Here is a 72,089-nt window from a genome sequence, read left to right as displayed (position 1 = left end):
CTAAATATAGCTACAGTGCCATACTTAGTTTAATAAGTTGATTTCTCAGTACATATACTAAACCACAAATAATGATATAAGATAGTTAGCTCTACACAGTCAACCATGTGCACTGAACCAATATGCTAAAGATGTGATAGGGAAATAACATCCATGTAAGTTGAAAGCCAAAAGCCTTATAAATCCTTTTGTATGCATATAAAATATTTTCTATAGGAATTTCCTAATAACTCTAATGCAATGTTTATTATCTAGCATTTCTTTAAGCTGCACCTCTCAAAAGACCTTTAATTGCAGTGCTACAACCACAGATACCACAGGAATTTCACTATAGTCTGGATTGTATGATTCAAAATCCTTTCTGTTTGTTGAGTTAGCAGGGCCAGGTAGCTATATTCACATGTCTCAAGAGGAGAAAGATAGTAGTAGAGGGCTTCTTCTAATCAAATAATTTGAAGTTACCCTTATAGTAGCAAGGGCAAGCTGCAATGTAAGTCTTTGAAACAATCTTGTGAGTGTAATACCATTCTTGAAGTCTTTCCGAACATTTTCATTCATTTTCAGTTGATAGTGCAGACAAAGGTTCAGAAAATGATAGGCAGAGCAAAGTTCCACACGCTTCAATATCCTGCTTGCCACGGTAGGCATTGACAGGTTCATAACAAAGGATTTAATATGAGGCAAATGTATGTCTTTTCAGTAATCTTTCATATTCTTGTGGTATGTACTCAGATGCTTCCAGAACTTGTACCTTTATTTAATAGTCCTGTATAAGTTTTACCTCTGTTAGTCTAGCCCTGTTTTGAACCCCCTATTAACAACCAGATTCTACTATATGATTGATCACAGAGTTCCCTGTCTTAACCAACTCTTTTTTTCCTTTTGTTTTGGACTGTGCCCCTCTTATTATGTTTATTGACTCCTAATACTTGGGTTGGAAAACACAGGGAACAACAGATTTGTATTTGACCTCTCCACTTATATTTTGTATTCCTTTATCATTTCCCAGTCATGTATTTTGTTAAGCTCAAGAAACCTCATCTATTCATAGCTCTTATCATCATTGCTTGACCTTTACCCTCAGAGAGAAAAGGATCAGAAATACACATAATATTCAAGGCTTGGTGTACCATGGATCTGCACAATGATATAATGGCTTTTTCTGTATTTTATTATTTCTAATAACTTTCAATGTATTTTCACCTCTACTGAACTTAGGTTTTCTGTTCGTTTAACTGCATATTATAACTCAAATAAATTTCTCATGCCTGGTATTTCATAGGCTCCAAGGACATGATTGCAAAGATGAAACTAAGATTTTTTTTCCAGTGTGCATAACTGCATTTATCTACACTGAATTTTGGCATCCTATTTTTGTCCAGCTAATATCATGCATGTCATTCCTACAGCTCTTTACAATCAGATCTTGTCTTTACTTTCCTGAATGATTTGTATTGGTAACAACCTTTGTTACCTCCCTGGTATTTCCATATCAACTATGAACTTAATATAGAGCACATGTTGTGGTGATTAACACAGGTGACTTTCATGTGTCATGGAAAATGAAAATTTGTACTGTCTTTTATATTCCAGCTGCAGTTTAATCCTTGTGAAGGCTTGTTATTCTTTGGGCGTTTGGCTTTTTCAAGAATCATTTTTGATAAATCATGCTGAAAACTTGTTGGAAATCCAAGTAGAGTGTAACAAGTAGGTTTCCCTTATTCATATACTGACATTTGCAAAAAAATCAATCAGGTCTTTGTCTCTTTGACTCTTTCTGTGTTATACCTGTCTGCTAAATTTTGCTCTACATTATAGTTTCTAACAATTTATCAGGTGTAGGAATTGTCCAGAAGTTCCAGAATAGTCCTTGGAAAAAGGAGCTTTTAAGCTCAGATTGTTCTAGAAGTGTCAAACAGATATGTAAATAACTAGTTATCATTCCTCATCACTCTACCACCTTTTTATTTCTTCTTTTTTTTTTTTTTATTATTTATTTATTATTCTAGCCTTTTTATTCCTTGCCATATTGCATATATTTGTCTTGAGCTCTCCAAAGTAACAAGAGGCCAACTTGGTTTGTTACATGTACACTGAAAACAAGCAAAAGCTGAAAAGTTGAAGGGGGGCAAAAAAGAATCCAAGCAAAAATGCCTAAGCTCACAGCTCTAGTAAGTAATAGTGTGAAGATGGTTATCAGCAGACCAAGGCTTATGTCCTAGATACAGACTTTGAAAGCAAAAAGGGAATTCTCTCTTACTTTGGGTGTCCCTAATTTGAAGGTGACCTAAATAAAGCTAACTTTGTGGTCATCAGTACATAAATTTTCAAATCCCAGCTGTCATATCCACCATTCTGTGGGACCTTGCATGAGAAAATGTCACCTTCTTTGTACTGTTCCAGGAAGATATTGAGAAGAGCCTTGTGCTAGGAAGGGCCCAGCTGACGTGTTGTGCTGGTCTTGGCTAAAGCTTAAGGCCATGTGCTCAGTGTACAGCCTCTGCGGCCTAACTTCTGTCTTCTTAACACCTTATTGCTGCCTTACCATACTTTGCTTCTTTCCTGTTTCATTGTTTTCTCTTTAATAAGGATTTGATATATTCAGCCCAAACTACTGGGAGCTTGTGACCAGAAACTACATGTGCTGTCATCAACAGCATGACACAGACATGATTGTGCTTGCAGCTGCTGAAGTGAGAACAGGCCAGCAGCTGCTAGACTGAAGCAGTGAGGTCACAAATGGGCAAGTAAAACTACAGTTTGTGTTTATGATGCTTATTTCTTTATTTTTTCACCTCTCTTGTGTGTTTTGTCGTCCTTTGTCTTCAAGGCAGCAGGATCATTATTTTCAGCAGAAATCCAGCTAGTTTCAGCTTACTTCTTTGCCTCAAATAGGACAGTTGTTTTCATCTTTAGCTCTACCTAATGTGCCGTCAAACTGCTTTTCCCTCTGCAATCTCTCTGAAGTAGTGAGGGGAAAGAAAGCAAAAGATATTGTCAAAATTAAGTCCTGAATACTTTGTATTTCAAGCTTTAACTGTTTTTCCCATTTTTGTTCTACCTCAAACAAGAACCAGTCCACCTGGGACCTGTATTCAGAACCCTGAATCTTGTTGAAGAGTTCAGTCTTGTGCAATGACAAGGCTGTCTCTGCATTTTTGTGTGATGCCCTGCACCCAACTATTCCATCAAAGCCTGCACCATTCCTCGCTCTTCTTTCTTCTGGGCAGGTATCCCACTTCACTGTCAAGAAACAAATGTTTAGAGGCCAGCTGCCTTCAGTAGCTGCTGATGGCTTAGATTTGACTCTGCCACCCATTTAGAACAGAAGCTATTTAAAATAGGAAGTAATAGTCTATAAAGTAAATATGCCCTTGAGGTGGCCTAGATACATATACTGAAGCATTCTCTGATAGTAAGTTTATTGAGTAAGTAGGCAAAGACTTCAGTCTTGCAGATCAGTTTCTAGAATGCATATGTGGGACTGAGGGGGACTGTCCAGCAAAAGACAAGTTTTATGGTGTCAAACCTCTGTTTTTACTGGTGAGCACAGCAGGTCTTTACCGTATTCATCCTCTGCACACCCCATATGCGACAGCAGTGTTGCACGACCACTTGGTGTTGTGAGAATTGTAGAAATGTCTCAGTGAACTTATAACCTAATTAGTGAAAGACAGGCCAGGATCGTAGATACAACAAGCAGAAACAGGAGGAGAGGGAGGATGAAAGAAACCACAGCAAGAACCCTTTTTTTTTTTTTTTTTTTTTTTTTTTTTTTTTTTTTTTTTTACAGCTAGACTTATTTAAATTCCAAGAGAAACAGCAGCTTATGTGCTGGAGTGACTACAATCATCTGTTCTGCTAATTGTACTTCTTTCCATGTGTGCTAGTGCTAACAGTACTGCATTGGAAACATCAGAGGTAGAAGTAGGAATGTCAGAAAAAATACTACTTCCAATTTTCGTCACTTTCAAAGAGGAATCTGCAGTAAATTGTCACAAAGTGCTTTGCCAATTGCTTCAGTGACAGAAGGATGGCATCTCAACCTAGATGGTCAATGTAAGTATGTGCTATTGTTTTGTTGGAAGTTTTCTCTGTCTGGTGTTTATATATTACAAGAATATAGAGGAATTCATATTTTACAGGAATTTTTTCCTCTCCAACTTGGATTTTCTTAGACCTGTACTGATATGTATTATGGTAGTCATTCAAAACTATAAATGTATTTGTTTTCAAAGCTCTATGATACAGAAAAAAAAATGTATTCTCCATTTTCTGGGTAGTGAACAGATGCAGACAGATTACAAAAGGGCTGCATGGTGTCAGAAGAAATCTGGATGTACAGTAGGGAATATGCTCAGGAGACTGTGCTACCCTAACCACTTGTCTACTGGTATTTTTCTCGTGTGTATGATGAATACAAATGCAAACTTGGCTGAACTGGACCAAAAATCTATTTGATTGCCTTGACAGTGTGCAGTAGAAGGCAGTGTGTGGAGTTGCACATACTGAGTACTTTCCCAGTCCTGACTTGCTTGTGGCTCAAAGTGTTTGTGGTTTTGAGCCAGAGAAGGAATCTTTGTGTTTGATACCACTCTGGAGTTACTCTAATTAACTGTCAAGAACTTGGAATATTATGTAGAGAGGAATTATAAAGTTAAATATGCATTATTGTTTTGGACAAGGCACCTTCTTCAGTTTTATCTGATACTCCTTAGTTCTCACTAGGGAAATACTGTGAGCAATAATTTCATATTCATCTTCTGTAGGTGGGTTATCATTCTATTAATACCTATGTTAAGTCTCCTTGGTTGCCCCTTTTCCAGTTGGTTCTTGTCTGTGCAATCCTACACAAGCAGTTACTGTTGCTCTTCTGTTCCTGCTTCAGTCCAACTGTATTCTTCTTGAGACAGGGAGGTCAGAAATGCATTCAGTATGCAAAATGTGGGTTTATATTGTTAATGTATGCTTTTTTTTATGCTTCATTTCTTTCTAAATAATCCCTATCAATCTGTTTTTTTTTTTTTTTTTTTCCCTTTCTCCTCAAATAATCAAATACAGGAGAAGCAAGAAAGAAACCCTCTCCCCAGGTCTCTGGATACTTTTGTCATTAAAAAGCGTTCATGATACTTTGAGGAAAATTATTATATATTTTTTGAAGAGCTATGTAGGAACTGGAGTTTTCCCATCAAGCAAAATCATTTTTCTTTTTTGTTGTTAGACTAATAGAAGACATAAAGACATAGAGTAATTTCCCCCAAAATGAAAATTTCAAACCATCAATTTTTTCTAAAATCTTCCATCCATCCTCCTGCATAGTCACTGAGGTGAATTGAAAGTAAGTCTGTACCTTAGAACAGGCAAACTTTCAGAGGGGGTAAGGTTGGGAAGTCAGACTAGCATGCACTAGAAAGCTGTATTGAAATTGACTTGTTCTGGTAGAACACTTCTCCCTTAATATTCACTATTTTCTAAAAGAAAATATTTGCAGGGAAAATGCTATACAGTATTTTTACTGAGTACTGTAGCAGTATTTAAATATATTTTGTAATGCTCTGTTCAAGTGAAACCTGCCAATAACATGTAATTTGTCAACACCAAGTTCAGGAGTAAGTCCAGAGACCCTAGCACCACCAAAAACAAAACAAACAAACAACCAACAAAAAAAAAAACAACACACAGATCCTGCCTCTTTCGTGCAATGCAGGAAAAATAAACTAGCTCAGGAACCAAAATGAAGTTGCCCCTAATCAGTTACGCTACCCTGACATTGTCCTGATGTGCACTTTCTGCACACTGATAGATTAGTATCTGTGCACCTACTGGCTAGCTAAAGATTGGATGAGGATTTCTACAACAGCTGTATCATGATGCATTTTATTTTTCTGAACTTCCAAAAATAGAGCTATGTTTCCATACCTGTTTGGCTTTTCAGCTCTGCACCTCTTTTGGAGCTCACTTTAATGCTCAAAGGCATTGCCTGAATATCATTGTGCTTTCTGAATTCTAGCTTTGTTTCTGTTCCCTCAATGTATTCAGCTTAGGTCTCCTAGGAATTCCAGAAATGTTTTTTGATATTGCTATTTACTTTTTAAGTCATAAGCATAAGTAATGAAAAGAAAAAAAAAAAAAAGGAAAAAAAAAAGAGCCTTTATGTCTGTAGAGTGCCTTACACTTAAGATGTTTCCAGGGTACAGAGAAGCATATTGGAATCAATACAGCTGTTCTTGCTACTTACCCACTGTATGCCCATTAATGCCTTTGTTTTTCTCCCCATCTGCATCTTCTCTTATTTTAGGTGCATAAAGATGACTGCCATCCTCAGTTACTGGGTTAGAATCTCTTTGAGATAATCTGATGAAAGGTGAAACTGAAGAAGAAAGGATCAGTATTATTAGCAGGAATGTTGTAATTAATTCAGTATCACTGCTATGAAAGCTTTAAATTGTTCTTGTAGTAGGAGTTGAAGTTCAATATAGTTACAAATTAAGTGCAACTAGTGTTGTCTGTGGCAATTGTGTCCCTTTGATCAATGAACAGAGGAAACATAATACACATGATCTAGATGCTATTTGGGAAAGTGCTGACTTTCTCAAAAATGAGATGATTACCAAAATGTCATGTACTGTACCTATTGTTCTAAATTCTTTGCAAAGACTTTTAGTAAAAGTTAACCACATTCTCCAGCTCATTATTCTCAGATAACTGATACCAAGCTATGAAAAAATTGCCTAATTTATCTTAATACAAACATGCCAATATAGTATGCAATTTTGATTCTCATTCATCTACTCGTGCACATAACCTGGTAAATCCTGTTAAGGACTAAATTTATAGTATGTTAATCATTAACTATGATTTTACATTTTAAGGTTGTTATAGCTTTTGTGTCTTATGTGTATGAATATAGTTTAATATAGTAAGTATGCATGACTGATTTTTGCCAAACACCAAGTCAGACAAAATGTCTAATGAATGGAACTATTTTTCTTTATACAGCATCTTGATCATGATGCAGATCATCAGCCTAGCTGCAGTTAATGATGGGAGTCTGTCAGAACAGCTTTTGTTCTATGAAAGCTTTTTGAAATTTGTAAATATTTTTGGGTAGTTATCAATTTAAGTGGCAAAGATGGAGTTGAAAACAAACAAAAATAACAATAAACAAAACCTACACATCTCTTGGGGCATTTCAACCTGATCTTCTACTGCAGCCTTCTGCCCAAATAGGATCACTGCATGGAAATATGTTAAATGTTCATGTATTTTGATGGATTTTAATGTCAGAGGTAACAAATATTGTTACTTGATTGGCAATAGTGGAGGAAAATTCAGGTATTTTTTAAGATATTCATGTAATCTAGTTCAGGTGATAACAAGCATAGAGGAGTTTATTAGAAGTAGTTTCAAAAAAGGTCTTGAATTACTAGAAATCATCTGAAATGCTATGACGTTCTTTTTTTAAAAAGTATTTGATAAGCTTGCTTTCTCTGTTATACAGCTTTAGCTGTATAGGTTATATTTAGCTGTATATTTAGCTGTATATTTAGCTGTATAAGGACATTTCTGTCCTTAATGCTAACTCTGTTTTTCTTTTTTTTGTCTTTTGAAGTCAATGCCAATCACAGCCCAGGTAGGCATGTGCAAGCTTGTTTCAAGCTACTAGTGAGTGATTTAGAGTTTAGTGTACTGTAGTGTACTTCACAAATCCTCCCAGTTCAATAATTGGTAACTGAAATTCTTACTTTTATATGGAGATTGATATAGGGATCCAAGGTTTAAAGGTTTTTTTGTTTGTTTGTTTGTTTGTTTTTTACTCTGTATGGAGAATTAAATTATTTATAATCTCAACAAAAGTTTCTGCCACCTTCTGTTCAGCAGGACCTTGGTGACAGAGGGAAATCCTGTAATTGTAAGGGGATAGTTAGTTAATAGTCAATATATATCGGTAGTTTATGTAGTCCATATAAGAAGCTATTAATTGGTTTATTCTAATACTCACCCACTTCCATCTTCCCAGTAGTATTTAATATGGTTGTACCTCCCCTGCATCCTAGCAAGCCTTGCTCTCCAACGTATGTTGAGCTTTCAGTATGTCTTTGCTAGCCAAGGTCAACACCATGTCCAGATGACAATTTCCAAAACTATCATAACATGTGCTGGTTATGAAAATCAGCCATTTCAACAGTGGAAAATTAGAGCTCATCACTTTTCCTGGCTGAAGTGTCTTCTGTCAGACCTCATACTTCATTGTATGATCAAAGCACATTTCCGTCTATGGGGGACAATCTGTTGCTGGAATAAATGTAATTAGCTGTCCAATGAACTCTATATAGAAAATAAATTTTGTCTCAATTAAGTCACAAAATAGAAATTTGCTTGGATTCTGTCATCCTGTCAAACAAACATAATGAATACAGACACTCTGTCACTTTGTCCGTGAAACAGATTGAGGTATTATACTATAAACATTGTTGAAAAAGTGAAAGATTTTTCTCCTTCTGACATGGCAGACATTAATGAAGGTCATTCTGAGGATAATGTGTTAATCTGACAAGTAGTACCCATAATTTTTTTTATTTTTTTATTGATCATATGAAGTATAAATAACATAATCTGTAGGTCAGCAGCCTACATAACATTGAACCTAAATGTAGTATGTTTCATCCAAACTCTAATAATTTTATGTATTTAAAATACTCAGAATAATCTGAGTTGCAGTTATGATTTTGAATGGATCACAGGAAGTCTTTTTGCTTAAACCTATCAAGTATGTATGTCATGACATTGGCATAAATACTCAGTGGATTGGTATTTCCAATAATGCCTTTAAAGAGCCATTTTTACAATATTTTGCTTAGCTTCTTGCTACCTCTCTTAAAAGAATGCTAGCTATGTATGTAATTGGTGACTTCTAAAATGTTAAATTCAATGCAAATGAATAAACAAGTATTGAATTATAAATTATTACAAATTAATACTCTTTTTGAATGTGTTCTTTTTTATTATGAAAGATTATTTTTTTCAGAAAAAGGAATTTCAAAATGCAAACTTGTCAACTTCTGTTCCAATTCTTATATTCTATTAAAAATATTCTTTTCTGTTACTGTGTTACTTATGAAATATGAATAATCAGGTTTCCAACTCCTTCCATGTCTCATGTTATAGACACTCAGGACATCTTCAATCTTGAGAAACAGTAAGATAAAAACTTCCCGTTAGTGATGAGTAGGAAGTAAAAAGCTGTCTGGATAGGAATGTTTTGTATCATTTCACAAGCTATGTTGTTTATATTTATGATAACTCTGTCTTGTCATACAGTGTTGTGCAAAAACAACTTCTTACCATTAAATTGTGTTTAAATTCTAGTCTGTTGAAACTTCATCAAAACTATTTTACTGTTTCTTGGTATCTAAACAGCATTCTGAAATGTGTTTTGCTTATTCTGAAACTTATGATAGTAAGTACAGATGTCCTTGAGTAATGGTGAAATATCAGGTACCTTTGTGGAATGGAGAAATAAAGTAGGAAGAAAATAAAATGAGAATGTTATCACCAAAATAGTATAAATGTATTCTGTAAGATTGCCCATTATATTCCTTTGAATATAGGTAAGTCTGTCTGTGCTGTTCCTTCTCACGGCAAGTTTTTTTTTGTAATAGCAGTGGATTGTTCTCAAACATCATATGAATTGCAGTCTTTGTAGTGAAGGCATCCTTTAGTTCATAAGATCTCCAGTGTGTAGACTTTCTGACAGCACATGCATGTGCAGGATAGAAAACCATTCTTCTGAGAGTTCATTGTGAACTAAGGCACATTATTATAGTTTCTAAAACTTTGATTTACATTTGTATTCATCTGTTGTTAAAAGTATGTATATTTCTTGCCTCAAGCCAAAACTCAAATTCAGTTCAAAAGTACAGGTAGATAAAGAAAAGCTTTTAATCTCTAGGCAATGTTTCTGAGAAGAAATAACGAAGACACAAAATGTAGAAGACCTCAGAGTGACTTCTTCATTTGACTGAAAAAGCAGAGAAGGGATGACACTCGTAGGACTGCAGTGAGCACCTTGAACTACTCCATATAGTCTGAAGCTATGATTAGTTACAAATGAGTCACCTGAAGGATATTATAAACATGTCCTGTTAGACATCTTAAAGACATCTGTACAAAAGGAGGCCCAGAATATTTTCTAGGCACATCTAAGTTTGGAATTGTATTTCTCTGGCCAGATCTTAGAACAGTATCACAGTCTATGGCTAGAAATCCTAAAGACAAACTTTTGTTTTTGAATTCTAACCACATCAATGAGGCAGTTATATAATTGTAGTAATTTCAGACAGTAGAATTATGAAATATGTTTAGGATTAGTAAACAGAGCTTAAAAATGGATCTGTTTCTTTCTATCCTTACAGCTTTGATATTTTCATTTCACATTTTAAAACTAAGTCTAAAAGGAATTGTCTAAGATCAGATGCATTAGCACATGGAGAGAGAATTCACTTTTAAAATACGTGATTAAACATAGAACTGCAAAAGTCTGCTCTGTCTTGGTGCAGGTAAACATCATTAGGGTTATTGTTTTGGAGTGAAAATCTAGAAGTACATGGTGTAACTATGAGTAACTGATATATTTTCTTATTAATTTAGCTAAGGCTTTGCTAGCATGATCAAGAAAGTTTCATTAGGCATTTTAATTAACTCAGGATTCAGAAGGATTTGAGGATTTTCAGCATTAGTCTACCTCCCTGTCTCTGTAGAAACAGTATCTTTTATCGTGCTTGTCCTATAAAAAGGAAGATTTAATCCCCCTTGAATTTTCTCATTTGCTTATCATGAGCGTTAACATGTTCTTTAGAATTATGTGACTCCATTTCACTTTCAGAAACACTTTGAAAGCAGGTAAGAAACTTAAGGCCCTTCACTGTTCATGCAGATGGTTATACTGCAACAATTACATATTAGTAATAGTAATTTGTATTACAGTAGCACCGGGAGGCCCTTTCTGAAATCCATGCCTTTTTGTGCTAAGCATAATACTAAAATACAAAGGATTGTTCTTGCCATTAGGCGCTTGCAGTCTCAAAACGTATGACTGACAAAGGCTAGAAGAAATAGAGAATTAATGCAGCAGATTTCACAGATAGAAAACTAGCACAGAAATGCTTACATCTCTCTCTTTTTTCTTTTTTTTTTTTTCTTTTCATTTGTTTGTTATTTTTTTGGTTGTTATGGCTTTTTCCTGACGGTTTTCCTGCTATGATTTAAGGTATAAATTTAAACTGAGATAGTTTAATCAGTAATCAGTTTAGAATCTCTGTAAACAGCTATAATAAAATAACTAGCTTATGTCAGTAGTGTTTCAGATTAGTGCAAGTCATTTGGAAACAGATGACAACACCCAAATAGGCTGCTTTTTGATTCCCAAAGCATAATGGACACACAAACTTTGCATTTACTTAAAATCTATTTTAATGATAAAATTCCCATGAACACATGCCTTAAATAGCTTTATGTAGTCTCATAAATATTATGAAGGCACAATGGTGACTTTGGCCTGGACTGGTTTATTGTGAGACCTTCTTTTGCTTCATATCTCCCTTCTTCACTATCAAGATAACTTTTTGAATTGAAATCAAAGTCTGTTCGTCATCTGAAACTGTCAAAAAGACTGCTCATTGTCCTAGCCTGTCCATTGCTTAGCACCTTATGTGACATCTCAGATTCTCATTTGAAATGCAGATTGAATTATTTCAACTTCTTACAAACTTAGTAGGGATGAACTCAATAGGATTGATTTCAGTGGGACTGCTGGTACAGGAAGATGCTATTTAGGCATGAGAAAAGATATGTTCAGAGCCTGTTGTAAAACAGAATTGAGCAAAAATTGCAGCTCCTTTCTAAGGAGGACTGCCAATATTTTAACTATTTTTTTTTCAATCCAAGCAGAAAAATAAATCCATAAATAGCTGCCACCATCAAAACATTTGAGGGATTGGAAACTTCCAAGACACTGTGAATTTGTTTGATTTTTGACATGTTATGTTGTGCAATTTTAGTTGTCCCTCTGTATACATAAGGGCCTGGTCATGTGGTGAGAGACCCCAGCCTGCCTGAAGCACTGAGGCAAGACTACAGTCCAAATGAGATAGTAGGCCACAAAAGAAAAAAAAGCCTGCCTTTAAAATGTCATTCACACAAAATGGATCTGATGTTGAGCCAAGGCAGAAATGACCAATTTTCTCAAATGGAAGCAAACATCATGAAAAGCAAGACCTGCATCAAAAGATTATAATTGTGCAGAATCTGTGCTTTCTGTCATGCAGATAGCAAAAAGATAAGGGAAAAGTTCTCTCCCTGCTGGAAGAACATTCACATTATTGGCAATAGCACAACATGCTGAACTTGTATCAGCTACTGATTAGAAATGTGACATTTGATTTGATGAGGGTTATTTTGGGGTATATGACCAAGAGTTTATAAATGATTACCACCCATTGCCTTTATATGCTGACAGACAGGAGAAGGCTGTCCTCAGTATTCTCTGATACCCTCAAGATACCAACCATTAGATAAGTAGTACATATTTCCAATATCCAGGTTGATATCTCCAATCAAAAAAGTGAAACTTAGTTTAAAATTAGACCCTTATTGTTTTTATCTCAGAGGTGTATCTTCTCTGGATCTAGATGTGGGGGGTTCAGTCTTTCTACTTGACCTCACTAAAATATTGGCTTTTACTAATACTTTCAAGTTAGTGTTACTCTTTGAGAAAGAACTTTTCTAGCCTTCTTCCAGTGTGTCTGATGTCAATAGCTACTAACAGACAAGAGATTTTAAATTTTACTAATTTGAGTTATATTTTGGGCAAAAATACCACAAGACCTTACTATAGATTGTGACATAATTTAAAAATATGATACTTACACTATCTTGAGAAGCTGGAGAATGAGAGGCTCATAGCCCATCCAATGAGACTTTATTAAATTTCTAAAAAGAGGCTGCACAGACTTTGGTAAATGGACTCTGGAATGGTTCAACAGTTTTTCCATTTTCTGTAGTTACAATTTCAGCCCTTCTGATGACTGTTGCTTGCCTGTCTTTGCTCTGACTGAAGTGGTCTTTCCTGCTCACTTTCTTCTTCATTCCCTGAGCCTCTCTCTCCTTTTTCACAGAATCATAGTAGAATCATAGAATCTGTTCAGTTGGAAGGGACCAAAAAAAAACCCACAAACATCTGATGAAGACAGTGACCTTAAAGACACTCCCTGACAGAGCCCCTCTCCAGCTTTCCTGTAGCCTCCATTAGGAAGGCTGTAATGAGATCTCATTGGAGCCTACTATTTTCCAGGCTGAACAACCCCAACTCCTTCACCCAGCTCCCTCAGCCTGTCCTTTTCGGAGAGGTGCTCCAGCCCTCTGATCATCCTCATGGCCCTCCTCAGGACTCCAATAGATCCACATTCTTGGGGGGGGGGGGGGGGGGGAGGGTGCTCCAGAGCAGACCACAGGACTCCAGCTGGGGTCCCAGGAGAGCAAATCAGAGGGGAAGAATCACTTCCCGCACCCTGCTGGCCACGCTGCTTTTGATGTAGCCTAGGGTATGGTTGGCTTTCTGGGATGCAAAGGCATGGTGCCAGCTCATGTTGAGCTTCTCATCAACCAACATCCCCAGGTCCTTCTGCTTAGGGCTGCTCTCAATCCATTCTCCACCCAACCTGTATTTGTGCTTGGGATTGCCCTGGCCCAGATGCAGGACCTTGCACTTGGCCTTGTTGAACCTCATGAGGTTTGCACAGGCCCACCTCTCTAGCCTGTCCAGGTCCCTCTGGGTGGCATCCCTTCCCTCCAGTGTGTCGACAACACCACACAGCTTGGCGTCATCTTCAGTTTTTTTCCAGCTGGCTAAAAAGATAATGAAAGGGCATTTCCCACCCCCACCCCCAAGTACTCTTAGCTATTATAAAATACCTTTTTTAGGATTTTTTTTTTTAAAGTTATATTCAGATGCTAATCTTCCTTGCACTTGTAAACTTTCAAGTGCACTCATCTGTGTGTCTCCCACTCTTCTTTTGATCTGCCCCTTTTCCAGTACTTGCTTTGTCTTTCCCTTCATATTTCCATGCTGTACATTCTAGCCTATGTGATCTTTCTCTTGCATGATACACATCCTTATAAACTAGCCTTGTATTTAGGGAACCCTTTTAACTTCTGTTTCAGAAAGAATTTTAGTTAAAAGGAGTACCTATGAGTTGTCTGAATGACTGTGTTGTGATGAACAGAGAATAGGCCTTCTAAAATAGGAAGGTTAATCTCTGGATGATAATTTATTGTGGTTACAAATTACCATGAGTTGTCCAGATGACTGATCTGTGCAACTGTGTCCTCAGGTAAAATGTATGTATAGTTCAGTAAGGGCTACAAAGGACTTTGGACTGGAGGATATAGACCCATAATAATACTTCCTAGAATGCATTAAAGTTCTGTATTTCTTTTGTCTGTTACATATAAGGATCAAGATTTATAAAAATGAGACCAATCATGGAGTGAAGTTTACCAACATATGCCAGAAATCTTAGAAGACTTGTTTGAAACTCCTACTGGAATCATGACTTTTCTATAGCACAAGGTCTAGGTATGGTAGCAGTCACTTTATAAGCATTACTTTTGAGAAAATTACCTCACATCTTGCAGGGCCCGTGCAATAGTGTGTGTGTAGGGATGTGAGTTACTTTCTCTCTGGCTTTTGCAACAAGCAAATGCACAGGGGACTAAGCAACATCCCTCACTCAATACTGCTTCTGTGACTTTAAGACCAATGCATGTACAGTACAGACAACAGGCAGAGCCAGCAAAGTGTGCCAATGCCTTATCTTTTTGATAAGCTCATCCTGGATGTGATGAAGTGCATTCAACAAGAAAGAACAGTAAAGATAAAGATGAAGTGTTACTACTTTTTGAGTTTTGCAAATCCCTTGACATGGGAGTGTGGAAACAGCAAAGAAATTATTTTCTTTTTTTTAAGTGCAGGACATTTTTATCTGCCTGTGGAAAAAGATTACTTTTATATCTGGATCCAGTGTACTTCATAAAGTAGTGTAAAATCAATGATTTAAAGATGTGCATTGTTCCTAAAGTATTCTGTAAATCTTCCTTTGCAAATATGTGTATTAAACTGTGTCAGGTATAGGATGAAAGGCAACTTTGTTGTTTGGTCCTTGTGGTCAGCATTAGAGTAATGTACAGCTCAATAGCACAGAAGACTTTCAGGCTGATTTCTGTTCCTCATTGTAACAAAAAAGAAAAACATCAAAACATACAACAACAAGATGATGTGCAGAAAGAGCAATAGATAATTTATCAATTACCTGAAATGCTGAGTGAAGCTCAGTTAAACTTTTAGAAACATAAATCACATCTGTCAAAATAAAGTACATCTCTGCAAACATTTGCTTTCCTTTAAGCCTCAATTTTAATTTGTTTCTAATGATGATCGTTTCTTTGATAGATGATGTAGGGCATGAGTCATAAATACATTTTGCAGTAATCTGGGTATTTTTCCTTGAAATATTGCAGCATGGCTAATAGAAAAGTAAAGAATGGAGAAAAAATATTGCCCATATTCTCTGTCAAAGCTGTCATTTGGACCTGGTGCTTATAGCAGGGGCCTCTGGCAGCTGCTGTTCGTAATATAACTAGCTGAAAAGACTGATACCAACCTTCATGTGAATAAAACAGCTTTCCTTCTGGAAAATGATTGGAATGTGTTTGATCATTAAAGGGGAAACATCTAGACTGTTTCATGTTCGTGATGTAGAAATACGGGCCATGTTGTGCAAAACCTATATTATTATTTTTAATTGGATCCACAATAGAAGCGAGGGCTGCATATCAGGACTTGCAAACATACTTTAGGTATTAACTTATCTTGTGGTCCAAAATAATTTCAGTACTTTTATTAAGTTATTTGTGAAATGAAGTTTCTTGGAAGTAAATCAAATGGAAAGTGAGGTGGTAACCAAGATGTTCCACACTGTTTCCTATCAGTAACTACTGTTAATATATCCTGCTACACTGTGTTGAGTAAAAAATATATTATTGGAAATTTATTTATTTTCCATAATGTAAAAGAATGAAATTTCCAATAGAGGGAGATGGTTAATAAAGATCTAAGTAATAAGAATGTTATAAAAAGCACAGATAAAGTTAGAATGTACAACTGAATATCCAGCAGATGGAGCTTCTTACCTCTAAAATGTTTCATTCTCTGAGTAAATTTAACTTCAGGTGGCTGTTCAGACATGGTCCAAAACTCAATATAAGTCATGGCAAAGATTGTATCAAAGCCAGCTAAGACACAGCATGATTAAAGTGCTTAAGCTGTTTATAAAAATCTTGTTACATGCTGTCTTTCCCTCAGTAAGGCAGCCAATAATGCAAAAGTGTATTAGACTAAAAAATATTAGACAAGTGAAGGTTAGTATAGTTTTCCCTCTAATATGTTTGTACATGTAGATTTCTATATCACAGGCTAAGTGGTAACCCTTATTACTTCCTGCAGACTTTAGTACCAGGGACTGCCAGGTCATATTTTGTAGATTTCAGAAGAGCATCACAAATACAGAGTTGAATATAAGTTAGAGAAATGTTTTCATAGAGTCCGCATGTAATTAATTAGCCTTGATTCCATGTGAGGTACTTGTATATTGAGGAGAGGCTATGTCAGTGAAACTCTTATGAAGTAATTATAATTAGGAATTATATTTTTGAGGAAAACTAGGGAGAACAAGAGAATAGATTAATATGTCCATATTTCTGTTATAGAATGGTATTTGAACTAACCTTTAACACTGTAGTTTTGATGAAATCAGACTTCTACCCTGGTTTTATATATAGCCTGCTTTTCTGGAGAGCTCAGATAATGGTGTTATGGTAGAAAACTTACTTGGAGGAGAAATAAATGCTTTTGGAAAGATGGTCTTTGCAAACCAAGGGAGGGTGGTTATTGCACTTTCTTATTTATATTCTAGGGGCATATTCAAGCATTCCCTCTGCAGTATTTTGGATTCAGCTTCTGATACTTGAAAAGATACCTAAAACTCAGCCTGCATTGAAAGAATTCCACATGGGGTAGGCATAAAGTGAAGACCAGCTTCATGTATCTGTGTCAGTCATGCCCAGATATTGGTAAGTATTAAGCACACCTTGAACAATAACAGTATTCATTAAGAGTGACAAGAACACAGTGGACTGTGGCAGTGATCTGTGAAAAATAGTTTGCACTGGAGAACTGGAGAGAAGCAGGAGGTATTAGCTTGTATGTAGCATACCTTCGAATCTTGCCAGATTCAGTCCAATTCAGATCAGTGAAATGACTTTCTGACTTTACCTACTGATGTAGAAGCAGCCTATTGTATTTCTAAGACATTTATTGCATCTTTACAGGCTGAAAGCCTGTAGAAGAAGTAGGGAGAAATCCCATTTGGTAATGGGATAATTTCTGTAGATAATGACAAATGATCTGACTTTGAAGATTTTCTTTAGGACCACTGATAAAAACCTTCTTTCATGTCATAAACATGCCTTTTTTTTTTGCCATTAATTCACATCTTATCATTATTGCCCTTGTAAACCTAATGTTCCTATCTGGAAATTCAAATCCACTCTCAATGAATGGGGATTGCTCCTGACCCTCAAAGCCACATCTTTCTTCCCAGAGAGCTGCTCTTCCCTTCTTGAAAGGAAATTGTCCTTCTACCTTCTCCTCTTTCTTTTCTTTGCTTTCTCTATGGAGAACAATTTCCTATGTTGAGGAAAAAGCCATGCTTCAGGGGGTTCCCCTTGGTCAGAATGGAAATCTCCTGGGAATTTCTGCACTCTGCGCAGGGCGGGGAGCAGGCCAGCTGGGTAGAGGTGGAGGCTCTGTGCCCAGAACTGCCCTCCAGTTGAGGCTGGAAGAAGAAGCTGGGAAGTTTTGCTTGTCCTATTGAGGTGGGACAGTGCAGGGATTGGGTTCAGCAAAGAAAGGAAGGGTGAATGAAGGGCAACACTGTTTTGCAGTATCTTGAGGTGCGTGATAGAGGTAAAGGTGACCATGTCAAGCAGAAGTGAGCCCCCTCCTCTCTAATTCTGGTTCCTCAGTGGCTCTTTATAACGGCGTGCTGGCATAGATCAACAGCATTGGCTTTGAAGTTTGCAGAGAAAGATGCAGGCTAGAAAGGAAAGAGCCGGACTTGTACAGTATTTCCAGTTTCAACTGACAAGCCTTCAGGGGTCCCTGAGGTCTCTGCTTTCAGATGAGAGAAAGAACAATCCCACGTGAAAGAACAGGGGGCGGTTGTATTCCAGAGTGGGAGAATGGGCTCCTAAGGCTCTGCAGAATAAAAGGGAAAATGAAAACGAGGGAATGCTGCTGAGAAATACTATTTTGTGTGCAGTGGAGTTCAGCACAGTTCATACCAGTTCAGAGTAGAGGACTGTGGCATGACATGACGGAGGTTAAGGGGAGACCAGAGGGCAAACTGCATAGCCATAGGCATAAAAGTGTCTGTGTAAATGCATCACTCAGGGTTCTCCAAGACTAGATTCTCAGTGATGGCAGGATGAGTGGCTATTCACATCATATCGCTGAGTGGGGTAGGATGCTTTCAACTATTTCCTTACAGTGCATTGAAGGAGAAAGGATATGCAAAGCAGAGGATGTTAATAAATGTCCTGTTTGCAAAAAGCATGGCAAGATGTAAGGGATAGAAAGGACAGTTGGATGTTAAAGGAACCATTTATTCATGTTATTAACTCATAAAACAGCAGAAATGTAATTGCTTAGAAAGCATACATTTATTGTTAACATTCTCATGTTGCATAAATCTTCCTGTTGCTAGGTTCAACGTTATATACATAAAATGTTCTAGACATTTTCAAAACCATATAGCAAACCACACAACAGAAAATTTAGCCCCAAGGGTGTATGTACTTCAGACAATATCATTTCATCACCAACATCTGAAAGAAAATGCAGAAATGGGTCAGCAACCCACTGAAATGACTTTATAAGCGTGGTCAGTGGTGTACTTGGACAAAAGAAATGCAATGAACCTGACTGCAAAAGTTAACTGCAGCAGGCCATTTTTTACATGACAGGAATCTGCACGTTATAGCTAGCTGTAGTTTAGTGATACAGTGACATTAGATAGATTTCATTTTACGGAATGGACCTCCACTTGTTTTACTTTGCTTTGTCTCTGGAAACCTCCAATTAAAAATATTTAGTTAATTATTTAATAGTATGACTGCAGGTGGTGTTTAACTGAAAGCAGCCTGTGGAAAAACAAGCTTGTGAAGCTGTAAAGGGATGAGAACGATTCAGATATGGTAGTTAAAGTTTAGTGCAAAAACAGTTCAAAGAAAGTAGGACTGTAATTTAAAGTAACATCTCATTAGTTGGTTTAATTACTAACTGCCAGCAATAATTGATTTTTGAGGCTGAAAACAGAAATGCATAGCACTTGAGAAAATAAAGGAATTTTTATCTCTGGTAACTTGGACACAAGATGAAGGTTCCCTTGGAAGCGTGTGAGATTCTGATTAGGTTTCTTAGTTACTTTGGTTTAAACTGATTGTACTGTATTTGGAAATTCTGTCAAGTAGCTACAATATTGATTGTGTCTTTCTATAGAACTTCTTTAACCTTTCTTTATTAGCAGCAGAAATAATTTAATAATAACTATTTTTAAGTACTGTTTAGATAAGCAGCTTGTTAGGGGATGATTTCATGCATCGTATGTCTCTCTCTTCTCGTAAGGGTTCCGACACAGGGTCATCAGCCCTCTGTCACGGGGAGTATATGCTGTGTGTATGCTACACATGCATGTGTAGCTGCTGGGGACCATGACACAGAGTTGTCTGCTTTGTAATGTAGAGAAAAAAGACCGTCCCTGTTCCCAAAAATGAGATGAGCATTCTACCTAGAAAATGAATAGTAATGAGAAAACTACACTTACACGTTCATTATCCTGGCATGAAATTTGTATGAATCTATGTTAGGAACTGGAAGTCCCTAACTATCACGGTAGGGAAAAATATGGCTTCTCAGGTTGAAACTACTCTGTGGAAGAATTTGGCCCTCTCCAGGTGTGGTCCAGTCACACTCTGAGATAGTCTCTTGTGCTTGGGCCTGTGAAGCTGTGGCGTGTTGATATTCTGTCAGCTCAGTGTTGCAGCAGTTCTGGACATTAGCAGAGGTAATGTTTTGGGTAGCTTGGGATTCAAAAGTTAGCAAGTAGGTTGCGTGGGTTTTGATATGAAAATAGATACTGATTGTTTTTAAATCAAACACTATAAGCAAGGCTAAAGATACAAAAGGACCCAGAAGTAAAGGTTTGTCTTGCCTACCTGTTCTCTCATGTTGTCTGTCTCAGAGAAAACTATGAAGTCTTTGAAGGGAGTCCTTGGAAAATCAAGGATAAAATTTGTGGTCACAGTTTACTTAGTCCTAAAGCAGTAGGTGCTTTTTTTTTTACCAGTCTCCACAGTTGCAGCTAGAGTATCTCATTTTTGACATTGACACCAGTCAATGTTTTTATACTTTCCTCAAACCAGAGAGATCACTTCTCAAGTCTGTATAAGATGAAATATTTCTCCTGAAGTGATTTCTTTGTTCTCTTTTACAGTGCTTTCTTGGTCTTCCCAGCTTTGGAATGCATACATGAAGCTGTAGAGGAGATTTTAGTGGGGAGTCTGGTTGTGCCAATGCCATTTGGTTCTTTAACTCACTCCTGCCTTACCCTTTAGTTGCTTTCATTAGTGACTGCAGAAGGTTAGGCATTAATATCAGCTAGATGTCTGGTTCCTAAAGATTTCTGTGCATGTCATTAGATGGGTTTCCACTGTAGCATTCTGATAAATATCTGAAGTAATATAAAGGATAGTCAGCATGTTTTTCTAAAATGTCTGAGCTAAACCAGATTTCTTAAAACCAACATTAGGTGTGTTTCTGTTGAGTCCACATTTTTCATGTGTGCTTTTTAAAACGGCATTAAAAATCATGGTTCTGTTTAATGCTAAGGGGTTTTTACATTTTGTGTGTATTTTTCAAAATTGAAAATATCTAGAAAACTTAAGGATACCATGATTTGAGAATCTGCCTTTTTGTTTTGTTTTTTTTGTTTGTTTGTTTGTTCAAATTTGAGTGCTTTTTGTCGTAACCTTCAGAACTGTGACTTGGGACTCCTTTCAAGAATTCACATTTTCCCATATTCTAAGCTGCTGCAACTGCAGTGATAGTGGAGCAGCTGAGTCTGGAGCCTCTAATTTTAATGAATGAAGCATTTTCCAAGAGCAGCCTTGACCATGAAATTAAATCTTCTCTTGGCACACAAATCCCTTGAATGTATTAAAGCCAAGGTATTTTTGTATGTTTGTGATATGAAGGTGGGACCACTGCCTACTTTGAATAATTCTTTGCTGAGTCAGTCTTGGTTGGTAACTGTAGTGCTGCTATCAGTTACATATGTATGTAACTATTATCAGACCTCTGATATGTGGTAGTAGATGCTTAAATATGTGTATATATACCAAAGTAGGGCAACAGGATAATAGAGCACTTGATTAAAAGCACATTTATTTCAAATAATTGATGACAGTTACATTTATTCTTAAACTGTATTTGCAATTTAGATGCAGTTTTGAAGATCTTCCTGGCATGTTTCCCTGAAGCAAAACAGGAAGGGAAAAAAAAAAATGGAAACTAATTATAGTTGCTTCCTTGCAGCTTTTAGATTCACTGAGGCACCTTTATGGCCAATCATGGTACCTCCTCATTTCAGTGTTAATGAGCCAAAAAGATGAAAGTTGCTTTCATTCTTGTTCTTCTATTTCCACTGTTGTGATTGTTGCTGTCCTTCAAGTCTTCTGAAGGGCTAAATTACATGGAACAGATTTGAACAGATTCAGGCTGCTGAATTCTTACAAATATTCATATGACAGCCACTTGAATTCTTGTTAATGGCAGAACATTATGTAGTTGTTTATTAAAAAGAATTGGTTACAGATATTATTCACTCTGAATTTTGGAGGTTACCTTTTGTGAAACATATACGTATTTATATATATAAATGTAAAACACATACACACATGCAGGAAGCATACCTCCTTCAAGAGAAAGTTAAAAACTGGGATATTTAGAAGCTGTACCACTCCTTTATTCTTAGCTACTAGATAATGCCCTTATAGATAACTGTCAAACAAAATACCTAGCAGGTTATTAGTCAAGCATTATACAGTTTTCTGAAAATGTACTATTTTAAATGTCACCAGCTTAAGCAACCCCTGATTTAGGTATGCTGTTTGGAATATTAGCAGCTAGAAATAGAAAACAAAACCACAACAGAAAACACATTTTAAGTCCCTGAGAGAAACAATGCTGAGTAGAGTGGGAAGAGAATTTCGTCATCATTTTTTACTTCCATTAAAGACAATATTTGCTGCCACCTATATCTGCCCTGGATGTCAGTATTATTCTACCTCAAACTTTTGTTCTGTTCTGTCAGCCCAAACAGCACAATTATCTGGGACAGAGAATGAAAATTTCAGTGGCTTGACAGAAACTGTCAAGCCACTGAAAGCAACCTGAAAGATTGTTTTAGGGTGGTGCTAGAAAGAAACAGTTGTAGTGATGTTTGGCCTTTGCATAAGTATGTTCATTCAGACTCTGATTTCCAACTTCTAAAACCACAGGCACATGACTAGCACTGGGTTGTTTTGTTGGATATGCTCCAAGCATAGGATTTTCAATGAAAACAGCTCCCACAGCTAAAATTATTATTTGGGAGATTCAATCCATCCTAAGCAGAAGAGTTGATTGAGAATGGTATCTATAATTCTGAGAGTTGCAGAGAAATTCCATAAAGGCATTTTGGAGCAGGCCCCCAGTCTGAAAACAGAACAAACAAAGCCCCCAGATCTATTTCTTCAAAAGGTGCTTTCTAAACTCCAACTTCCCTCTGCCTTCAGGGCAGCAAAGACTCGGGATAAATGATAGCGGGAGAATGATTTCCCACCCACAGCATGCAGAGGAAGTTTAGGCCAGAACTTCATTTTCAAACCAGAATGGTCATAAGAAAGTGAAATCAGGTACCAGTGAGAAAGAAGGAGAAGACCTGACAGAGGCTGCAGTAAGTTTGCAGCATCCATGTAAATTATTCCTTTCCACCCACCTGAACTCAAGTAACGATTATCCCAGTTCTTCAGGACAGCAACTTTAATCATTTTTTTTTAAAAATTATTTTTTAATTATTTTTTTCCCAGCGAACAGTTTACGTGTCACTGGTTTTCTAAGTGACCCAAGCAGCCTTCTAGACAAATATAACCTGTATCTTAAATGGAACTTTTGCTTTGGGGTTAAAAGTAAAAGCCAAATCCATATGAACCACTTAAGTCCCATTAAACTGACTGCAATAAAACACTATGCACTCCTTCTGGGGTAAATTTTTCCTGATCTGTATAACCAACCTAATTTATTCTCTGACTTCAGTGAAATTTTCTTGAAATATTCTCTTTATTTTTTGTGACTCTCAAGGTGATCATAAAATAAAAATTATGAAGCATAATACATAAAGTTGCTATGCCTTTTCTAGGATTAGGAGATGTTTGCTTATATGCATGACTATGTGCTCTGCCTCCAGTTGAGTATAAAAATAAGCATCTTATGAGACAGCAAATGTATTATGATTTTATTTTTTTTTCTGGCTGCCTTAAAGAAACATAACAAGTCAATTTGCATTTTGAAATCTACTGAGAGCAACTATGGATCATTAAGTTCTTCTGAATTCCACCTGATGGAGCATGTAGAGGAGTCCCCTGCAATATCGTACAGTGACACTTTCATTATCTGAAACTATTTCTGTATGCAGACAAAACTATCCCTGTAATGTTACTGTCTCACAGTGCATTGTGTACATGGAAGACTGATTTGCATTGTTCTTCTTGGGCCTTTATGATTTACTAAGGGTTGAGGAAGTCCTGTGTGTGCACTGTGGGCCTTAGTGACCTGTATTATTGCTTTGATACAGCTTAGTGTATGGATATGTAAGGACAGCAGGTTTTTTATTCTGTACCATTATATATATTCATGAGAGAATTGTACTTTGGTAGAACAAATAAAAGAGCTTCTATGTTTGCATTTTAAAATAAATGATTAAAGATTTTTGTCAACTCCAGTAATCGCTGTGTGTTAACTATCAGTAAATTATACAACAAGTAGCAGGGCAACTCTACATGCCTTTCAGTGTGGTTTTATATATAAAGCTGTATTTGCAGGTTCTGCTTTGAACATCTAATTTAATACTTACAAGACATAAAGGAAAACAACTATTATTCCTATTTTTCTATTGATGTTACTACAAAAAAAAAAATAACCCAAACCTGAAAATACATGGTATACTTTTCAATATACGTATCCTGTAGAATTTTTTTTTTTTTTTTTTTTTTTTAGAAATAACATCTTTGTGCTAGTGTTTTCTGTGGTGCAGGCCTTGAAATCATACCGAGGTGTCAGCATGGGGGTATACCAAACAGAATCTTGACAATGTGTCATCCTGGTACATGACCAAGCCTTGGACCCAGAGGGGTTTTTAAATTAAAAAAATAAAACAAAACAAAACACAACACCATATACTTAACCTTTGCCTTGCATTTTTTGTCCTTCCCAAAAAGAAAGTTATCAACATGCCATTCAACTTTACTTCTACCTCTTATTTCAAATTATTTCAAAGTTTCCATTCTAAAAATGAGAAGGGAAATGAGTCTTTTTGTTGGTGGTGGATTTTGTACTTTAGGCCTTCAGATATAACACAAAATATTTGCTGCTTAAGGAGAAAAAGAAAAAAAAAAAAAAAAGGAGATAAAAATCAAAGCCAAAGAACTAGGTGTGAGTGTTTTTGAGTTAGCAAAAACAAGAGACAATAACTGATGTTTTCTATGTTGAGGTCACATTTCTTTCTCCTAGGAGTTGGCACTTAAATTCACAAATGATTTCCAAAAACAGCATTAAAATTTTAAATGAGCTAACTTGGGTTGTCTTGTAAATTTGGCCTGAATTTTGTTGGAATATAATACCAGCTCTTAAAGATCAAAAACTACAAATAATTTTTTTCTGGTCTCCTTTCTCAATGTTTTATTAAGATTAAAAACAATTTTCCCAAAACTTCAGTCTAGCTTGCATTCTCTTTCCATGTTTTCTTTCAACTGTTCAGCTGGCTTCTTTTAACCTACTGATGACTGAGTTAATGGCTTTATTTCTTTTTTGTCAAATGTACTTGAGTTTTGCATTTGTTACTAATTGGAGATCAAATGAATCTCATTAAGGGGTCTTGTAACCTTTTTCTACATTGAGAAAGGGCCAAGAATTTCTCATCTGAAAAACTTTACAACTGTCAGCACCTAATGGGTTTGTCAATGTCATTAGGAGTAAATAAACAACATAGTAAATGACTTGACATGAACTTTTGCAAAGGATCCACAATGAGTTTCAGAACATAGATCAATATATTTCCAAGAGAGTGGCTACTTATTGAAGGCACTAAAAGCTTTGTTGAAAGAACAGTAACATTTTCCTCTTCGATTACCCTAGAATATTCCTTTCAAAAATGTGGAACAGATACACAGTGAGAAGAGCAAATGTAATGTATTTCAGTTAAGTATGCTTGTTTTCTCTAGCGTAGATAGTGAAGAACGTAATGTAAACCTACTGTATTTCTAAAGCTGTTTCGTATTTTTTGCCTGTGTCATTTTGATGTGTGGTCTTTGTACCTCATTAACCTTGCATTTCTAATTTCTCCAGAAATTACCTCCTCTTTTATATGATAGTATCTTTATTTAATTCAGTATATTATATAGAAAATGAAGTCATATTGATGTATGAATAAGGTTTATAAACATTAAAATAATTGAATGTCCTCCCCCCTCTCTTCCCTACTGTTAATAATATATACCTTGAAAGCTTTGTATAGTCCTTCTAAAGGGACAAGAAAGCTGCTTTGTTTTCAGAGCTGGTTATCACACCCAGAACTTCTGAGCAAATCTGGCTCACAGATGCAGTGGTAATACTGCAGACAATTTTTAATGCCCCCCCCCCCCCATTTTCCTAGATCAAAAAATAAATAACTTGGACTTTTTTCTTAGTATATGGAAAATCATTACAGTTTGCATATTGTTCTGAAGATTTAGAGTGTTATGTAAGTGGTAAAACTAAAATTATTAAGATGATACAGGGTTTGAAGGAAATCAACTGCAAAGAAAGATCAAAGAAAAAAAATGGTGCTTTTCGTATATTACAGGATCACTTAATCTTGTTTTAAAAACTACACATACAGTATACATGATATATAAATCATGCACACATATATCTAATTAAAATGATAACAATTGCCTATAAGCAATACAAAAAAGGCTGCTTTATTAGAAAAAGTGTTTCAGTTGTTTATAAGTTGTTTACATGTCTGCCAAAATTTAATAGTTCAGGAGGAGTTTGAAGGCTGAGTTTCCTCCTCAGGCTAGCTTTTTAGAATGTTTCAGCAAAATGATCAAAATGTTTCTTCTGATTAGTTTACGAAAATCACATTGTTTTGCTTCTGAAAGAAAACTAAGAATACTTGGTTCCATTTTAAATGCGTGCAGCTTTGTGGCATGGACATGAAAATCAGAAAGATGTGTTGTCACCCCTTGAGTAAGATGGGAATTCTGCTATTCTAACAAACATTGTACGGCTGAAAACTTCACTTTGTGCATGCCCCACACTGACCTGCGTGCTTGTGGAGCTCCTACAGTTAACCTGTACAAAGATGAGCCTGAGTATGCCCTCATCCCTAACAAGTGGAACAAAACAAACTTGCCCAGCAGCTGCTCCCCTTGGGAAGTTGTGAAAGCAGAACGGGGTAGGGAGGTGGCCGCAGTGGTGCTGGAGAACAAGAATCTTCCCTGTTCTTGGTCTTGATCACATTACCCTGATTCAGGGAATGCTCCCATTGTCCATGCGTGAAAGACTGTTTCAATTAGAATAACTGATTATATGGTAATAGTGAAGAAAAAAACAGAGAGAACCCTCCACTATTTTTGTTTTAACTAGTATCAATAATTATTTTGTATCAATAACTAGTCATTTATAAAAACAGGTTTTGAGGATTTCCATTTGAGTCTTTGCTGATACCACGTGATTTTTAAACCAGTGCTCTTCTAAAATTTCAGGACCTTAGATTTTTCTAAAACACGTATTCAGGTTGTTGTGGATCTCAGTTCATTCAGGATTGTTTCCTCTGTCTATTTTCAAACTGTAAAGGTTTCTATGAGGCTTATTCTAAACAGAACGGAAGGAACAGTAACATCTGACCTGGGTGGCAGCCTCAACTGACCAGAAAGCTCAAATATTGGACATCTAGTGATTTTGGTGAACTCCTAATTCAATTAAATACCAAATACCACAGTTTATTTAAAGAAATACATATTAGTAGCATAAAAATTAATTATATTAAAGCAGGGAAAATATTTCCAGGTTTCAGTAGATCAGTCTTTAAAATCAGAAAATCTGAACAAGAAAATATTAGTCTTACGGTGAGAAAAAGTGTTTTAGAGATGGGAGAACTACTTGAAATTAATTAGAGGGAATTTTATTTATTTTACATTGTCTTTTAGGGCTTGTCATGAACTAAGACTTCATTAAGCTCTCTTGTATTCAGAAGTGGGCAAGCTTCCCAGGATTTAGAGGTTTACTGTGATTGTTTAGTGCAGGCTTAACTGATGCTTTATGATGGGATTAGTGAAATTGAGGACATTATTATAAAGGTATTCCCCTGCCTATCTTCAAAAGGCTGTAAGTAGCTTCAGTTATGAAACTCTAGTTAGTATTTGTACTGTAGAAAATGAATTTCTGTTAAGAATTTCATAGTTATCTCTACATTTTTTGTAGCTACTGAATCTTGGGGTAGAGGGGAGGATCCATCTTGTACAGATGCAAAGTGATCACCATCTTGTCCTGTGACACAGAGTTGCAGATGCTGTGTTTCCTCTCTGACATGTTTGTTTATAGACTCCTGCTGGAAGAAGCACAATTAAAACTGAAGTCTTCAGTAAAATGTTGCAACTCTGCCAACAATGCAGCTAAACAAGTGGTGGTGTCCGTATAGAAAAGCTTATTGTTGCTTACCTGTAGGGTGTTGCACAGTCACAGACAGCATCAGGGCTTTGGCTGAGCACGGAAGGGGTCAGTGCTAGGAAACAGCCCCACATATGCCATGGTGGCTTTTGTTGCACTTACCTGCCACAGCTGTGCATTGGCAGCACCACCCTCCCTTCCATCTGTAGCAAGAAAGCTTAGTGGGCACTGATGAGAAGTTCTCAGCAAACTTTTTTTAAAAATGGATAAATAAAAGGGAGCCATAGGTGTGCACTTCAGCTATGTGCAGATGTGAACAGAGAAGGGGAAAAAATGCCTTCTGATGCTTCAAAGTCACTTGCTATTGGCTTGTAAGCTTTCAACTTGAAATTGAAAAAGCTTCATGATTATTTTTTTCTTATACTCTGATTAAGCTTTCTAAAATGTTTTGTAAAACTTAGTTTTTAAGTGTTGCAGGTAAGACCTGCTGAAATTTACAGGCAGCAAAAATCCTTTAAACTTAAAAACAACCCCCTCTGAAACATCCCCACCCAAGCTAAGGGCCTGTGAACATCTTTGTCAGTGCATCATACAAGCTGTTCTGATGACACCCCAACATAATGAGTGGCTGTTTTTAGCAATGTGACTATGAAGCTTATTTCCATGTAATGTCACAGCTTTGATTTTTGTCAAAGGTTTGTGTACTGATTTATAAGGGGTATAGAACAAGGCCACATCCCACCTATGTTTCAGCAGCACTACAGTTTTCTGATTGAGGACTTCTTTGTTGTAATAAAATCAATAATAATAATAATAATAATAAAACAGACATTATTTCTATATTTTTCTTCTTAGTAGAATGAAAAGTTAAGACATTATTACTAATAAGCAGAAATGGCACATCTTTCTAAATAAATAGATGTGGTAAGCACAAATGTTGTCTGACCAGAGGCACCACAGTAGGCAATGCTGGTGAACAAAGAACTACAAGGCTCACAGGCTCGTGTGCTAAATGCATTTTCAGACTCAGGCAAGACAACCTGAAGGATAGATGGAAGATTATAAAACCATAAAAAAAAGAAGAAAATGTGAATGGATGGAGCATAAAAATATATTGCAGCATTTCCTGTCTCTCTTTTATTGTCTTTAATCTAGGCCAGAGTTATATGTCTCAAGGGATATAAAAGATAAGAACATTTGGTAACGTGAGCTTTCAGGTTATAAATAAACGCAGTTGAGGTGAGGTAAAGTACCAGAAAACATAGCCTAGAAAGACTAACTAGCTGCTAGAATCCCACCAGAAAAATTAACAATAAATGCGAAGTTTTGGGATATATTCCAGTTTTAAAGGCACATTTTCTGTACTTTTTTTTTTTTTTAATTACATTTCAAAATAAGGAAGGCAACACCTCCAGGAACAGCCCATGCCTGTAAAATAAATAAATAAATAAAAATTTAAAGATCATTTTAAATGCACTTGGTTAACTTTTACAAAATACCCAATTAGTAATTTGAGTGTCATAAATTCCCAAATTCCTGTATCATGGAGTTGCCATGCATCAAATATCTAGAGTCTCACTTTAGAAGAAAATAATATGCATGATTTTTTTTAAATTAAACTAACTAGGAACTGTCTTGAAAAGTATGACCAAAGGGGACTCCAATTCCAAGGGCAAACTGGGCATCTTACTTTCTCCAGTGCATGTCAAGCCATGCATTCCTGTCAAAATCTGACCAGAAGACAACCTCCACTCCATTGTTTTTCCTGTATAAAAGAAGTGTGAAGAAAAAATAAAACAAACAAGTCATTGCACAATTTCAGTACATTTGGGTTCTAGAAAGCAAAATGTTAACGTAGGCAAAACTGGACATAGGCCTGGAAATGACTAGAAAGATTGCTTTAAAAAAAAAAAATAATAAAATAAAAGTCTATTCCCATATTACCAGAACAAACTGCACGTATTACTAGTATTACTTTGAGAATAGGTGTACAACAGGTGCCCTTTTTGTAGATTTTCACCTGCTGAGAAATACAAGGGAACTCCTCAGGGTTCTGCACCTAGCCCAGAAATGCAGGGCTTTGTTGAGAATTTCGTTTTATTGATTCACGATTAGAACTGTGTTCATTTTTTTGGCTAATGAGACAAACGTCTTACAAAAATGTTATGTCTGCTTTTCTATTTCCATAGTATTCTTGTTTAATTGCAGTAATGGTGCTGCTGATTTCTGATGTCATCATTAATGACAGAAGACATTTGGGAGACCCTTCTCTCCTTCGTTATATTATATCTTAATTAGAGTCCAATAAAACCCATACAGTCTACTTTTCCCAAATCACAGTGGAAATCTGATTGATTAAAGTTGTGTGTTTTAACAGCAATCAAAATTTTCACTGCCTTTCTGTTAAGCATTTGCATCTTACTGCACAGTTACAAGCAAGTATGATGTATAATCTACTTTGTCCTTGATCAAATATTAAAAACGTTTTGAAAAATGCATTAGTGGTGTAGTCTTCTTTAAATCAAAAAAGGAAGTAAGTCAATAGCCATTGCCTAACATCAGAGAACAGTTTCCACACTCTTGGTTTGAGGTGTCCCTTCAATAATACTGTTTTTTATTCATTAATTTCTGACGGTCAGTCTGCAACATACACTCAGTTATACTGAATATTTTCATTGATGTACGTTGCTGTGGCATCATTGTTCTGATACATGAGACCCAAAAGTGGGATCGAGTGGATAGTTTCAACCTTGCATTTTGATGCTAAAATTTCATTTGGAAGTAGTTATTATGCATACAAAACAGACAATTTCACTGTATTCTTACCTCAGCTGAAATGTTTGCATCTCACAAAGCACAGGTGAAAGTGCTTTGTGTAAATTACACACAATTTGACTTTTTTATAGCACTGCTGTTAATTAGTAAAGTGCTGCTGGCCTGGACCTCTGATGACGTGCAGTTGTAAGAAAATCCACCAATTTGAAAAGTTGTGTGTCAGTATCATCGATGCTCTGAATCTATGGTCATTAGCTTTGAAATGTCTGAGTCATAATGAAATGCACAGAAAGTCAGAGTCCAGAAATTCATTTGGTCCAATCAGAGCAGGTAAAGAGCTAGAGTGGCAGAAAGCTTCTGGAGTTATTTCATAGACCATAGCTGTTCGTTGTATGGGCTGTTCTAAATGGTAAGCAAGTATGATACCTTGCCAGATTGATCATTTAAACCATTCATGCATGAAATTACTACTGAAATCAAAGGTAATTTTCCCTGAATTGATTTACTAATGACTTCTGGAGTTTAGTCATTATTAGTTATGAATCAATAGATACTATTCTCAAAAGCATATCTGATGAAGAAATATATTGAAGGTCTTGCTGTGTGCTACTTTTGTCACAAAGAATGTCATGAAAATTAAGCAGCTAGAAGAGTATTTGAAAAAACGAAGTCAGAGCCTGTCAGTCTTCAGCAGTAACTTGAGTAATGTTTATACAAAACTCACTACGGAAGCTGTTCCATTTATTTCGGCGTACGCAGTTCCATACAGATTTATCACATACCCATGCAATGAAGTGTATTTCAGAGACAAATTCAGGTAGGCTCTAACTGCATTACATGCCCACAGAGTGTCAGGGCCCTGACTAAATTCTGCCATCACCCTGGGGACTCAGCAGTGCAGCTCAAGCCCAGCTTTGACAGAGCAGCTGTCTGGCCTTGAGGCTGGCTGAGAAGCTGGGCAGGGGCTGCCCCCTCTCCTTCAGGAGCTGCCAGCGTGCTGCGCCGCTCAGCCGTGGTCCCTGCCTGCACTGCGCTGCGTCCTGCCTGTGCTTGGCCCTGGACCTCTCTGGGCCGGACCGGGACCATCAACTGCAGCCCCCTGGCTTGGCTTCGGCCCTATGCCATGGCGGTTGATTTGCCCAGCAGTCCATTGAGGGTTAGCCAGCCCTCGTTACTGCGCTGCTCTTCCTGGGTACTCTGGGGCTGTGACCCTGTCAGAGAGGCCGCTGCCTGGCCTGCTCTGATCTCACCCCCATGTCGCCGCTTGCCTTCCCTTAGGCAGAATGGGGTTCCCAATGCCAAATCCAGTATTATACTCTAGTCATTTAAGTTCCTGAACAGCAAGCAGTCATACAGTTGCATATTGTATGCATACCCATACCATTTTTCCCTCTTTGCCACTTCCCAGATAACTGAAACCTAAAATGTAGGGCATGTGGGATTAAACCTCTACTGTACATATGATGTGTATGAATACATACAGATCTATGTTATCTATGTGCATATATACAGATCATGAGATAAATGCTTAAGTAATAAAGAAGGCTTCAGCATAAATGTGGTGACCTTGCAGGTGGAGACACGTAGAGCACAGGGGAGTACGTTTCCAGTGTCCACTGCAGAGACAGGAATGTAATCCAGATCTCCCAGTCCATGGCTGTGTTGATTAAATGCTGCAGCCTCCATTCCTGCCCAGGATCTGCTTATTGCTCAGTTATATAGGCAGAATAATATCTTTCCAGGATTGAAATTCTGAAGAAAAGGAGATGAGCAAAGAGAAGCAATGAATTTCAGCCAACATGACTTCAGTGCAAAAGTACAGCCAGCTGGAGGTAAGAAAAACCATGCTGGAGACAGGGATGAGACAGTGATTGATAGCCTTGTTTGAGAGATGGATGAGATCAGTCTGACAGTTTCCAGCACAAATTGTATTTCCTGCTGTTCAGGCAACTTAATTTCATTTATGTTCATTTGTGCCAGCTGGGTATATCTTATTCTTCTCTTCCCTCTTTTCCTGTCCCCCATCCATGTGCTGTAGCTTCACATTTTTTCTTGTAAATAGCATCCCAACCTTTAGTAAAAATGTAATTAAAAGACAGTTATTCACTTAATCCATCTGTCTGATGTTTCTTTAGTCTTTCCTTTTGTGTGCTCAGTGAAAAAAGAGAGCTTTATGTGCTCTTTATTATGATTCTACCTGGAGATACGCAATTCAGACCAGAGGCTGGTGTCAGTTTATTGACACTGACCTGTGAAATATTTGTCTGCAGTCCCGTTATCTGTCTGTTGTTCTCTGGCTTTCAAACTCTGTGTTCCCTGTGACTCTGAAGTTATATAGTCAGCTAGCAGCGGGACTGCTGCCCCCTGCGTGCTGTATAGCGGTGCATCAAATACACCATCATTAAGATAAATTATGTCCTTTTGTGAACATTTGAATCTGTATTTTTCAGTATATATATATATATATTAAAAAAAAAAAAGGGCTTGAATTAGAATGTCTTAGAGTCTTAGAATTTAGAATGTCATTTAAATGCTGGAAATAAATTGATTACTTAGCACACTTCAGACTAAAGGAAGTAAGAGGATTCATGCTACTTTTCTGTGTAATTTATGATACTTTGCAGTTTTGAAACAAAGAAAATGACAGAAAAAGAAATAAGAAAAATATTGGAGATAGGCAACTTTTTTTTTTTTCTTTTGAGAATTCAGGTTTGAATTGCAAACTTGCTGACAACTCTTTGAAATTTTAGCAAACCTGCTGTCTTTCTAAATGCCATTGGTCCTAAATTTGAGCTGGTCCTCGGGTGACACTCAGACAAAGTGCAGAATATAAGTGCTGAAAGCATTTTACAGTGACAATTGTAAAATAAATAAATAAATTGAATGAATTAATGCTCTCACATTTTTAAAATGGGCACATTTTTACATGCTGCATCTTACACTGAATATATGGACCTGTGTGTGTATTTATGTAATATATATGCTTATGTGAGCATTGTAAGGATTGCTAATCAGAGTGCTAAATATATGCCATAAAAATATCTTCCAAATATTGGAATTAGCCCTGGTGTAAGACAAGTCCAGTATTCTATTCACTGTAATTTTGAAAGAGCAGACAAAATGTCCCTTAAGGATGAAGGCCTAGATGGTTTTAACTTCTCTTAGGTCAGGGAAATAGATGAAGGACTAGAAGGTGCCTTACAGGTTACATTTCTATGATATACTAAGTGTGTGAAATATGAACAACTGATTTTGAAAGTATAAAAATAAAAAAGTAGAACTCCAAAGGCATATCTTCACTCCTTTGTGTGGGGACTCCTAAGACAGCATCGGTGGCTACAGAAATTGACAGGAAAGCTCTCTTCACTCACACTTCTCATGTCCCTGGATATTTTGACAAAGGAGAAAAAGGAAGCAGATAATGAGATGAGTAATGCTACCATTCCTTTTCCTTCTCTTTACTCCGTGGGCCAGCAGCATGGCTTACTTAGTCATGGTTACCTCAGATCATGGAAGAAGTAGGAAAGACGTGGGATCCAGTGAACAAGAGCTCTGATGCACAGTACTGACTATACTGGACAGGGGCTTGCCCCTACAACTGATTGCATTCTGGTTGTAACTGCCTTTGCCTATGGTTAAAGCAGAAGCAAAGCAAGCTACTGCAGAAGGCTTGATACAAATATAAAACTAGAGTGACTCCAAAGGTTAAAAATTCTCATCATAGAACATTACAGGGTTATTGGAAAAATACATTAGGGAGGTAATACAAAAAATCTCGCTCCTTTCTCAGAGAACAATAAATAACACATGATTCAATAGGCTACCCCTTTATTACATTATGCATCTGTGAGACATATTAGTTTTCCAGCACACATTAAACTCAGTGTGGGATGTTCACATTATGAAATACTCTGAAAAACTTCTCAGTTGCAAAGTTACAGTGCCATCTTTGATGGTTGTCTACAGATATTTTAAAATATGCTGTTTCCCGCTTCAATCCTCACTTTCCCTGGCTTCCTTTAAAATAACTAATATATTACTTAAACAATATATTACTTTCTGCTTTTTAGATGAGTAAAAGTAGGTTCTTTGTCCTGTCCTTGCTAGCTATTATCTTTGAAATATAAGAAGACTGTGAGATTTTTTGCCAGAATGGAAATACTCATTAAAGACTTTGGCAAACGTATGTTTAAATATCACTAGAATAAAACTAATGGATATGCACTTTGTATTTAAAGACTTCTGATTTATCCCCTAAGGTACAAAATATTAATAGTAGCATTACAAAAACATTGCTTATCTACTTGACAGTTGAAACCAGTTGGTTGAGAGGGCCAAGAACAGACACTTGTCAGACTCCTTAGGGATTCCTGCTTCTGTGAGGTGACTCAATTCATTGTTCCAAATTATGTTATATGAGAGGTGAAGTTTGGGATCTTGTCGTTCAGAATTAACTCTGAAAATTAAAATACTCCTCAAATGTGGAAATGTTTATGGTTGTTTTTTTATTTATTTATTTATTTATAGAAAGTTTATGTGACTTTCTGGATTTAAGGTGACAGCTGTGCACATACTTAGTAGAAATTCCTGGATTTGTCTTCTATTCTCACTTCTGAGTATGAAAATATCCCGAACTGAAAACGAAGTATTTACTGATAAAGGTTATGTTTCAATTCAGACATGCCTATGTCTAAGAAAGGTATTTGTAGTTACGGTGCCTTGTTTTGCTCTCCAGGTTAGTCTTGGCAAATTATTGATTACTTCATAGCAAAACCAGCAAAATTAGAACAGAAACCTAAAAAGAAGGCAAAAAAATAATAATCAGGTGAGCTTACAAAAAAGATCCCAGCATTACACAAGATTGGAAAACATTCTGATGAATATAAATAAGAAAGTAGAAGGAAAACAGGATAAAATGCAACATGGCTATACTGAAACCTAGATTACTGATTTCACTATGAACAAGTTTTCAAAGGGAAATAAAACAAGTATAATGTATTTCAATAAAGTACCTGTTATAGTGTCATATGCAAATTATTTAATAAATCACATATGCTGGATAATTATTTGGCAAAAAAAAAAAAAAGAAAAAAGCAATGTATAGACCGTCATTATTGATTATTTAAGAAGCATTCTAGAGGATAGTTTCCCTTACTGCAAAATGTAGTGCTGCAGTAATTGAAGGTATTGATGCTTGCAAGTAGAATGTACTGATACAAAGAAGAATCAGAAACTTGCAAGACAAGTCATTTTACACAAGTAGAACCAGAATACTAGAAATTATGTGCAATGCAACTGTCCTACAGAACTTTACTGCATTTTTCTTTTTTCTGTTCTAGTTCTTGGTTATTAAAAAAAAAAAAATCCTGACATGTAATAAATACATGGATATATTTTTGTATTACTATTTGTTTCTTTTGTTTCTTTGTGTTTTCTTTTGTTTAATTGTACCTCTGGTAAACTGAAGAAAATAAAAGAAAACCTCAGGCCAATGGCAACCTTCTCTTTTGAATCAGATTGTATTTCCATTAGATGGATTGTTGCAGGATTGTATTAGGCCCAATGTTTGGTGCTCTTGTTCACGATTTCCGGTTTTAAGCATCAACTACTAGGGAAAAAACAGAGCAATGAAATATGGTGATGGGTGAATTTTTATTCTGCTATTATTCTTAAGACAGAGCTGATATTGAAAATCATTACCAGCAACACTGATTACATATCAGCTGAATGAGGAAACAGGGAAGGATTTCTGATGGCCCTATCTACTTTGCAAAGCTTAAAATTTGGGATAGTGACTGGGACAGATTGTGGATTGCTTCATCTAACAAATTTCAACTGAGAATTTGGATGGCGTGATTTGCTGTGTGATCCTCATATACATAGCTAACTCATGTCCTTCAAAAGTGACTAGTTCCTTTGAACTCACAAGGTATTTATAAAAATATAGAGATGTTCACTTGCATAAATTGTTTGCAGGTCCAGGATCTAAAGTAATAGCATTAAGAAGCTATAGAATGATTTTATGATTAAAGAATCACAATGAATATCTTGACAGAAAGACACACTGCTAACATTTTCATTAAACTTTTCTTCTGACATGTGGTATTGTAGGGTAACAGATATGGCATACATATGAGTGGACTGGTCAAAAGGCTCCTTTTCCACCCCAAGGAATTCTGGAGTACAGCATCAGAAAGATCTACTTGTTGATGCCTCTAGATGATAGATAACTTTGGAAACATTCCATGTTCGGAGTAAAACAAAAACATCTTTCTGGCAAAATGGCATTTGTGTAATGACCATTGTACTATACGCAGTTGTAATTTTGTTTTCTAAAGTAATGGAATATTAATTATTTCATATTCTATTCATATATTGTTCTCTATAGTAATGAATTCACGAGCATCACTGGCCAAGAACAATTTTCATACAAGATGTTGTCTACTAAGACAAACGTGTAAAAGCAGAACTAAAGGAATTCTTTTTCCTTGATGTAAAGAGAAAATTTGCTAGAGTGACAGAACAGAACGCTGTAGGATTTGTTCCATGTTCTGCTGTCTGCCACATTACGAGAAACTAGAGATTCCATGAAATATTGACTGTCAGAAAGTAAAATTTAATTGGGTATTAAAAACTCAAGCAAATGTTATTATGCCTGCCATGTTGAATGGTCTCAAAGAACTGTGACTACTATTTATACAGCCAAAGGAAAATTGAGTATAGGAACTGTAAAAATGGTTATCTCATCTGACAACTTGTTCTTGATGAAATTAAAGGAAATTACATATTTATTAAGTTTTTTGAAGTGGAAATATGGTACAAGACAGGGAAGATGCTGGCTACTTTGAAGAAAAAAGAAAGAAATGAAAATCTAAGATGGCAGTAAGGTTATAAACCTGCAAGATGGGGAAGGCAGCTGAACTAAACTGTGACAGAGACTGACTGGAAAAACAAAGGTTTAAGATTGTCAGAAAGATTCATGTGTGTGGTCCAAAAAGAAGCTGGAGACATCACTAGTACTGCACTGTGAACGCTCTGTGCCTTGTCACCACAGCTTCGTATAATTAAGAGGAAATTGGAGGTTGATGGGTAGAGATGTTGACAGATTTTCCCCTCCATCCATTTTTTTCATAATCCTTCTGGGAAAAGTTACACAGTATGACTTTTACTTAAACTAAACTCATCTCTGCTAACTTACAATGCTCCAAATCCATGTAAATCATGTTCACACGTACAGATCTTTGCAAAGCAGAAAACATAATTTATCTCCCACCAGCAAATATCATGTAAAGTGATTGTGGACATTTAGCAAGAGCAAGTCTAGGGCTAAATGATCAGAAGGTCATATTGTTCACTAAAAATTATGTTAGCACCAACTTCTATACAAATTAACCAAGGACTTGAGATACCTTAGGGCATTAGAGTGCATTTCTAGCATTGTATTTGACGGTCAGTAAGTAAGAAAGGAAGAATAACGTTTTATATTCCTTAGTTTGCACACATTTGCTTTTTACAGTCTGTGGAAAGTTTAGAAGCAATGGTATAGAACAGCAAATACATAAAGAATACCACATGTCAAATGTGTTTGGTTAGCAAAAACTGTTGTTCTGGTCTGTTTATACCTGTCTGCATCATATGAAAAGGTTGGACATGGTACTTAGGGACATGGTTTAATGAGTAATACTGGTTGCTGGGGGACGGTTGGACCAGATGACCTTGGAGATCTTTTCCAACCTTCATGATTCTATGATATTTAGCATATATAGTAATACTTGCTCAGTCCCAGAAACTTACAGCAGCTTGCTGTGAATGAAGAAATAGCTTTAGGGAAAGAATTTCCACTTTTTAACAATAAACTAAATCCATCCATGGTATATATGAGGATTGGAAGCTACATTTATAAACGCACATTAAACGTGCCTGGGACCAGTCCTTAGCATTGAGGGCAATAGGCATGACACAGTGTGCACGCATGCCATTAGCTGTCTCAGCACAGAAAGCAGATGGCTGGATGCAAACTGCCTGGTAAGGGCGGTCACTGAGCCATGCTGACTCCCACGCAGCATGGTCTGGGAGAGCTGCAGCGTTCCCAGGCACGATTGTCACAGCTTCCTAATGGACACAGCCAAGCTCCAACACTGGGATCTATTTCATTCACTGATGCAGGCAATTGCAAAGTTCTTCTCTCCACCACCCTCTTCCAATTGCTATTAAGAGCAACAAAGGGAAAACTTCTTACTGTGTATTTAATGCAGCGACTTGCACAGGGATGTTACTGATGATGGCATTCCATTTAATGGAAATTCATTTCACACCAAGTAAAATTCCAGAAGAATCTGGCATTTTTTTGTCAAGTGAACTGCATGATTTTAAGGCCTTCTAAAATTTACAGCACTAATCAGTGCTGTACCAAAAGTTACCAAGTGCCTTCTGTAGGACCTGATCTTTTCAAAGCACTTAGGCAGGGACATAAACCACAGGGAAAAAAAAAATAAAAAAATCTTATTCTAATTTAAACAAGTGCCTTTTTGGATGAGGGCCCAGGAGTCATAAAGATAGAAGGACAGAGAAAGGCTTACAGTGGGATTCTTAATTTAAACTTTATTTGCAAGAAGAAATCACAATTTTAGCAAGCCTTTAACTTGTGTTTTCACACTAAGTTATAAATTATGCAGTATAGTAAAGGCTTGCTTCTGTTAGAAAGTAACTGAATAAATAACTTAGATCATTTTTTAAAGTTCTGAGCATTCATGTAGCATAAATTGTCTAATTATAATAACTTTTTTACCCCCTTTGAAGTCCTTTGTAAAATATTCTTGCAAGATTTGAAAGAGAAAAAGCATAAGGTTTGAATTTTTCATCAGAGAAGGCTCTTATTAATTTTCTCACTGTACAATAATTGTAAAAATACAATTCTGTTTCATCTTCAATATAAGGTAGAGAAGTGGAAAGTGAATTTTCTGCCTTAGCAAGGAGATTACTAATAATAAAATTACTGTCTCCTTGCAAGTATCAATTTGCTGTTTATTAATGTGCTAACACATTGTTTCGGACTCCTATGATGTGGCATACCGGAAGGGAGCAAATATGATTGTCATTTGAATTTTTGCTGTAACTCTTATTATATTACATGAAATTCAGGTGAAAAGTTTCATGTAGGCAGGTGACATGATACTAACAACATCTTCCTGAATATATTTGCTTTGAAAAATTCATACCTGATATCTGAAAGAAAGATCTCTGTTTCAGTCTCTGAAGAATCCCTTCTTCTCCCGCCTTCCTCCAAAATCTTCCCAAAAGCTATTGGACTTCTTCTAGATGTAGAAAGGCTGGCGATGGGTGAAGATGCCATGTAATGGCACCATACTCCTTTTCTCTAAGCTATTTTTAAGGGAAGCAAAGAGTCAGTGTTGAGACTTCTGAAGTAAAATTATGTGATGGTTCAAGGTCTCCAGTACACACCTGGGAGAAGTGTATAAACTGTAGGTTCTCCCTTCGGGTCTGTCAGTTGCTCATTCCAAATTCTGCCTCTGTGGTCATGGGGAGGTCTGTGAGATATGGCACAAGTGGGTCAGTGTCATCAACTCAGCTCCTTTACATTCTCCTCACACTGTCAGTCACGGCTGAAGAAGGTAAGAATAGAGTCTCACAGATATTCATTGGCACCTGTTCCCTAAGGCAGAAGCATCAGTTAGGACATTCATATTCTCCAGAGCCCCAGATGAGACCATAAGGCTAGGCAAGACATGATCTGAATGGAGAAAAGAAGCTCTTGCTTTCTGCAACAATAAAAAGACATGCAGAGTAATGAGCACAAGAGAAGAAACACCCTGTAGAAGATACATGTAGAAACTTTCTGAGTGGAAAGATGTTCCTTTATATCAGGTCATCATAAATAAAGAAAGATAGCACTTTTACTATTGTTCTTTTCAAATTAAACTTTACAAATACATTTAAAATTGTCTTCTTTACAATTATTTTAGCATTCATATATTATTCTCATTTTCTCTTGTTATTTAGCCACATCAAATTCTTTTTGGTTCATGTCTCTTTCATTACTTTTCTGAACTCAAATCATCAGATAGCCAAAAACTATATCAAAGACCAGGCATTTTGCTAGGCTTTAGTTAGGCTTCAGTGCTATGAGCTACGATTTTTTTCTTTTTTTTTTTTTTTCACTGCTTTTGCTGAAGGATCCCTGAAATATCTCTCAGAAATAATTTTCTATTTATAATGGAAAATAAGTCTCTGAATGTCCTCCACAGTGCATTTCATACTTTCCCAAATAATTATTTTAGTAGGAGAAATTTAACTGTTTGTTGGAATGACATTTTGATTTCTTATAGATAACAAATGTGCAAGAAGAGCTGAAAAATGGTTCTAGAATTCATTCCATCTAAATGTATATGGACGTATATGGATGTAAAAGAAAGCAAAATTTGTTTCTAACCACACTCCCTTTTGACATGAAAATAGTGCAAGTTGTAATCATTACGCTCAGTAGTATCCACATTAATTTCTTTATAAAGGAATAGGTATACAGATATGATACTCCTTAAAAAATTGAGGACTGAAAAATTCTTTCAGTCTTACGACACACTAAGCAGTTATTCTGGTTTACAACAAAAACTGCTACACCTGGAGAACACAGAATATGTAGGAGTCAGGTCTGTCCACTTGTGGAAAGCCTCCTACTACATATATGTTAAGATTTTTGCCAGTGTCCATTCTATGTCATCCACTTTAGTTCCCTTACAAGTTTGACATGCCAGGATATCTATCTACAGCCTGGCAACAAGGGCAGCTTGGCCATCTTCATCCCAATGCACATTGTATGCTGCATTGCCAATCAGTTTGGCTTCAGACTTTGGATGGAACAGGCTACAAAGTCCCACTGAGGCTTGGAGATCTTTTTTACAAAAATACATATTCTGTTTTAGTATCTTTTTTTTTTTTTCTGAAGCTCTGTTGAAGAAAAAAACAAAACAAACAGCAGTTCTGATCCCTTGAGATGTCACCATTTTGATCTACAATTATATTTTCATCCAGATTTAAATTGTTTCTTTTCAATTATTAGCATACAAACATCTTTTTATTTTGTTTTTATAAATATATTTAGAGTCACAGAGATGCACTGCCTGCAGTTGCTGAAGTTGCTGCGTATGTGTTTCTGAATCAGAGAGCTCCTAGTCCCAAAATGCTCCAACATCTCCTACAAGCTGTCCAGTTCTTTTACGGCACATATAGTAAATATTTGGAATTATTTCACTAACCTGGTGTGAAAAAGAACTTGGCATCTTATCTAAATAATGTAGCTGTTGTATGAGAAAATGGGACATGGTCAGGAGGGGAAGTAGAGAAGGGCTGCACAATTAAATCTAGCACCCCGAAACCTGAAATCATTTGGGTAGATAGAACAGAAGCAAAGTGAATGTAAAACAGATAAATGAACAGGTGCACAATTTTGTCTAGGTTTAAAAATGCTAATTATGTTAAAGTAATCCTGGTTCAGTAAACCAGCTAGCTCCTGGCCTTCACAATACCCACATAATAAAAACAGATTACAGAAAGCATAGCCTTATTAGTAAATGTAGACAGATGAGCTCTCTATTTACCATCACTTCTTCCACTGATTCCTCGAACAGCCTGAGGAAACTACACATTTACCAAGACCTCCTCAGCTAGCTTTAGCAAGCAGAGCACTACCCATCAGTATCGGAATCACAGTCCCCTCTTTCATATCATATTTTGAGCACATCCAGTAATCTGACCTGTCACAGGTGCCAGCCAAGTGGAAATGACAGTGAATGACAGTAACAGACCGAATAAGATGGCTGCCAGGAGTGCAGAGAGACCCAGGGACCTCAATCAACTGAACCACAAATCCATTAAATGATTTAATTTTGTGTATCCAACTGTGGGGCAATGTTTACAGCAGGAGAGAGAAATATAGGCACAAAAAATAAAAGCATGTGTGTGAATAAAGAGTTTGAGAAATAAAAGTAGCTCGAGGAGAAGTTAAACTGAGAAGCTTGGTTATTCCCTTTTTTGGAAGATGCTACAAACTTTACATGCACACAGAATAAACCACTATGTAATATCACTTTGCATATCAGAAAACGTTGTACAAATTAAATTGGTTTTGAATGACAGTACAGAAAGGTAAAAAGTCACCATGTTCCATGAAAATAGGCTAGTCAACTTGATTTTTGTTTGTAGTCATTTTCCTATCACTTCCACTTTCTGGCTGACACTGCAGTGGCTGAAATGCATGAAGAATCTATTTTAATTGGAGTTAAAAAGTACAGTTTCAATCATGCATACTTATCTGTTCCAGGCTCAGCGTTGCATCTCAAATAAAACCTCAAAAGCAAAACTGGTGTAAAAAATTACGGCACGTCATATGCTTTCAGGTATTTTAAAACTTGATTCTGCTTTTCATCCTCTCTACTAAAGGCTATTTTGTCTCATTCTATACTAACTCTTTTACATGCAGTTAATTCTAGGTTAAAAAAAAGGTCATCCAAGGATATGCCTATTCTGTGCTTTCTGAGCATCTCATAAAGAAGCAAGGTGAAGACCTGTTGTCTTCCCCCTTCCCCTCTCCCCTCCCCCTCCCGCTGTGTTGGTGATAATTGTGATGAATATGTAATGAATGTGGTCATTAACTAATACCAAAGTAAAGTGTTTATAGCCATCGTTCATTCAATACCACATAAACACTTCTAGCTGAAAAAGTATTTATAAAACACAAGAATTAGAAAAGGTACTTAATTTATTCTTCAAATGATGTATCATATCTGCTTAGGAAGAATATTCTTTTTCTTTAACTGATAATAAGCAGATGTGCCTAATAGAAACGAAAGTCAGCAAGGTGCTCTTATAACTCTCTGAGTTACAAGAAAACCCTGATCAAATACAGCTGTATAGTGTAATTGCAATACAGCTCATAGGACTGTATAGATGACACCACACCACAGCGTATTTTAAGGCTAGAGACACTCATTAGATCAATGTTGAACAAAGTCTCTGTAAAGCTACAAAACTGCGTGATCACACTACATAACATGTGCTGGTGCTAATAAGCAGTGCCTTCCTCCCAGTGTAAACTCACAACTTTGTTAGATCGCTGAGTTTGCTCTTCTGAATAACAAAGGTAGAACATGTTGTCAAAGAATCCCTGCCTTTAGACAAGAAACTTGCAGTTGTGTTTAACAGGGAATGGATTTCTTTCTAGTACGTATTTTTCTTTTAAACTATTTCATTCTGTAAGAGGGTTTTAATTTTTAGTAAGCAGCTGAAAGAACCTAACTCTTGTAAGAGAAATATCTTTTACCATTTTGTTTTAAATTGGCTTGGTCAGACTTCTTCTGAAAGAAACTGCATGTCACTGTAATGTGTCAAATGGCATTCTCTGCTGCATTTTCATAATATGCCACAGAAGTCAAAGGATACATTTGTAATGTTTTGAATACAGGCCAAAATCAGCCTTCTGGGTAGACTGAACTAGGTTCAAGAATGTGCTGCATGAATCCAAGTCTGGGTTCATTTAGATGTTTGAGATGAGCCCCAGAATATGCTTGGAGGGATAGAAATGCAAGATCAAATATACGGTGACTTGGAAGTGATGAACATTTATTCCATCCTTTGTATGCAGCCATGGGCAGATATGCTGGTTGTGAGGCTTCTCCTTAACCCTCTGCTATAATGCCAGAGATAGTCAAAGGCAGCTGAGGCTTGAACACTTCTTACAACGCTGTGGGTAGATCACACTGGCTGGTGCCTTGAAACATGAAGGGACACGAAGCTCACACACAGGAACCATGCTGGGTTTAAGCTCAAGCCTCAGCGTGAACTTTTGTGCAAACACAAGCAAAAGAACATAGGAGGGTAAAGTAAGTTTTTTCCCTCATGTATTCTAGTTGTCCAATATTGCAGAATAGAGCATTTAATATTTCTTTTTATCAGAGGACATGCAGATATGCACACTCATATTAATTTAATTTCTCCTTATTGAAAGCTTTTAATGGGCTAAAGGAAAGCTTTGTGTATTTTTAAAAACAAATCAAGCAAAAGCTCTTTTTTTTTTTTAAATATTTTATGAAAGACTATTACTCATTTTCCAAAGAAAATATGGATATCTTAATTATGAAAGCTAATGCCAGCAGACAATAAAGCTGCTCAGTCTCACATGTAAATAACTGAAGCTATTGTGGTTCTACTTCCTTCTTGCATGTTACAGATATTCCCTTATTTCAACAAGCAGTGTGGAGTGTACCATTATAGGTAGAAATATTTCTGTTCATGGGTGTTTGTTTTTCAAGACCAGATTTACTTGTGTTTATGTTTTTTCTTTTTGTGGAACTAAAAATTAAGCCCTCAGAATGACCATCTAGACTTCCATGCCTACTAATCAATGTAAACATGTAGCTTTGTAATTAATTCTTAACTAATTAGCAATAATTAGCTGTGTCTGTTTTTGAAAAATATCAGTCGTTTTGCTTATATTACCTGTCAGTCAAATATCTTTTAAATAAATTTTGATAACATTTCTGTCTCCAATTAACAGAACATCAGAATCTTACTATAAATTTCCTGGATGTTATTCTAACATATGTGAGGAAGAGAATATATGCATATTCATGGGAGACTATTTCCAACTGTGATACTAATATTATTGTGGCTTGAATCAGGACAAGTGCATTATCCTCATGTAACTAAACCAATTTGAGCTGAACTAGAGATGCCAGTAAGGAAAAGAGATATAAATTACTCTGCTAAACCTTAAACCAGAATTAGAAAAAAACATTTTTTTTTACTATTTTTGAAAAGAAAAATATGGTATTACTGAGGTGAAGCTTCATCAGATTTGTCAATAAATAAATAAATAAACAATAGAGAATACAGCAATTACTCTAGATTTATCCTGGCTTTTGCATGTCTGCCTGCATAGTTAGTTTTGTAGTCTGAATATTAGCTAATAGAACCTAAGACCGAGGTACCTCTTCACCAATGTAACAACAGCATATTTTTTTTTTCCAAAGACAAGAATACTAAGGTTTTTTGTTTGTTTGCTTTTTTCCCCTCAGGACTGTAGCATGGCTATGAGGCAGAAGAATATTGCCACAGACATTTCCTTGAAACTTCCTTTCAAACATGGACTGGTCAAAGGGAGTCACCTACCATTCCCTTCAGTGGCTGTTTGTCAACAAGGTGCTGTGAAGGAAGACAAGAGAACAGGAGGTGATTCTCAGGACTGGAACCCATGCTTTAAGAAGGAGAGAGATTGAGTGGATTGAAGATGGGTCAACTCTCAAGTAAAAACTACTATTTGACCTACTTGACGGCAGGCTTTGCAAGGAGCTACACTGCTAAGAACACTTGAGAAGGAGAGATGGCAAAAGAAAAACAGGAAATACAACCCAAGAGGCAGCTCTAATCTCTTGCAGTATTGGCCTTCCTGGAGGTAAACATGTGCCTGCCTTTACAGGTAAGAATATATTTTGTGCTCAAAAACAAGCAGATGAGTTTGTACATGAGAATGCACAATCTTTTTCTGGATATCTCCTATTCCACGCTCTTTTCAACATTTTTTCACAAAAGGAGGATCATCGAGTTTCTGACCATTAAGCCATTAATGAGCATTAGGTCACAACAAACCAGGAAAGAAATTACCTTTCAGAGAAATGAAACCAATAACTTAACAAGATCTGCAAGCCTTCCTAAGACCATGCAGTGTGATATTTCCTGTGAAATCTGAATTATATTTTTTCTTGATTTTTATTATCATTTTCTGCAGAAAGTGAATCTCTTGGTTTACGGTTCTGTCCTTGAGGAGTCCACAACACTCTAGAGATTTAGATGGAGTTAAATGCCTTGTTGCTAAACTTATCAAAAACCACAAGAGAAAAATAACACACCATCCTCTAACTTCAACACTGACATGAAATGCCAGTGCTTCTCTTCAGGGATTTGTTATCTGAAACACGTCCATAAATATATGAAATCAGATCTTGAAAGTTGAACATGACCTTGGAATACAGCTGGGAAAGTCTGTACAGATTCTGGGAGAAGACATTTCCTGAAGTAAAAAACACACTTCTGTTGAAACCTCTTTTTACTGCAGATTCATGCTAGAAGACTGTCTTTTTAAAAGCACATCCTTGAATCCTTTTCCTGTTCTTTTCCTGTGTTTTGAATGAAAGCTGTACTTAAATATTAGGACAAATTAAAGGAAGTGGCTCAGGAAAAAAAAAAAAAACAGTACAATGTTTCTCATACCATACAGTCATTCAGAAAAAGGGGAATAAAACGTGCCAATCATCTTTTTCTTTCAAATGTATCTCATGATCTTATTTGAAATGCAGTAAAAAATCCTTAGAGAATAGCCCAGTACACCAATGTGAACAAAAAAGAGACCATGATTTTTTGTAAATTTCTTCCATTTAAAATACCCGTTTTTTTCTGAGCTCTCGAATGGAATTATCCTAGGGCTTTAACTCATAGGTACTTAGCGCATATTTCTGGTAGTTCAAGATGATACTGCATCAACTGTTTGCTATTGTTCTTCTCCCTTTCCTGCATTCTCATGTTGATAAAAATAGTGAAGCAAAACACATGCTCACAGCACTGTGTGAAGCCAGAGGCTTATCCTAAACTACCCAACTCCTCGACCTACAAAGGGAGTAACATGAAATGGCACTGATTCCAAGAAACACCCATCCTCAGTACAGCATATTTTCATAGTGTACTCTGCAGCTCCTGTTTTATTTCTTGTTACTTATTAAAAAGATAAAATTAAAAAAAAACCATCAAGCGAAATAATTTAATACAACAGCTAATACTGAGCCTGATTTTTTTGATTTTTTTTTATTTTTTAATAAAAAAATGACTCTAACAAGAGTACTTAAGAGGTTAGATATATATCACACGTGCATAACATCGATGTTGTTATGGTGCTTTGAACTTCAAAGTAACTGCTTTAAAGATTAGTCACTACTTTTCACAGTTTTTGTTTCATTAAAACTTGAGGTTTGAGTATACACTGATGCACTAAGATATTTGGTTTAAAACCAGTCCATTCCTGGAAATTCCATTAACCTGGAAATCCTGCTTTTCTCACTTATGAATCTACGCTTCAGAGCGTGGGGAGGGGAGCCACTTACATTACTGAACTTGCACAGACTTTCTTCTTTCATTCTCCTTAGCCCTATGCTGGAGACTACACGAAAGAGAAGAAACATTACTAATAAACAGACATGTGCAGACTCTTAATAACATGGCCAATGAGGAAACTTGCCGAGGCGATGAGTCCAATGAGGACTTGCCGAGGCGATCGGCTCCGGGGCAGGCGCGTTCTGCGGCGGAGCGAGGGATCAGGACAGGCAGGGCTTTTTTTCCGGCATCGAGGCTGCTCGAGGGAGCCGCCAGGACCCGGCAGCCCCCGCGAGGGAGGCTGACGAGGCGTAGGCGGAGCCAGCAGCGCCCCCTCCCCGGCCGTACAAAAGCAGCCCCTAGGGAGCGCGGCGTGGCAGAAAGGCGGGGCGCGGCAGTTCGCGCAGGCAGGGCGAGAAGGGAGGGCCCCTCGCCGCTCTTTTGCAGCGGTCTTCCCATCGGTACTTGTAACCTGCTTGCAAGGAACCTGGCCATGGTATCAACCAGGCAGAAAACCATGGCTTCTGCATCTCTTGCGGCCTCTTCAGCCGCGGTCACCGATGTGGCTACTCAGACAGAGGGCTCGGGGAAACACACTGCCGTCCAGGTCTTGGGCTGCAGGGTGTGCCCGAGTCTTCTGTCGGTATCCAACAGCAGCAGCGAGGGGTATGCCTGTGGGAGGTGTGCCCAGATTGAAGAGTTGCTCAAACAGGTAGTGGGGCTTCGGGAGGAGGAGAGCAGGCTCAGGAGCATCAGGGAGTCAGAGAGGAAAATTGGCTCAGGAGCCTGCCGCAGCACAGGTGCCTCCTGCTACGCAGAAGACAAAAGTCCCCTCATCCCACCTGGCAGTAAGAGGGGACCTAGGCCAAGGGGGGAAAATGGAGGCAGGTTCCTGTTTGGGGTGGTAGGCGAGCCCCATCCCTGCCTACCGCACCTTCCCATCTACCCTTATGTAACAGGTACGAGGCTCTAGAACACCACAGTCAGAACAATAAGTAGACGAAAGCCCGTCTCAGTTAGAGAGGGTGTCTAAGGCAAGGCAACCTACGCCCTGCGTTGCTACATCGTCTGTCAAGAAAGGCTGAAGGGTTATTTTCATGGGGAACTCCCTTTTGAAAGGGACAGAGGGCCCGATATGCCGACTGGACCCAACCCACAGGGAAGTCTGTTGTCTCCACGGAGCTCGGGTGAGAGACTTAGCTAAGAAAGTCAAGCACCTGGTACAGCCCACTGACTACTACCCGCTACTGGTCTTTCAGGCTGGTAATGACAAGGTAGCAATGAGAAGTCCGAGAGCGATCAAAAGGGACTTTAGGGCTTTGGGGCAACTACTTAAAGGATCAGGGGCACAGGTTGTGTTTGCCTCTGTCCTTCCGATAGGGAGGATTGCTGCTGACAAGCGGGCTCACCACATTAACACATGGCTTTGGGACTGGTGCAACCGGCAGAACTTCGGGTTTTTTGATCATGGGAAGGTCTACGTGACGCCAGACCTGCTGGCACCAGATGGGATGCGCCTCTCTCAGAGAGGGGTGAGGATTTTGGCTCAGGAGTTGGCAGGGCTGATAGATAGGGCTTTAAACTAGAGTCAAAGGGGGAAGGGGATAAAACCAGGCACGCCGGTGATGAGCTAAGGGATGGTGCGCTACAATCAGAGGGACTGTGTGCCAGTGAGGTCCTTCGGTTGGCTCCACAAGGTGCTGTGTGTAGGGAAGCGTATTTGAAGTGCTTCTACACAAACACATGCAGTATGAGGAATAAAATGGATGAGCTAGAAGTCTTGGCCCAGTCCCACAGCTACGACATCATCGGCATAAGTGAAACCTGGTGGGATGAGTCCTGTGGCTGGTGTGCTGCAATAGATGGTTACAGGCTCTACAAGAGGGACAGGCAGGGTAGGCGAGGTGGCGGGGTGGCAATGTATGTGAAGCATGGGCTGGACTGTCTGGAACTTCAAGTTGGGGATGGCAAAGTTGAGAGCCTCTGGGTAAGGATTAAGGGACGAACAAATACACTACTGTGTTCAGCGTTGACTGTATTCTCACAGTCTTAACCTGCATTTTCAGACTAGAAATTTGAAACGCAAAGCCAGAGGCCCGAGCCAGAAGTCCTTCCCTATGGATGAGAATGACAGCATTAGCACCAATTTGTTTTATACTCCCTTACCTCCCAGTTCCTTATTCCTGCTATTTTCCTGTTGCATAGTTACATATTGTGTAAGGGAATAACTCTGAATTGCCAATGAGTCATTACTCCCTATTGAACAAATCTGGAGAAGTGGAGTTAATATCTGTACTTATCCTAATGATAATTTCAGACCAAAGGTCTACATCTGGATAAAGATACAGATTTAGTATTCTGTGTAATTACCTCCTGCTTATGTCTTACTTGGATCATTTAAATTTGAAGCCAAACAACAACTTTCCCGTCTTCTCTTTACCCTGGGAAAGACGTGGATCCAAAAGAGAACTAAAGCATTTGTGATAAACCCTTTTTCCCTGAAACCAAAGCATCTAATGTGAAAAGGGGCAGAGAACAGGTGACTACTGGTACAGTACAGAATCTGCTGTTAGGATGTCTCTCCGCAATTGTGATTTCACATTTTTTTCTAATACATATTATATACCAACAGGTTTTTCTTTGGTTTATAGAACATTTTGGTTAAGTAAACCAAGCCGTGGTAAATTACTGTGAAAGGCTGTAGTTTTGAACTCTTTCTGAAGCCAAATGTTTATGCTTAATTACAAATTGCTACCTCCCCCCCCCCCCCCCTTTTTTTTTTATTCCATTTGAAATTCTCCACGTATTCTAATTAGGCTTCCCCTAAGGGTCAGAGAACATTAGCAGTTTGAGCACAGTCTAGCTTTTTCAAGTGCTTGGAAATCTACTGTTAGTGATATTTGAGGAAACGTAAGAGAAACCCAGCTGCCCTGGCTAGCATAGAATAATTAATAATAATAGCTATGCAGTGATGACAGATCCAGGTTAATTGCATACTAATTAGAGGCTATAGTTAAGCAAATGACTATTTGCATTTGAAATAATGGCTTGTGGCCACACTAGCTCACGAAAATGTGCTGTATCCTCGTGGCAAGATCTCAAATGGGAATGAAATTAATTTGACACATGTACACGTGATCTAGTCTGAGAAGTCAAGAGCTTTGCGAAGATGTGTGCAGTGAGACAGCAACAGTTGTTAATGAAGAAGAGTCTGATAGGAGCTTAAGTCAAGTTCTGAAGAGGTGAATGGAGAGAGCGGTTAGAAGAGCTGGGAGTCAATCAAAAGATAATTAATGGACAGCACAGAGAACGAGGTACTATTCAGCATGAAGAATCAGTTCTCTAGTTAGGGGCAAACAGGGAAGGAGACAGGAGAGGAGTTCCTCAGTTAGCTGTTCCTGGATGCTGAAAAAGGAAATTAAGGAGCTTGTCAATCAAAGGATGAATAACTGAAAACAGAGTGCTGACCAGCCATGAACTGTAGAGAACTCAGAAACTAGTTTGAGAATTTGCCCGTGGGGTTTGTTTGCAAGTTTTGAGTTAAAGAGAAAGGCATAACAGCCTATTTTGAGGGAACAAGAATATCTGATATATTATGTAATCAAAAAGCTGAACTGAGTGTTCTGAAGACCTTCTCATGTTAGTACGTACAAGGAAATAGTAAAGATACACACAAAGACAACTTGTAGTCAAGCACCAGTAAGTACATAGGCTAACCATCCTGGAAGATAGGCTGCCATCCTGGAGTTCTCATGTGCCTGACTCTTATTGGACTTTGACTACATCCAAACTAGAACTATTCCTCAGAGGAGAGGCAGCAAAGCATATATGAACTGAGAGAAAAGAAAAAGTATCTGGGTTCATATCTACTGGTTAGATTCAAATGTAGCTGAATTTTCAAAGGGTTTTGAATTATACATGGTTTTATTTACAGAACAAGGTGATGCAAAATTACAGATAAACAAATGCAGTGAAATGACATACTGACCTAGTTAAATATATATATATATAGTAATATTGTATTAAGTTTGCATTAAAATTGTATTAAGTTTTTACTGACAAGCTCTACTGGCACGCTTCAAATCCCTCCTGTGGAACATTGCAGGAGTGTATAGACATGCAGGCCTCCTATTGTATTTAGAGTAGGACTGAGTCTTCCTTCTAAAGGATGTTAGGGAGGGTCCTGAAATTCTTAATATTGGAAAAGATACCAATATCTCTAACCCTAAAATCGTATATGTATGTTAATATATATATATATGTATGTGCCGCATTTTCTTACATGCATTTTAGTGTTTCATTAATTGATTAAATTAAGCAAATAATAAATAAATCTATTTTAAATTATTCTGTTCTACACTGGAATAAGCAAAGATATACCCAACTGGTTAAGAAGTTATGATTATTCTAATTACTATATTATGTGGAAGAGCATTTTGTGGCTAGCTTTCTGAATTTCTTCTGATTAAGAAAAATATTTAATACAAATGAAATTCTCTGACAATGATCCATTAACAGTGTTTTTATAGTCCAAACTAATATAAACTTTAAATACAAATCTGTTTATACTTGGTAATAAAGAAAGTAATAACTGAATTAAAGCCATTAGAGTTTCAGAGCATTTGGCCATATTAACATTTAGTCAGAAACAGACTTTGAAAAGGTTCTTTTTATCCCCCCCCCCCCCCCCCAAATATACTTTATTAAAGTCTTTTCCTGTGTAAATCCAGCTACCTTTATTGAGGGGCTAGACCTGCAGCTGATGTAACTTGACAATGTAAATGGACTTCAGTAGTGTGATGGTGATTTATATCAGCTGAAGTGATGGTCCAAAGAAATTAGCAAAAAAATAAATATGTCACGTCTTACATAGTTATGCAAGTTTGTCCATAAAACTATATACATCACCAACTGCTGCTTCTTCCACTGTTTTATTATGGTCTCTTGGTTTCAAGAGAAAAAGGAGTGATTCAAGATTCTTCTTGATCTTGCTGTCGAGCTACTGAGAATGTGTTTTAAAATCATTAATAACAGGATATTCAGTTCTTTTAGCAGCTTAAATGAACTCTTACTATGGGGTCAGAATTTATAAAAAGAACAGTGATTTCGTGCTCTTTGAAATCAATGTGCAAATCTGAGAAACCTTTAAAAGGCAGAAGAAGCTAACGTTGCTGAAACTTTGCAAAACCTGAGGTAGATAAATGGCCTGCAGCCTGCAAAGACACTCATCTTCTAATATATACAGTGACAAAAGTTTGGGATGTAAGTAAAAGTGGCAAGCTTATTTAAGCAGAAGGGAAAATTACAGTATTGCTATCCAAGGTATTTGAGGTATGTGTGTGTGTGTATATTCTTTTTCCTGAGGAATATACTATCTGCAAGACGAAAAAAAGAAAAAAAGGAAAAAGAAAAAAAAGAAAGGCAGATCCTACTGAGACAAATACATGATCAAGGGTAAGCAGCTACTGCTGCTATTAAGAAACTGCTTTTACAGGGCATGAATTTAAAGGAATCACATCTGAAAGACAGAAAGAAAAGTATTATTTGGAAACAATTAATGATAGGTCTAAACAACAACAAGATCCCTCTGCCCCCCCAGTTTTAGAACAGTTAGAAAGGGATGTTAAGAGCAATGCTTTAGAAAACTGGTGATGTGCAATATGCAGAATGTTTGCAAGGGTGAGTTTAACAGCACAGTTCTTGGTTCTGGCTCCCTAAGTAACAAACAGAGCACTGACCAACCAAGATATGAATCCAGGATAACTATAAATAAAAATGGAAATGTATCCAGTTTATTCATGCCACAGTATCAATGAGAGAAGTCCTACTCTTGGCTTGGAAAAAATATCCTCATGAGTTACATGTGCAAAGCAAAAGGCCCAGCTATTCTGACTAACATAAGAAACACCACGCTAAATGCAGGGACAACAAGAAAACTAAGTTTCTACCTGGAATTAATAACAACCCTGAAATCTTAATGCTGCTGGTGCCATAAAAGAATATTTTACAGCAAATGGGATAAACGAGATTTCCAGATGTTCCTGAAGGCATAGAAAATCTATCAAGACATTATAAAAGTAAACTATCAGCAGAAAGTCATGCTAGGAATACAAACGCTGCTGTTAACTATGATGCTTAACACATGGAACATGAGACAATTTAATAAATTCAAAAGATTGATGACAAATGAGAAGACTTTCCTCCACAGATGTAGTAGAAAAGAGAAACATCAGTCAAAATTCATGATAGCTCAGAAAAAAAAAAAAAAAAATGTACTTTTGAAACAGTACAGCAAGATAACATTTCATGGACAGTCTCAGTTCCAAATTAATGTAGTATATTAGACACTTGCTCAGGATGCTTTCCAACCAAACTTCAGTAAGTAACTGTGTGGTAAATACTTTCACTATGCTGCTTTTCAATAGTTTTTAAAGACTGCTCTTCAGTGTATCTCCTACACAAGGAACATGCCAGGAAAAAAAAAAAAGAAAAAAAAAAAGCTGCAAGCATATTAGGAGTAGCAGCGTTCAGTCACCTGTGATAGATAACATGAGAGGCATGTAAAAATTCACTTCAGAGAACAGGACATAAATTTGAGAACTCTCCAGACATAAAATTGAGAACTCTCCAAATGAAATCACCACCTATTACTAGTCTATCACTTTCTGAAAATACTCTAATAAGCGGCACTTTAACCTGCAAAAGAGGACTACACCACACTGACACTGTCTTCAGCAGATACATCACTAGGAATGAGATGCTTTTACTGGGTGTTATCAGAGGAATTTTTTTAGAAAGTTAAGGTTTGTCCGTAGCAGCTCCTCTGTTTCAGTATGCTTCAGTCTTTCAGACTACCTCAGAAACACATGCAAAACATAACCATGGCTCACCAGGACATTTAAGATATTTACCTCAGCACATTAAACTAACTAAGTGTATCTATGAAACCCCAGACTATACATCAGCTAAAATTCACAACCTGCTGTGTAGGCTTCACAGCACCTAACAATGCTCAGCCTTCTCATAGGAGCTTCTGTTGGTTGGAGCCATGTAAAATCTGTGTGCCTGATGCTACTTTGAATCAGCAGAGCAAACCAGACCACAGAAATTACATTGGAAGTAATGTAGGAAACCACTGAGATAAAACACATTTACACTGCTACTGCTAGTGCAACCCAATGCTTGGTAGAAATACAGTTGTTAGTGCTTGCACGATAAATACAAGTTACTATAATTCTATTCAAAAAATTTCTTTAAACCTGCTGTAAAAGGTTTAATGTACTTCGAGCACAGCATGTCAGGCTCCTGCTTTTTAAGCGTTTTGAAAGAAAGGTTTGGGCTTTCCTCTCCTGTACTTGGCATATTGTGGTTGCTGCTGCAGAACTTCATGATTTCTTTCAAATGCTGGCAAGTCTGATGCTTACCAGTCTTGTTGGATTACTTTGTTATATTTACTATCACCTGCAAAACTAATGCTGAGTATTTGTGAATCGAATCTGAAATGCTGCTTAATGCTAGAGAGAAGTTACTTCTGAGTGTTACATAAAAGAAGAAGTAAGCCTTTTTAAACAGAAAACATGAGAGTGAAATTCTAGTGTGCAAAATCTAGGTAATCTGGTACAGAGTTTCAGGAAATGTCATTTGATTTGTTTGGTTACTTTGATTTAATTATGTAGTGGGTTGAACTGGGCTGGCTGCCAGGCGCCCACCCAGCTACACTCTCACTGCCCCTCCATGGCAGGACAGGGGGAGAAAATGGGGTGAAAAAGCTCATGGGTATGGATAGAGACAGCGGTATACCATCATGGGCAAAACCGCCTCTCCCCCACATGCCGGCAGGGCTGTTTCTCGCTCTTTCTGTCTTTTCTGTCTTTCTTTCTGTCTTTCTATCTTTTTTTCTGTCTTCCTTTCTTTCTGCCAGCTGTCGGGTAGCACTGTGCCCTCCTTTCTTCCCCAGGCTGTCCACGAGGTAAGGCGCCGCCATCTTGGCTGCTGGGCCCAGCCGTGCCCTGCGCCATTGTCCTGCATAACATCAACACAGTCATGCACCCACAAGTACCCACACCATGTACAGTTTCAAATCTATTTTCCGTTCTCCATTGAATTAATATATTTTAAAGTCATCTCAGCTGCAAGGATACAGGGAGGCATTAGAGTGTCTTCCACTAGCTCTTAAGGAAAGACAATTTGTTTGAGCTGGTACCTAATGGTCTCAATGGACAGTGAAATTTAGTTCGAGCTTCTCTCCTCCTTAGGCATGAGTATAAATATAACCAGGAAATTTCCAGTCTGTGTGGATTTTGAAAATCATTAGGATCAAGATGCTCCATAATAAACCCAGGGTTGGTGATGTACTGTCAGATCTACTTACACGGTAGTGTAAGCTTTCTGCATACATGCTCCTGGCTGGGCCAGTACCGGTTTGATTTATCACATGCTACACATATTTCATTCAAGTAAAATGCCTCCAAAACATCATAACATTTTCATTTTAGTTCATAATGTTTACAGTGTATATCTGGAGAACTACTTTTATGTTTTCCCGCTAAAGAATGTGGCCTCTTTATAGCTCAAGGTATGCTAGATATAGCCAACTTAAACAGGGAAGCTAAATTTTATCAACTACTTCAACAACAGAAAGTGGGGAGACAATGTTACCAAAAAAAAAAAATTCATTCTGACATACAAACACTATGTAAGAAAGAGTGACTTAAAGTTCACATAGTGGAGGCAGGATTTTTATTTTTTTTTTCCAAATAAAGAATTTTCGTGAGTAAAGCATCACTACTTTCAATGAGACTTTCCCATCAAATGCAGAGCTCCACAATTAAGCCTGACTACTCATGACAAACATAAATAGAAACAGAGCCAAATTAACAAATTACTTCATATTACTGACAAACTATCAGACTGATAAAATACACTTCTGGGCAAAGTGGCACCTAAAGAAGGTGTTGGAGAACAAGTATCATTCTTTACTTTTAGGACAGAAATATTTATCGGTTTGAAAATAACCTCCTAAAAATTCAAGCTAGCTCATCTTCCAATTCACTGCATTCGTGGTTTAGGGTTGCTTTTTTCTGTCAAACCACTACACTTAATATTAAGAATTTTGAGTACCATGCAATAGCTGCATTTTTATTCTCTGCACAATAATGCAAAATAGCATTTATTTTAGGACAAGATAACAGCAGAGAAATACATATATTTAAATAACAGTTTTAAATAAATAGTGCAGTGTTCTTTCCCATGGCACTCTTGCTGCAATTTGGCTTGAGTAGAAGAAAAAAAATGTTCAGTTTTGGAGTGTTTCATCATACACGCCTGAGATACTGGAGCATACAGATACAAATTCTGTGTTCTGGTCTACATCTCTGGATACATCGCTCTAGTCCCCATTAATGGCTCTCCCTGAACCATTTCATAATCTGTTTCTTAGCCTCTTGAAGCAGAGCAAATAGATAAGGTTTTTCTGCAAGTCAGGATCTCAAATATATTTTCCTAAGCCTTGGTGCCAACTGCTTCATAGAAACCCAGGAACTCTGAAATGCATAGCAAGTGCAGCTCTGACAAAACTTAAATATCTTTGAATATCCATTTGTTCATTACAGTTAACTGTATGCTAAAACACTCTACTAAATTTCCGTATTTTTTAGATCTGACTGACATCTGTTTCATCACTCTGACAATTTTAAATCATCAAAAGTAGCAAGGTGTTTCTTGGTCATCTGTCCTTTGCCAAAGATATGCTGGTTAATCTCAAGTGATTCTTTTCCCTCATCTCTACACTAACCACTTTTGGCCCTCAAACTGAGTTTTGCAACATGGTGAGGGGTACACGCTCCAGATACCAGTTTCTGTGGTTTTGTTAGATTTGGCTATTCTGATGAATTGCTCTTAGCAGAGGAAAAAAATCAGGCAAATAGAGGAACTTTTTTTTTTTTTTATCACTAGGGAAAGCAGAAATAAAAGTTAGATTTTTTAGAGAAATATATTGGAAATCTTAGAGAGCGAAATGAATCTTTTACAATTTCACTGGTACATGCAGAACAAAAAAGTCTATTATTCAAAGGAAATCCTCGAGCTTTTTTTTTTTTTTTTTTCTCCAGCCCTAAGTAAATATCATTCATGTATCCATACCACAGAGCATTTTTTTTGTAGTTTTTACATTTCTTCTTTCCTCATCCTTACAAAGTATGCCAGAATAATAATTTTGCTTTAGAAGTTGCAGCAGTTAACACTTCTCTATAATTATATTGGTTGATTCACTGTGAATTAGAAGATATATTTTTTTTTTCTTCTATAACATGGCGTTATTTCTCCCATTTTAGTGTTTTCTTCGATAGTGTCCGCTGCTTTAGGTTTCCTAAGCCTCTCAATGTATGGGCTTTGGCAGTCCTTCTGCCTCTAGATACCAACATCTGTGGTAAAGATAAAAATCTTTACCATATCTTTATAAGAGATTGAAAGTTGAAGAAAGATGTTTCTAGTAGAAAGTAGTGAAAGAGCTTTTTTCTTCTTTCCCATGGCAGTCTTTTTACTATTTGGCAAGAGTAGAAGGGTTTACCAAAGAAGGGATCTATATGAATGTCTTGAAAATAATTTGATAAAATCAGGTATATTGTGAGTTCTTGCAAATGAAATAACCTCCCTGCATTTCTCACTTGGTATCTTCTGTCAACAATTTATCACTTGTTCTCTTGCTTGCCTGGACTTTTTGGCATATGTCAGTCCTGTGAGGTACAGCTGTGTCTTTCTGGATGGTGAATACCTGAAAGAGTAGCTGATGAAACTCAGCTTTTATACAGTCAGTATATTCAAAATTTCATAACAGAATCATTTTGTAAATTAGATGTGGAAATGGAGAACAAGCCAGCAAAGAAATGTGAATGCACAGATGGGATATTCACATGCACATGAATTAATTACAGATTTTACTGTGTAACCTTGCTAAAAAAAAATATCAAAACAGGTAATAATATATTGCAGCACTTCCATAGTTGTTCCTGTGTCCCAGAAGATATTAATAATTGGCTAACTTCGCTTTCTGATCCTTTGAACCCTTTTTTTTTCTCCCATAAATATATCAGATGCCTTGGGGAATGATTATTTCCTTTCTTACTCACTCTGGTATTCTTTTTATTCTAATACTGTCAGGGCTTTAGATTTTCAGCACCATATGGATTTGACAAATTTCTTAACTTCTGATTAAATCAAAACAGACTGTGATATCCTCTCTGAACTTTATATACAGTTCTATAAAAAAAAAGCAATTGAAATCAATCATACATTCACCATTGGGCCCGGATGGAACAGAATGTTCTCTGCAAAACACTTGAAATACATTTGAACATGTAAGATGTAAAATGTTTCAGTTTGCAGATATAAACAAATAGATGTAGTATACAAAATCTAATAGAAATACTAAATGGAGCTTGATTTTGTTTTTCATTGGAAAATATGTTGATGCTACTTCACATAGGCAAAACTACTGGCAGCGTTGTATTGACACGCATTCATCGATGGATGAATGGATCTAACAATAATCTGTGCTCTATGAATAGACCATAAAGCAGTAATTCAACATTTAGATATTTTTTCATAAAATGTCCTTTGCTGTGGAAAGATGTTATTTTAATAAAATATATATATAGTTGTTTTTGTGGTGCAGATTTTGGCCCAAAACACCCAATGTTTAATGATCATAACAGTTTAATGAATACGTAACACAACTTCTCAACACACCTTCCTGCTGTCTATAAAGAAGCAGTGAGGCTGACATTGTACTTGTGGGAAGTTAGATGAGAAAAAATTTACTTTTTGCATCTGAAATTCTTACAGGCTTACCCACAACTACGTTATGGAGCAAAGAAGGAAGACACAATATGTAGGCTAAACACTGGCCACAGCACTCAAGGATTGTACTATGGCTAAAAATACAGGCAAGTAAACAGACAGAGATTACTCAAGAAAATACTATTGGAATATATTTAGCGCTGTCCCCACATCTGTATAAGCTGGGACAATTCAAAAGCAATATAGCCAATGTCAGGAACAGAGTTTGCATTTTGTCTTTTGGTGACTAATAGAGGAGCCTTCATTTGCCAGAATAACAAAATAGTACCAGTGCCAATATGAAGTGTTTACGGGCACAGCTACAGTCTTTTTTCCATATTAGAACTAACTTGAAAGAAATTGATAATTCATTTCAGCTGTCATCATAGTAAGATCGATAACCTTTCCACTGAATTATCAAAGTTTTTCCCTCAGTTCTTGTGTCAGGTTCCCAAGGGCACCACCAGCTCCATTTGTCCCTGCCCAGGCCCAGCCCAGACCCCACAGCAGCCCCAGGGCCACCAGCCCCTGCCCCACTGAGGCCATAGCAAGGCCTGGCTCCAGCTCCCCACAGCCCTCCGCTGCCCGGCCATGGCCCCTGACCAGCTAGGTCCACCCACGGGCCCACAGCCTGGCCCTAGCCCCAGGGAGGTGCCTGGCGTTGGGGCTGCTCGGTGCCCCCAGTGCCCTGCTCCTTGCTGGGCGCTGGGATGGGTCCTGCCTGCAAGCCCTGCCTGTCCCACCTGGGAATACTGATGCTCCTGGCCCTGGGGACCTGCTGGACCCCTCAGAGTCTCAATATTTTGTGCTCTCATTTCAGTAATGCTTCCCATAACGTATATGTGTATATATATATATATATACAACTGTGTTTCACCACCACCACCCTAAAAAGACTTGCTGAGACTAACTAGAATGTACACCTGAAGCTTTTGAAAGCAAATGACAGGGGAATGAAAATAAATGTCTCTATGTCAAATGAGATCCACAATGCCACATGTTAGTTTATCTTTCTTAAGGCAATGCATCTAATTGCTGAGCAGTCAGTAAAGCATTATTTAAGAATTGTCCTAAGTAATTCAATTAGGCTACTCCAGTTTGCTTAAACATACATTAATCTTTCATAGTGACATCAAATTTGCAAATACCTTGGGGAAAAATTCTGCACTAAATCATTTGTAAATGTAATAAACATTTAACCTATAAAATAATAGATGAGGTAGAATACTTCAAAGCAGCTCTGGTTTACTTCTTTTTTCCTTGATTAAAAAAAGTGAGATCAGAGCTGCTTAGTAATTTCTTTGTATCATTCACACACAGACTCTTCTATGTTATAGTTCATTGATGGGAAAAGGGGCAATTTGTTTATGTTCCTTCTGAAATATGCCATTTTAGAGGAGCTATGTAAAAGAAAACCTTAACCTAGCAAGCCATAGTGTACAAGATATCACTTGATCTTAGGAACCACAATGGCTGTTAATAACATAAAAGGTATCAGACGATACATTCCTAATCATAAGTTCTTTTGACATGACGACATCCATTAACGACGTGTATCATGTGACTTGATAGATCAGGAACTAATGACACTGTTGTCATTTCTTTCCTGTGCAAGTTCTGTGTTCAGCCTGAATTAACATTGCTTGCAGTTTCCTCTCAGTGTGAGGGAAACAGTGGTGTTAGAAAGTTATGCAAGAAGTCTCTTCCACTCCTGTTGAAAGTTGGCATGGTGTATCTGGGCTGTACAGTATGTGACTTTTCTTCTCCAAGTAGATGAATCACAGCTCTTCTTAGAGGATTCAGTAGCAGCTATGTCTGCTTTGTCAGGTGGTGCTCATCATCTCAGTGAATTAGACACTCAGTGAGCAAGAGTATCAAAGTGTACCAGAAATTCAAAATGCTATACTATGTTTTAGCATGAGACAAGTGGAAAATATATGCTATAGGCATGACCATACACTGAAAATACATTTGCAATTGGCATTCAGTTTTCTGTGAACAACCCTTTGGAAATCCCCTTTTGTATGCAACTGATTGCTTCATATGAAGCCATTTACTTTTGTTTCTGTAAATCAAACACTTTTATAATGTGTGTTTTGCATCATTTATTTGTAGAAGTGATGGTGTGGAAAAAAAAAAAAAAAAAAAAAAAAAAGAACCTGCAAATGACTATGTCTATCCAGACTGAATGCCAGGTTTTTAACTGATCAGGGTATATTCCCCATATTCTGTGACTGGTTCAGACCACATTTTGTCTTCTTTTATCTTATATTCTAAGATTTCTTTTATAAATAGCAGAGTGCAGGTAGGGCACAAACATAATCTGGAAATGAGAAGAGCTTTTGTGTCCTGCCAATCTCTGACTGTAGAAAACAGTTCTGTGGACTAACAGAAGTGGGTTTGCAGCACAAATGCTGATACTGAGAAACTGTTGTCCATGTTGTAGTGGTGTCCTATAGAGTGAAAAGTCTGGTGCTGGGGTTCTGACATCCATGTTGTACACATTTCAATGGATCTTTTAGTTGTTTGATTTTAGTTTTTCAGACTAATTCTAGAGTCGTTCTGTTAAGTAGCATTAACTGCTCTCCTCAAACACTCTTCCTAGTGTGAACCAAAACCTAGTAGAGTCACGATCTGAACTGCTGTGTTCTTGTTGGGACGTTTTCAGTAAGCAAATTAATAATGCTTGAAGTGGAAAAGATTAAGATCTTGTGAAGACATTTTTCTTTAAAATTAGGCCATGGTTTCTGACAATAGAACGACTCATCTATTTTCAGATTTCTTTATCTGGTTTACATTAATTGTTTAGGCTTCCAATACAGGTAACAGGAATGGAGATAAATACGGTGAATAAAAATGTTTGGGTGTATCATCATTGTCTTAGAATGGGAGGAATTATCCTTTGGATGTAACAGTCTTCCTTCATTGACATTAGAGAAGTCCTGAGCAATGACAGTATGCCTAAAATTTGGGCAGCTTGGTGAAGATGAGGCGAGCCCCAATTTCTGTAACATCTTTTCAGAAACAACATGAGCATTAAAGTTTCACAACTTTGGGATCATTTTATGCTGAAGGCTGTCCAGAAAACAAAGTCTGTGGTCTGAAACTGGTGTTGGCAATTTCTGATTTTCAGGAGATATGCCCTTTTGAACTTTGAGGAAAATGGATCAAACCAGCCAATGTTTCAGTTGCTCAGCTGGAGATGTTTGAGCATATAACCACAGTTTTGCAAACAACTGAGAACTGAGTTAATGGGTGAAGTACTGTTATTAAACGTTCACACATAGAAGTACTTCAGAACTTCAGATGGGATAGACGGCCAATTGTGTCAGGTTTCATACAAAGTTAATGAAAAACAGTAACTCCAAAAAAGAGAAGTATAAAGAAATTGTTTTTCGAAGGAGACTTCCTGGGGCAGAGTTTTCCGCTTATAATGTATAGAGGATTCTGATGCATTTGTTCATTTCCTATTGAGCAGAGTTTCTCATTTCAGATGCCGGTTAATCAGTCATATTGGAAACACAATGCTAGATCTCCCTACGACCCTTCAATTCAGGTTATTGTGTTTGTGCTTAAGAATGCAATGAATCTTTTTTTTTTTCTTTTTTTCCTTCTGAGAAAAGCTTTATCAAAACTGATGCATTAGAACGTTTCAGGTTCGGTGCAACAGCACTTTTTCCTGTCTTTCTAGCTTTATTTACCACATTCCTGTCAATGTTGAATTTGCTGATGAAAAATCCAATTTGAACTAGTATGAAGTTTCCTGAAAACACCTGTCCAGGATTTGTAACTTAAAAAGAAGCTTTTCTACCTGTAATCCTTCCCTTTTGCAACCAAAACCTGTTTCATGAACTGGGGAGATTCCAGCACTGTTCAACCACTCATATGTCCAGTGGGAATCTATAGTGAGATATTCCCAACAGTACTGCAAGATCTAGAGCATGCAAAGGATTTGCAAGAAACAGAAGTAGTTCCAAGGGACCACACTCCAAGGGAAGAAGACAAGCCAGGAAGCTGGAATAACCCAAGAAATACCTAGTATCAGAAACCATCTTTTAGATGAGTATAGAAATTGCAGGAGTATGCTTCTGAATTTCTTTTTGACAATGTTTGTACTTGACTGTTTTTAGGGGTTTCACTGAGCATTGACCCTTTCACTAGGCATAGAGAGCTCAGAGCAAATGTAAGATTCTCACATTTGTTTTTCTGTATTAGTTTCTAAACTCTTTTGACGAAATTAAAATCAGTGGTAGAGCTCTTTTTTTTTTTTTTTTTTTTTTTTTTTTTTTTAGCAGGGTCAAGATCAGAGTATTTAGTTTCCCTATGAGTTGTGCTTAAATATTGATTGACTCTGCATTTTTATATTAGAAGCCATAAGATATATATATATTTTTGGCCCGATTAAAAAGAACAGATATTAAATACTCATTTTCATAAATGTAATTTAATGTTTATTAGTTCATGAAACAACATTTTTACTACCATAATAATGCATTTTAAACAATTTTATTGTCATAAGCATAATAATTTAAGGGAGAGGAAAACCGTGTTCTTCAGCATGGGTCCCGTGTGATCTTGCACTAGGACACAAAGTGATTATAGGTCTGGTATGGGAATTTGGTAATAATTGTGATGGACGGACAATGGCTCAGTAATAACTATTTCATAACTAAAGTGCATAAGGGAAATTTCTTTCAACTTTAGGAAAAAAATCATTCAGCCCAGATGGTTTAACTTCAAAAGCAATGAGTGGACAGGCTCTTAAAGAATGAATCTAGTTTAGGAGTTAGTTTCTCAGAGAACAACTCACCTATTCGACAATCTTTCCTAATACGCTGACATTTCATGATCAGGCTAAGTAGTTGTGGAGTGTGTATGAATCTGTTCTTTTCCCTTTACCTGTCTTTCTCTTCCTCCAAAACAGTAATAAAAGAAGTTGTGTCTATAGCTTTGGTAGAAGCTTTCTATAGCTCCGTAGCTGATCTACAAGCCTGCTGTCTATTACGGGCAATACAAGTCATTTTAAGCAAAATTCTTGTGTGAAATTATTTCTTCCTCCCTAATCTTCCTGAATGTTCTTTTGAATGGCTGTATCAAACAGTTGATTGCTAAGAAAAAGGGTTCACTGGAGAAAAGGTTGAAGGATTCAAAGGTATAGTACTCTGTTAGCTTTGGGATATAGTTCCCCCAGGTGAGAGTTGAGAACCTTTGATTCTTTTTAGTATTAGCACAGTATCACCTGTATTGCAATGCTGTTTTTTGTTTGTTTGTTTGTTTGTTTGTTTGTTTGTTTTCCCAAGGCATCTGAGAAATTTTATTATACTTCTGTTGAGGGCAAGAGTCCTTTTTTCTGTCCTTGGTCTGAACTTGGGGGTACTGGTAGACAAAACTGTATATAAGACTGCAGTATGTGCTTGCAGCCCAGAAAGCCAACCGTATCCTGGGCAGCATCAAAAGACATGTGGCCAGCAGGGCGAGGGATGTGATTCTTCACCTCTGCTCTGCTGTCGTGAGATGCTAACTGGAGCACTGCATCCAGCTGAGAGGCCCCCAGCACAAAAAGGACATAGATGTATTAGAACGAGTCCAGAGGAGGTCCACGAGGGTGATCAGAGAACTGGAGCACCTCTTCTGTGAAGACAGGCTGAGAGCTGGGATTGTTCAGTCTGGAGAAGAGAAGAGAGAAGAGAAGAGAGAAGAGAAGAGAAGAGAAGAGAAGAGAGAGAAGAGAAGAGAAGAGAAGAGAGAAGAGAAGAGAAGAGAAGAGAAGAGAAGAGAAGAGAAGAGAAGAGAAGAGAAGAGAAGAGAAGAGAAGAGAAGAGAAGAGAAGAGAAGAGAAGAGAAGAGAAGAGAAGAGAAGAGAAGAGAAGAGAAGAGAAGAGAAGAGAAGAGAAAGAGACGGCTCTGGGGAGACCATATAGTGGCCTTCCAGTACCTAAAGAGGGCCTACAGGAAAGCTGGGGAGGGACACTTTGTCAGGGAGTGTACTGATAAGACAAGAGGTAATGGCTTTAAATTAAGAGAAGGGAGATTTAGATGAGTTATTCTGAAGAAATTCTTTACTCAGAGGGTGGTGAGGCACTGGCACAGGTTGCCCAGAGAAGCTGTGGATGCCCCATCCCTAGTGGTGCTCAAGGCCAGTCTGGATGGGGCTTTGGGCAACCTACTCTGGTGGGAGGTGTCCCTGCCCATGGCATGGGGGTTGGAACCAGATGGTCTTTAAGGTCTCTTCCAACCCAAACCATCCTATGATTCTATGAATCAATTAATATTAGCAAAGAACCTCTGCTTGTGTCCAACGTTATTCCTTGGAAGAGCCTATAGGAAAAACAACAAGGAGCATGCCTGGACTTCATTGTGATTGAAAGTGCTGTTGCCTTCAGACAACCTTCCCTTTATCCATTACTCTTTGAGATCTACAGGAGCTATAGTTATGGAATTTTTCTGAGAGGCAAGAACTTCACTATGTGAGGCTAACATGCAGCCTACTTCCAACTTTTCACTGTCCCCAGTGGAGAGGCAAAGCAGGTACCAATATTATTCCCTCTGTTTTGGAGACAGGGTATGGATACTGGAGCATGGTAATGTAAGCAGGAGATGAAAAGCACTAAGTTGAAATGCATTGAACTGTGCAGAGCATAGCCAAAGAGGATGAAATAATGTAGTAATACCAGCACCCAATAATTGATGTCACAGGCAGTTAAATTTACAGTGTTATACTGACATAGGTATATTAGCTATGACCAATGCCATGATGAGGTGTACCTCTGAAGCTTTTAATTTAATCTCTTGGGCTTCTGTTTTATTTACGCTAGATCAATTATTTGCTCTTTTGATAGTTAGATCTCTAGCTGCACTACTTGCAATTAGCTCACAAAATACTGTCTGACAACTAGATTGTACCATTTTAGTTGCTTATAATAAGAGACAATGAATTTACACAAAGTATAGGCAGCTTAATGAGCATATCACTATTATATCCCTGTCAGAGATGCATTCTACTCCTCATCCTTGCATGCAGCAAAATATTTGAGCTACTTACTAGGTAGGTCTTTAGAGACAAAATGCACCCTTGAAATCTTGAAATTTTCTCTGGTTCCCTCTGCCATACTGTTCCACCTACAGATAGGTCATGTACGAGACTTTCCCACTACTTGCCTAGAAAGCTGTACAAAATCACCTTCATGTATGTCTAGACATAGCAGGGATGACCCTAGTATCTTATTTCTGGGAAAATGCTTAACTTTATTTATTTATTTATTTATTTATTGTACAGCTGCTAAATCAATGAGAACAAAACAACAAAACAATCCTTCTCCCCCAAAAGCCAGCCCTCCAACAGCTTAGTGAAAGCCAATATTCTGATACTTAAAGTTTTCATTTTCTTTTTTCCCCCTAATCTATTGCAGGATTTTCATTTTGTTGCTGAAATTGGACACATAGATAATTATAGCTCTTGGTAGCTCATTAACAGCTCTGCCTTTAAATCAAAACATTTAAATAATGAGTTGGTCTAATTTCATTTCCCTGTTGACTGTCAACAATTGCTTTTCTCCCTCTCTTAATGAATGATTCTGTTCTTTAATTGCGAAGCTAGTTCCCTAGCTAGTCCAAGAGGTAGATCTTTCATGATTGCATTTATGCATGGTTATGCAATGTAGTTTTCTCATAAATCATTGTTTTATGGCATCTTAATTCTTTATTCTACTGCAACCTTTATGGAACTGATTTTTTAATCTATATTTAAATATTTCCATGGATTTGTGTTCCATATGTTTACTGTGAAATGTATGTGAAATAGAGATAAGGAGTCCTATAGCAACCTTTTAAAATTGTATCTGCACTGAAACCATCAGAAACAGTCAATAGCAGTAAACATTGCAATATATAGGGATCACAACTGTCATTAAAAATCTTTATTTCAACTGATACATAAACTATCTTTTCACAGGCTCTTTTTTTTTTTTTTTTTTTTTTTTTTTTTTTTTTTTTCTCACCCATTTCTGAAACCCCTCAATGCCTCTTTCTTTTAGTGGAATACAAACACATCCTTTGATACATTACATATTAGTGAAGTGAGCAAAATGAGGGGACAAAAACTCAGTCCCCTGCATGTTTAGATGTCTCAGATTGTTGTGGAACAAATACTTTGAATTCACCTCTTCTGACTGAGGCTGCCAGAAATATAAACCATGCTCCAGTAAATTTTGCTGCAAAAGTTAGGGATGTTATGGCTCCCTATTGTCTGCCTACCTTTCTTCTGAAAATTATTACCTGTGTCACTGAAGGGGCAAAAGGTTGTGCCTGAGCTATTTCAAGTTGTCTTTCCAGTGTCTAAACTTAAGCCATAGATGATTGAGAGTTTGACCTGAAACAGTGGGCTATGAATAGTGGTGGCTAAGATGCAATTACCCTCCTGCTGCCTTTGCTAGAAGAGCTGGTGCCTGTGAAGTGTGGGCAGCTATTTCAGGGAGTGCAGCTGTAGCAGCTAGTACTGGTGCTCTTCTACCACTACCCCAGAACTGGTCTCCATTGACAAGTTCTGCCAAAATGGCAAAGTTGTTGGGGAAAAGGGCATATGCCCTTATTAATATAACTGTATTCAAAACTCTTGATGTCAGTGGAGCTTTGTTGAATGCAGACCATTTCTGTCCGTTTAACTCCTCTTAAGATGATATAGCTGAGCTGGCAGGACAGCTCCTGGAAGCGCATATTTTCTATCCATTAGGAGGAACTCCAAGGACAAAACTATCTTGGAGTCCCTACTGCAGTCATCTGTACTTTCAAGAGGATATGGTATGCTCTTCAATCTGTAGGTATCACAAAAAAAATTATCAGACATGGAATTAATACCAAAATTAAAATACAAAATCAAACATGATGGCTTTGTTCGGTAGCAACCGGCTCACAGCAGCAAGGAGGAAAATGGAAAAAAAAAAAAAAAGTAACCTCTTTCATCTGTTTAGCAGAACTGTTGATATTGAGAGTTGTGTCTGTAGGTGAAATAATTGGTTGATGGCACCCATTAATGATCTCTGTCATGACAATATATGTTGTCTCTGTTTCTTCAAGGTGCCTCCTGCCAGTAGGAGTTAGTAGGTTGACATTTGGATTATTATCTCTCTGGCAGAAAGGAGAGTAGAGTGATGAGGAAAACAAGAAATGTAAATGTGGGAAATAAGGAAATGCATGTAGTCTCTGGTTGGGATATGTAGAAATGCAAAGGGGAATGTGTAGAAATGTAGAACTGAAGAGAGGCCTCAAAGAAACTTGGACTATCTGAGGAATGGAAGAAGAAAAGAGTCTCACCAGTAGGACATGTATATGTAATGGATATGTATAGTGAAACTGATATACATATTCATGACTGGAAATAAAATGGTGGAGGACACAGACAAAACCCTTTGTTAAAAGACTCGTTATCAACAGCTTCCTGAGACTAATGGTCCTCAAAACATGATCCAGGGTTTTTTAACATTAATGTAAGAAGAATGATAAAGACTCTAAAAAAAAAAAAAAGCCTAATATAGCGGTCTGGAAGGTCTTTCAGCAAAAAACTTAGCTCCATAACTGAATAAAAAAGATAATCTGACTTGTGTGCACAAAGCACAGCACTGAGTGTGATGTGAAAGTAAGCTTTTCCAGTGGTTAAAAAAAAAAAAAAAAGGAGATAGAGATACAGAAAGGGAGAAATTTGTTTGTGTCTAGAACCTGATCTCCCTAAAACTGTGAGAAAACCTTTGAGAAGAATTGTTTGTACCTTCTAGAGGGAGGAAACAGTAAGATATTTTTTTTTAAAAAAGAATAATTTGTCCCTCTATCTCCATTAGCAAATAAATATTTCATATAAATAAATATGACTGATCTTCATAATTGTTAACTTTTAATGTAGTTCAACCTTTAGGGGTAGTCATTAAGGTGAGACCTAAAAAAACATGTTTTTCTAAAAAAATTAAGCCCCCAAATAATTTTTTACCACAATCCTTGGGATTTTTACAGGTATGCAGAGGGGAAAAATGTGTGTGCTTCCACAACTAGTATAGCAAAGATTTTATATTTAACGCAGTATTTGTCTTTGTATAGTTGCTTTCTTCTGCTAGTTTTCCTGGACTGAGACATGATGGAACTGCTGTTTAAAGAAAATGGGAGTGAGGGCAGAGGGAGACTGGAGAGAGAACTTGTATGAGGTGTGGATAACTTAGCTTAGCTCTAAGGGATGGAGAGTTTTAAATGCTGAGCCCCTTAAAATTCAGTGGACTCAAATATTTCTGCAATTCAGAGTCTTGTAAAGAAAATTGCTTGCATCTGATTTGGTCTAAAATGAGTAAAATGAGGGAGGACCTTTTGAGAATAGCTGACTAAAAAGTAAATGGAGTCTGATAAGTTAATATATAAATATATAATGTATAAAGAATACATATACATACATATAACAAATATGATATATATATATATCATATATATAAAGAAATATAACAACTTTAACTTTCCATACTCTTTGCTTCTTATTATGTTGTTTACTGTCATGTGCTGCCTGGACATGGCTCTAGGTGGCCATGCTTGACAAGAGGGGACCCTCAGACGTCCCTGCCAACCTCAAACCTTCTGTGATTTAATCCAGTGTCCAATAACATTACCCTGTAATTCCTATTTGTCTCCAGATCTCTCCTTTTAGCTTTCATTAGGTGTAAGTGATGATTAGTCAAGGCTTCTGGTACTCAAAGACATTTTCTGTCTTACTTTCCCCTTCCACAGGTGACTGTTTTCTTCTCTGAGTTGGGTTCTGTTTTTTCTGTCTCTTTTCACTATGCATTTTCCTCTCTCAATCAAATCAGTTATCTAGTGTATTAAGAAAGAAAATAACAGCCAGCCTGAGTGCAGTTCAATGAAATTGGTCTTTAGGTATTTTTTTTTTTCCTCACTTAGTTGTAAATTTTTATTTTATTTTATTTTAATTTAATTTAATTTAATTTAATTTTATTTTATTTTATTTTATTTTATTTTATTTTATTTTATTTTATTTTATTTTATTTTATTTTATTTTATTATTTTATTTTATTTTCTGTATTTCCTTTCTGTGTTCTTTTTGTATTCTCATTTGTGATTCACACATTAGAATAACATAACGATCTTGCTCAGCCTTACTTTGCACATCTTATTTGTTCTGTCCCAACTACTGCAGGGATTTGTCATTCTCTCCTATCCTGTCCTGCTATTACATCTCTAACTATTGAAACAGGAGCAGGAGTCTTGGCAGCTGTACTTGCTGAAAGCAAGCTGAGATAGGAATGTGGAGCTGAAAAAGGGAGTGGTTGGTATGTGAGGAGGTAGGTTTCAGTAGACCTATCTGTCCAAATACTGACAGCATACAGAGGCGATGACCTTTCCCTGATTTAATTGAGAGTAAGATTGCTACGTAATATTGTCAGGTACATAGGATGCGATTGAACTCTTCAAACCTGACCTGAGCATTTCTTTATATGACATCCATTAATTTTAATAGAAGTTAACTTCCATAAACTCATCCCATCTCTTTGCAGATAAGTTTTCCATTCAGTTACTTCCATATAATGTCATTGTCAAGTTCCTAAAGTATTGTCAAGATGAGAGAATTGTGTATTCAGAGACAGATTTTTGTTTAAAGACTGTGGCTCTAGATGGAAATGATCTTTATCTGCAAGTGAACAAGTAGTGTACTGAATATCTTTAATTTCCTGATAGAGTTAAATTTGCTTGACAGACAACAGAGATCTATGTTAAAGTACGTTTATGTAGTCTCTGTTTAAGACAAGAAAATATGTTATCATATTTCATTCTTTCATTCTTTCTTTCCTGTACAAAATCAGAGGGATCATTTTCCAAAGTGGAAACAAACAAACAAGTACAAACCCATCTATTTCCTCAACATAATGATGTTGTTGTGACTTGTATTTAACTCAGACAGTTTCTAGAGACCTTGTAGAACTTCATTTATCTTAAATGTTTCCTTTTTCCTCTTCAAGAAAACAAATTAATGTATAAAAGGATACCATTAAGAAATAAAGTCTTGATTTGAATTCAATTAAATGTCAGCTTGTCATACATTAAGTAGCACTGTGGGAGGACTGTTTTGTTGTTAAATTAAAATAGCTCATTGTTAAGAAATATTTACAGAGATATTGAAATATTACCTGGGATTTAA

General features: G+C 37.1%; 1 long non-coding RNA gene across 3 annotated transcripts; it reads right to left on the bottom strand.

Annotated features, from left to right (window-relative positions):
• Positions 1-30,743: 30,743 nt before the first annotated feature.
• On the bottom strand, positions 30,744-43,029 carry LOC106039945 (uncharacterized). 3 transcript variants are annotated; one of them, XR_010829488.1, is made up of 3 exons: positions 40,382-43,029; positions 40,138-40,300; positions 30,744-32,990 (listed from the first exon to the last, which is right to left on the bottom strand). It is a non-coding gene; the product is annotated as an uncharacterized lncRNA (long non-coding RNA). The 3 variants fall into 3 exon arrangements; XR_007168083.2 differs by having other exon boundaries at positions 30,744-32,671; positions 40,382-43,028; XR_001209583.3 differs by lacking the exon at positions 30,744-32,990 and adding an exon at positions 34,909-35,714 and having other exon boundaries at positions 40,382-43,025.
• Positions 43,030-72,089: the final 29,060 nt, after the last annotated feature.

Source organism: Anser cygnoides, chromosome 2 (genome assembly GCF_040182565.1).
Source record: "Anser cygnoides isolate HZ-2024a breed goose chromosome 2, Taihu_goose_T2T_genome, whole genome shotgun sequence".
Lineage (NCBI taxonomy): Eukaryota > Metazoa > Chordata > Aves > Anseriformes > Anatidae > Anser > Anser cygnoides.
Note: the sequence above shows the minus strand (reverse complement) of the source record. Positions and strands in the feature narration are given on the sequence as shown.